At 34.8% G+C, this 72,089-nt stretch overlaps 2 long non-coding RNA genes across 3 annotated transcripts; both read left to right on the top strand.

Annotated features, from left to right (window-relative positions):
- Positions 1 to 9,031: 9,031 nt before the first annotated feature.
- LOC141570519 (uncharacterized) lies at positions 9,032 to 16,979 on the top strand. Its single transcript, XR_012494574.1, has 4 exons — positions 9,032 to 9,262; positions 9,845 to 9,926; positions 10,847 to 11,006; positions 16,387 to 16,979. It is a non-coding gene; the product is annotated as an uncharacterized LOC141570519 (long non-coding RNA).
- Positions 16,980 to 33,225: 16,246 nt separating this feature from the next.
- Positions 33,226 to 53,800, top strand: LOC141570814 (uncharacterized). 2 transcript variants are annotated; one of them, XR_012495268.1, is made up of 4 exons: positions 33,226 to 33,497; positions 45,741 to 45,876; positions 52,038 to 52,153; positions 52,644 to 53,800. It is a non-coding gene; the product is annotated as an uncharacterized LOC141570814 (long non-coding RNA). The 2 variants fall into 2 exon arrangements; XR_012495267.1 differs by lacking the exon at positions 33,226 to 33,497 and adding an exon at positions 39,557 to 39,626.
- The last annotated feature ends 18,289 nt before the right edge of the window (positions 53,801 to 72,089 follow it).

The following is a 72,089-nucleotide window of genomic DNA, read 5'->3' as shown; positions in this document are numbered from 1 at the left end:
TTTCAGGAATGGATGCTTTCAGGTATTTTGTTTATACAAATGGAAGCCTGCCACTCCCATACCTACTGGTTTAAATCTGGGTTTCCTGCCTAGACCAACAAATCTTACCAGGAGGCTGACCCAATGTATAGATGGCACATGGACTGTTATGTATAGATATATGGACAATACAAATATCTTCCTATCTATTAATTATTTTCCAAATAATCTATGTTTACATCTCATTGAAATCTTCGAACAAGAATGACACATTATGTGTGTGTTAATAGAAGGGCAAATAACGATAGCACACTTTTTGAGCATGCCCTATATGTCACGTCCTGGATGATGGGTCTGAGTACGCCCCACCCATAGAGATGCTGTACAGTCGGATAAGAACATGAGCTTCTGTGTCAGACTCTGCTTTCCCATCTTGGCTCTACTACTTCCTAGCAGTGTCAGTATGTACAAAGGAGTTAACCTCTTTCTGTTTTCAGTTTCCACATTTGTAAAGTGGGGATGATAATTCAGTTACTCATGACTTTACTGGGACACTAAATGAGTTATGTATGCAAACTACTTTTTAAAAATGCATGGTACACAATAAGAATTCCATAAATGTTCGTGGATATTCCTAACTGACCTTCACAACTATCCCACTTTACAAATGAGCAATGTGAGAAGCAGAAAGTTTAGGTGATTTTTTCATGTTCTAACAGCAGGATAGGTCCAAATAGCTGAACCCTGAATGCTGGGCTCCTAACTCAGTCCAGCACATTTTTCCTCATGTTGCTTTACATGGTTTAGTCATTTAAAGTTGTGATTTAATAGCAACTGGAAGATAGAGCATGTTGCCCCAACCCTAGACTTAAGTTGTAATGTAATGTTATGAGATGGTGATTGCTGTGAAGAAATAAAGTATGAATCCTGTGTCATAAGGTCTATCCTACTGAGTAGAATAGAGAAGTAAGAATAACTGGCTATGTGACAATAAGTCTGTGATCTAATCTTGTGTTCCCTCAAATATAAACTCTAGCCAATAATGTGATTTTCTATTTTGATTGTTAGAAAGATTGAGATAATGCATATCATTAAATAAATATTGCACCAAACAAGTTAACTAGGAAGATTTTATTCATAACTATTGCAATAGGGGAGAGAGACTGAATTTAAAGTGGTTCAGGACATGCTACCCTCCACAATGGCATCTTGACATACTGAATATTTTAGGCTGAAAGACTTTGAGAAAATGGTAGAAGCAGGAAGGTCACTCTGCTCTCTTCCTGCTCTCACTCTTCTTCCCTGATAGGTGCCCTCACATTCTTCTCTCCAAAGACTAAGAGGCACCAAGAAGAATCTTAGCAAATAGACCTTGCTTAGTTACATCTGTTTACTGTATTTACTTCATACTCCGTAACCTGTCATATGTCTCTACAACTGTTTGCTCCTCATTAAACTTAGCATAAAAATGCACAGGTCTAACTCTTTCTTTGGGTCTTCACTTCCTTATGTCAGTAAAACTCATATTAAACAATTTATATCCTTTTCTCCTGTTAATCACTTTGTCAATTTAATTTTCAGACCCAGTCAGTGACCCTAAGAGGGTAAAGGAAAGTTTTCCTTCCCTACAAACTCAACAACACTGAAACAAATGGTGGGAGAGTTTCTAAGTACTGAGGTGAGTTGGTGGAAAAGAACTTGAGGGCATGATGTTTGTCAATGTGATTCGGCCTACTATGTTTGCTAAGTGGTGTTGATAGTTAGGTTAGGCTTCCACCCTCTTATAAAGACTAGAAGATAGAAGCACTGTATTTATTGATAATTACATTTCAAAGAAATGGCTTACAGGTCCTGGAGAAAGATATTTCTGAATTGCAAAACAGGCAAGAGGCTGGGAGAAGATTTACATCTCAAAGGGCAAGAGAAAAATTTTACTGTGGCAAGTTCTAAAGTAAATGTTCTACGAAAAGGAAGGTCAGAAGCCTGTAGTCAGGAAGAAGCCTATCTAAAGTTTAATAAAGCTGAGAGAAATGTTAAGGCCATCTCTGTCAATATAAAGTAATTTATTACAGGTTTACATTATGCCAAGATCTATACTTACCAATAAACATTATTATTATTGCTATGACTTTGAGGTGGCCTGCTTCCATTCTTGAGTTATTTCGTTTCAAATCATAGGTCAAATGTTGTTTGCAATACAAGGAAAAGACAGATAGAGGTGATCTAGTCCAGTTACCCCAATGTATACTTGAGGAAGTGAGTATCTATTTTGACAGTTACTGAATAAATACATCCTTGAATAGAAAATTTGACACAGACACATAATTTCTCATAACAACACCTCCAAGGAATATTAAAAAAAAAAAATGTATTGGCACAGGAAGAAGGCAAATGGAATAAGTGAACTGGGGGAGTTATTGGTGAAGTCATGTTTAAAAATTAGGCTAGCATAAGTTGCTTGGTTGCATTCCTATATCCAAATTGAGAGGCCTTTCAGATTAGTGGAAACTGATGTTTCAGAGGGAATAAATATTCTTGCACTCTGGTCTCTTATCAAAGCTACTGGTAACAATTGTCTAGAAAACGTGAGTAGTCAAAACTATAGCAATAAATGGCCAACTTCCTTCAGTCCATTTTACTTCTTTGCAGAATAGACAGTAAAATTTCACAAGGTCAGTTTTATTTTTCAATAATTACTAGGAAACAGAGTGAACTTCAATATTAAATAAATTGCAATAACTTCTGAGCCAAGAAAATGACAGTATCGTGAATATGCAAGGTCCTTTTACATTATTTGAAATATTAAGATTTGAATGATTTTACCAGGCAAAATTATTTCACCCTGAATATAGACCTCTTCATATCCATAGTCCATTAATTGTACTTATCTTTTATTCTCACCTGGAATACTACTACTACTACTACTAATAATAATAATAATTTCTTTTTTTTAATGCACCTTCTAGGAATGTGGGAATAGGAAAGACATCATTTAGAGTTTCACTAATAATTGTGCAAGTGGCTTTACATTTGTCAATTCAGTTTATCCTAAAAATATGTCAAAATAACCTCAGAGGATCATTACCACTATTACTTTCATTTTGTATTTGATGAGACTGAATATCAGCCATATAAATGTCTATCACCTCACACATTCTGTCTTATGAAGTTCCCTCCCTGGTCCCATTTTATCTTCTCACCTCCTTTTTTCATAGCTTCTAGAGTAGCAATGTCTAAGAATAGCTATAACTGATACATAGTTTACCTTCTGCAATGGCAGAGAGAAAACCCTATCTTCTAAGCAAGAAGATTGCTATAAAAAGATGAGTATTTTCTTAGATGTATGCTTTAATTAGCTACTTTGGATGAGAGGTAAGACCTCTAAGAAATTGCTTCAATAATACAAGATAGTCAATAAGCTAATCTGTGAATTAAAGTGTGGCTATTTTCTTAGCTTTTTCTTTTCTTTTCTTTTTTTTTTTTTTTTTACACCATGAGGTACACAAGAGACCAAGCTGAATTGTTCAGAACACTAGAGGAGATTCAAACTTGCGATGAGAAAGAGGGAGGACAGGTGAGATGTTTGACAACCAGAGGGGGCCCCTGGGAGAGTAGCACTGACGCCTAAATGGTGATTTGTTCTAAGTTTATTCTATGCAGTATGGTGTGACTTCTCCTATCTATGACATTCTCAACAAAATTTATTTTTTCTTGCTAACATATTAAAAATAAATGGACGTGTTATTTATTGGCATGGGATACAGTACTGAGTGTGGCCCCAAACCGGTGTCAGGGAAGTCCTTCAATATGTGTGTAAAACTCAGGAGGTATTCTTAGGACTCTATTGTGTGTTTTTTCATCTGCCTTTCTTCTCAGTAGATAGCGAACAAGAAAGGACAAATGTGTCCAAAGAGAAAATCTAGCCATGATTAGAGCCATAGGAGCAGCATCTTCATCTCTTGGTGAATTATGCTACCTGGCAATAGTGGGTGGATGCTCAGATCACTGTTCAAATATGTATGGATACAGCCTATCTTCAAGGAAGCCAGGCACGGAACTTCTAGAAAGTCATATGACTCTAAGCATCCAAAAGCTCTCTACTATGAGATGTCTCATATGAGTGTCTCATTTGAAATAAGACTGGGTCTCCTATAAGACCCAGTGGCTCCCATTCATTAAATTTCACAGATGCATCTGAAGTTAATAGCTTTGTCAAAATCATTCTTCTACTCTTCACAAATCCTAAGGAGAATCAGAATCTATATTTGATCCTTGACAGCTCAGTAATGATGACACTCGGGGACAGCAAGCTCTTCAGGCTTCAATTCGTCATCGTTTAATTCAAAACAACATGTATTTATCAAATACTTCTATGTGCCAGAAACACTGATTGAATCTATGAAATAAAAGGAATATAGGGATGATTTTCTTTTTCTTATTGTGATACAATTGTTCTCCGTATATCACTGTCTCAGCTCATGAGGCTTTTTCTAATTTGTTTATCTGTCTTTCTTTCTGAATCTTAGTTATCTGGAGTTTTAATTATTTGCATGCCCTGTAGTCAACCAGGTTTTTGTTGTTGGTTTTTGTTTTGTTTTGTTTTGTTTTTTGCCTGGTCCTGATCACTGGTATAGTGTTCTTTGATTCCCATTTGTTTACACAGATTCAAATCTAATGTGTATCTTCCATGTTATTGGTAGTAGCTCCTTACTTGGCCTTAACACGGTGCTGAATATACTAGGTCATCAGTCAATATTTGCCCTTTTTTTTTTTTTTTTTCCTGAGTTCTTGGATAAGAACACTTCCCTGTTAGAATTCCCTCTAGCTTTCTTTCCTGAGCAGAGTCCAGGAGACAGGTAAACAGAGCAGTGTGCATTCCCATCCTGAAGCACACAGCAAATCCGTTTGGCAAGTCTTGTTAATGGGCGACACAAGAAAACATTAGCTTGGAAAAGTCAATAACAGTATGTAAAATGACCCTCGGTTTTCCTTTCTTCTTTTAAGGCAACGAGGGCAAATTTAGCACAGATGTGTTCCTATTGTCTAGTTTATTTTAGGGCAATTTAAGAAATAATTCTCCACTGTAAGGCTCATGTTCAACTTTGAAATCATCAATTTAGCAAGGGTGAGCTGTTATCTACGAGTTAATTCAGATTCAATTTCAGTGGTTAAAGGTACAATGTAACTCAAATTGCCGTCCTCCTGGTTCAGTTAATTCTGGGAAAATTGGAGTCTAGATGATAGGAGATTTTCTCTATAGTTAATTTAAATGAACAGATTCAATTTCATACAGGTTATGAGCTACCTGGATTTCCAGATGGGGACTGTAATACTTAAATAGAAATCCCACCTAGAAGTTATTCCCTACAATCTTGGTAAAGATGATCTTGGTAAAATCATCTCTTTGAAACACGTCAACACAAGTGCAATGGAATATAATCAGAGTAATTTCCCATGATGGATGTGACTTTGCTAGGGATACTGAAAAAAAGAAAAGCATTGCTGAAGATTTCAAAGGTACCATAATTCAAGCGGACTTATTTTAGAGGAGAAAAATTTTTGCTAATGTTACTGTTGGACCAAATCAAATAATTGTACTACTTGACTAAAGCTAGACATCCAATGTGTAATAAAGAATATTGAAAATCACTGATTTATAAGTAGTACTTAAAATATAGCTTCTGAGGTGGTTCTCTTACCTCACTTTTACTACTACTTTATAGCTTAAACACAGTAATGCTTTTTTTAAGTATTAGAATTGGGGAATTCTAGATCTAAAGATAGTTGTTTGATTCCCTTGTAATAATTGAGATGAGATTTAGGTGATAGTAAAAGTAACTTTTACATAAAATATAAACTGTGAGGATTGTATGTGTGTTGAGATATGTATATCTACTCACAAATATAATTGTAGTTTCCTATATTTTAGATTGTAATATAAACTATGTTTCATCTTTAAGATAAAGTAGATTACACATTAATCTGATAAACAAGTTTAAGCTTTGGGAAAATTAAAAGTAAGACTGCCATTTGAATACCAATGATGTATTAATTTCACATACATTTTCAAATCTAAAGTAATATTTAGTCATTGACATTTTTGAAGCAACAAATCATAATATATATTGTCTGTGCTTAATCTTACCAATAATCTATAATTTATTTTCCAAAGCTATTTCCCTCAGTTTAAACATATTCTTTTTTTAAAAAATTCTGGCTCTTTCTTATCTTTACACATGTTATCCATCTTACTTTATAATAGTTCAAAAAAAAAATCAATAGAGCAAATGGGCTATATGCTGCTGAACTCTTTCTGATCTATACTCTATAACTCTTAATCTCCTTACCACCAGACACATATGTTATCATTTTAACCAGTGGCATGCTTTGTACTACCCTCAGACACTGGTATGGTGAACAAGCCAGCAGACCAACACTCTCTGCAGCTCTCACAAGTGGTTTATGTCTATGAATTCCCCCACATAATCATCTAACACCTTTAAGCATGGGTACCAGACAATGTATAGTGGCTGATTTCCAAAGATGGCCATCCAATGAATCATTCTTCCCTATTATGTGTTTTCTTATTGAATTTGGGTTGCTCCTTGAATTCGGAACTAAGAAAATGGATGGTTGTGATCTTAGGAGATTTCCAAGGCCAAACAGAACAACCCTTGAGGTTTCCAGCTAAATCCCTTTGAACTGTTCTTCTTGGGGTAATCTATCTTGGAAACCAGCTTCTCTGCTGTGAGCAGCTCAAGAGACATGGAGAAAGCAAGTGCTCGTGGGCTGATCAATGCTCCAGGCTGAACTCCCAGCTAACAGCTATTGTTCAGCTGTGCTTGGACATCAAGCTCAGCAGAGCATCTGACTATGTGACAGATCTCACATGAAAATTCCCCCAGCTAACCCTGGTCAAGCCACAGATCTGTGCGAGATTAAAAATAGTTATATTAAGACAGTGATGTATCAAGGTGGTTTGTTAACAAACAAACAGATAAAATGAATACTATGTAAGGAAAATAATATTTGTAATATTTATACTGTTCAAATTAGCCAAAAATCTAACAAAGTAATAAACACCTACACACACTTAGCTACTAGTAATGAAAGTCAGTCATTTTGCACAAAAGTTATTCAGCTAATTCAGAAAATTGTGTCAATTATTTTTGCCAGCTTCTTGCCGACAAGACAATGAAATCAACAGATCTCTAATAATGGCAAAGGAGGTACAAGGAAATAATTAAACAAATAATTACTGAAAGCAAGATACTCTATGATTTATTGAATACATTTAATACGTATGTACAGTCGTCCTCAGTATCTATCATGGGTTGGTTCCAGTACACGCTGTGGATACCAAAATTCACAGATGCTCAAGTCCCTCATATACAATGGCTTACCATGGTATTTGCATATAACCTACACACATCCGCCCACATACTTTCAATCTTCTCTAGATTAATTATAATAGCTTAAGGGCATTATAAAAAGAAAAAAGTGTCTACATGTTCAGTACAGAGGCAATTATTATATTCGTAGGCATAATTACATAGTACAGGTCAGCAAGAAAGCAACATATTTTTCAGAATATTTACAATCTGTGGTTGGTTGAATCTGTGTATAGGGCACCCTTAGATATCAAGGCTCAATTTTATGTAACAATGTCAAAATTGTGCAAAAATCAGTAAAAGTAATTTAAGTTGACCATTTATCATAATTTATATCAAATAACTTGTGGATTTGTTTGTTTTTAACCTTTTTGAGTTATTTCCCATTAAATTTATTTGAAGCAGTATACAGTTAAATGTTATTTAAATGACCTGGCAAAATATACATCCTTACTACAGTTCAAACATTATCTCCTCAAAGACCCTTTATGATGACCCTATTTAAAGTTCACACACACACACACAAACAAACACACACCATCTATATAGTTTCTATTGTTTTTTTTCTTTTTTTTTGCATCACTTAGTTTCAGAATTATTTAATTTATTTTCTTGTGTATTGTTGTTCCTCCATTTTGGAATATAAGCTCCATGAAAGGAAGGGTTTAGTCTCTTTATTATCCCTACAATGACTATCCCATTATATTCTCAAAGGCTTGAATGCTGCTTGGGACAGTTTAGGCCCTCAAAAATACTTGTTAATAATTTAATGAATGATTTAGAGTTTTTCAAATGCTTACATTTGGACCTTAAATTGAAAGCAGGAAAAGAAAACAAAACAAAACTTCTCTTACACTAAATAAATGATTTTTTCTACTTTGTTCTGTTAATTTATTAAATGTATACCTTCAAAATATTCTCCTGTTTAGCATCTCCCAACAAGTTTAATTATTTAATAGAAAAGAAGACTAAAGAATCATGAGGTCTGGGTCCTGTTTGGAGGTTTCTGACATAAGTTGGGTCTATGGTCAAACCAAGGGACAGAAGTTTGCTTTACTTAGTATTTTCATTACTAGAATATGTAAAGTTATATCTGTATTTTTTCCCCCTTTATTGTTTTGAATATCCAACAAAGAAGTTGGTACAAGGTACTTTGAAAAGTTAAAAATATAGAAAAGTCAGGTAAGGTTTTGCTAAGTTTCAACATTATCCTCAAATACATACTTACATATATTTTCATTACCACTCTTTTCAATGTTTGTGGTAATTTCAACTGGTTTATGTAGCTTAATCAATTTTTCACATATGGTGACAGCTATATGCTTTTCATAAAGAAATAACTCTATTTTCCAAGGCACTATCATCTTAAATTTATATACATACGAAAATCTGAAAATCAAGTTTGCGAACTTGTAATGATGTTGCTAACTTTTCTTTGATATCAGAGGGCTTATTCGTTATGAATTTGTACCAACTAGACAAACAGTTAACCAAGTTTACTATTTGGGAGGGCTGAAAAGGCTGTGTGAAAAAAGTTAAGACAACATGAACTTTATGCCAACAATTCATGGCTTTTGCGTCACCACAATAAACCAGCTCACATGGCACTGTCTGTGAGGGAGTTTTTAACCAGTAAACAAATAACTGTATTGGAACACCCTCCCTACTCACCTGATCTGGGCCCCAATGACTTCTTTCTTTACCTGAAGATAAAGGAACTATTGAAATGAAAACATTTTGATGACATTCAGGACATCAAGGATAATACACAACAGCTCTGATGGCCATTCCAGAAAAAGAGTTCCAAAATTGCTTTGCAGGGTGGACTAGGCGCTGGTGTCAGTGCATAACTTCCCAAGGAGAGTACTTCCATAATGACATTCAGCAATGAGGTATGCGGCACTTTTTCTAGGATGAGCTTGTGAACGTAATTGTCAGACCTTGCACACATGCACATACACATGCATTTATATACATGCATATGTGAATCATTATGTGTCCATAATAACATGTAAGAACATTTTAATTTAGGTAGGAACAATTAAAAGAAACTTTAATTTCGGTACATTTATTTACTTATTTATTCATTCATCTATTTATATTTTCAAGCCCTACTAGTTTTTATTTTTATCAACAAATGATTTAGATGCTGTTAAAAGAATCTGTTTCAAGATAAACCGTATTCATCCATCCATGCATGCATTTAACAGACTTTTATTATTGTGCTAGGCATTTGGGACTGGGACACTGTGACTAGGACACTGCCTAGAATCGTAGGTCTCCCACTCTACAGTGGGGTGGGTGGGTGGAACAGAGTTAAGACAACAGTGTAATAAATTGATATTTGTTCTCTTAGACTATTCTAAGTAGCATTGCAATAAACAAGTATATTAACCAACAGGAAAGATGGCCTGGTCCTGCTAACAGATTGCTAATATATGATTCATATTCCTATTATCACTGATATTTGGCAGGTAGAGACGTGACTGAATGGCATGACAAGGAAGCTAGTTTGTATCTTAGAGCCATCATATATGGTTTTCTTTGAAGTAGGAGGTAAGCCTTTTTTCTTCAATTTTTTTGTAATTCCAGATTTTAAAGACATAGTAGCCCTACAGAGCCAGGGTAAAATTATTATTTGGTTTAAAAGCCAATTGGAAAATGTCCTCCTAAGGGTCAGAGAGCCTGCAAAGGGCATCAGTGTCGAAGGACATGGTTTCATAACTTCTTCTTGAGGTTTAGACTTGAATTGTTATAAGTAGTTTAACTTAAAATGACAAGGGCTAAACATTTCTCAGAATTATAAGCCAAGAATCAATGATTTGTTGGACAGTAAGAAACATTGTTAGCTGCATGGATTTTTATAGATTACTCATTTTTACTTGACATTGCAAAATAGGAATAAAATCCTTGTGGTTGCATCTTTTTAATTCCCATGAGGCATTCTTCAAATGTCTATAAATAAGTTGGAAACCAGAAGCATTAAAACCCTACAGAGCATTTAATGAAATCAGTGTAGACATATGTTCTTTGTACACTTTTAAAGCTCATCAATCACATGGGTTGCCATGTGCAATCTGAACAGAATAACTCCTAAGGTCTAAGGAACTTTGGTACTGAGAAAAAGTTCACTCTTACTTTTCATAGTTAAGAAATGGGGTATGGTGGGGAATCCTGTCATGACCCACTGTTCTGACAACATATAATTCAGATGGATGTAGCCCTAACAAAAATGCCTCTCCAGCACAGCATAACCCTTCCATAAATTTTCTCTCAGTATATAGCCACTTTCCTTTTTAGAAAAGCTCCATGTAAAAATGTAAAGTGTTTGCTTTCATGATTGGCCTTCAAATCTTGTAGTCTGTTTGTCAGATTCACACAGTAAAATCAATCTATATATGACAATCCTTTGTAAATGTTTAGGCTCTATTTTTTTTTTAATTTTTATTAGTAGTCATTTTCCATTTCATCCTCAGAGAGAATGAAGTACGAAGAAATTTTGATGTGGTAGATAAAATGATGAGTCCATTAAAATGAGCTACTTCTGTGGATACTGAATGAATCACTAGCTGAAAACTTGGGTGGTGGAAGGATGTGAAGGACAAAGCTCTGAAAGGAAAGCTAGGAAAGGATGTGGTGAGTTACTAATAGGTGTTCTATACATGTCTGTTTCCCTTCGCCCTACTTTATAATTTTGATGGATGTCGGGATCGCACAAGAGCAACATCTTTTATACACTTGCACTAGGAAGCGTTCATAACAATGAGTGAAAAAAAAAAAAAAAACTCTGAAAAATGAACATTACTTAATAATACTTGTAATATGGTGTAACCCAGAAATACAATGTCCTTGGAGTCAATGTTACATACTCAGGTTCATCTTATCTTGTTGCGTTCTACATATTCATAGTCCTTTTGATACATACTCGCCACTGACAGCTCAACTCATTACAGCAATCCAAGGCAGACAGAAAACATAGTGCAAACATATATCTCAGCCCTGCTCTGTCAGTGAAGGACAAAGTAATAAGACAGGGAAATTTCTTCTTGCTTAAGTTGGGTAATATTCAGTCTTACGTGTCCAATTCTGTTTTAAGATACACATCAGCTTATAGTATTCTGAAATGTTGAATCCAAAAAAATAAAATAATACTTTATAACACACAAAGGTGAATAGAGAGAAAAGGTCAAATGGAAGGATGTAAAAGGCAAGAAAAATGATGGTGTGGCAAAATACAGAGAATAGAATTCTGTCAGAACAAAATGTGATTAACAATAATAGTTAATGAAATTCATAATAAATTCGGATGATATTTGCTTTATGTCTCACAATTAGCATAGTAAACACAGGTATTATGCAAGGGGCAATAAACTCACACCACCCCATTTTCACTCAAATAGAAAACAGTGTTTGTTGAGGGTAAAACCAACGAGCAGAGAAGTTGCAGAATGCACATGGAATCTCAGCTTTCCATACATCATGGAGAGATGCTGACGGGTTGAAAAGCCAGACTGCAATGCATGGCTACGATTCTAGTAGGAAGGGACCACATATTTTTTAGGGATGAAACCAAGAAACCTTGTTGTGTCTCTGAAACGGAGGACATTTCTTAATTAAGGATGTGGACTTGTTAGAAAGGGGGAGGTGTTTAAAGCTTAAGGGTTGGTTCTTTCACTGAGCTAAATCAGACCTGGTCATTTCTACTGAATAAAGTGGGGGAAGAGGTGTGCCTTCAGATTAGGATTGGCCTATACACAGTTGGTCTCACAAGCACTTTTATAGGTGGGAAAACAGACACTCATAGAGATTAAATAACTTATCCAAGATAATATAGGTATTTAATGACAGCATCGAAGTATTATAGAAGTACGAGGTCTGATCATTAAATTCGTGAACTTGTTGCAACAACGTTGCTAATGTTTTTTGATATCAGAGGGATTATTCATTATGAATTTGTACCAACTGGACAAACATTTAACCAAGTTTACTATTTGGAAGGGCTGACAACGTTGTGTGGAAAAAGTTAGACGACCTGAACTTTTCACCAATAATTCATGGCTCTTGCATCACAACGATGCACCAGCTCACACGGCACTGTCTTTGAGGGAGTTTTTAGCCAGTAAACAAATAACTGTATTGGAACTCCCTCCTTACTCACCTGATCTGACACCCAAGGATGTCTTTCTTTACCTGAAGATAAAACCAATATTTAAAGGAAGACATTTTGATGACATTCAGGACATGAAGGGTAATACGATGACAGCTCTGATGGCCATTCCAGAAAAAGAGTTCCAAAATTGCTTTGAAGGGTGGACTAGGCTCTGGCATTGGTGCATAGCTTCCCAAGGGGAGTACTTCGAAGGTGACCATAGTGATATTCAGCGATGAGGTATATAGTACCTTTTCTAGGATGAGTTCGTGAACTTGTCATACTTCATAAGACAGGACTAATATTTTATTTCTTTTGTTCATCATCTTCATTTAATGAATTGGAAAGCTTTCTTTGGTATATTCTGAAGTCATTTGAGTAATATGTCAGTTTTCTGTTTCTTGTAGGTTTTGTAAAATTTGTGTGAGAAAACAATTGGGAGGTTGCTGTTTTTCTTTTTAGTTTTTGTTTATTGTTTTTGTTAGGATATGGGGAAGGTAGTCAAGAATTATTGTTTAACAATTCAATTTCTTTAATTGCTTATTGACTTGTTTAGGTTTTCTATACTTCTTGAGTTAATTTTTGTAAAGCAATATTTTTCTAGAGAAATTTCCATTTTAATTATGTTGTCATCAGTATTATTATAAAATTATTCTTATAATTGAAAATCATCTCTATTCATTTGTATCTCTGATTTTCTTTTCTTAAGTTGTTTATTTTTATCTTCTTGCTTTTTGTTGATAAACCTTTCAAATCAAATTTGTGTCTATTTTATATATCTTGCAGTGTTGTCCTCATTATGATTTATTTAAATCCAAAACATATGTATAATTGTAGTTGATAGCTAAAGTTCTTTTTTGCTCAGTCCATCATTTTTGTTGTTTCTGGTTGTGTTTCTGTTGGCTGATTTTTCTACTGGGTTTGGGTCGCATTTGCAGCTGCCTCACATGTTTAGTAACTTCTCATGGGTTTCTGATATAATGAATGATGCATTGAGTGTAAGAGATTTTATTATATTCCTTTAAAAAGTGTTGAGGTTTGTTTTGGTAGGCTTGATCCTTTCTAGGCTTGGTTTTAAGCTTTATTAGGGCAAGACTAAAGTGTGAGGGCTAAGTCTAGTCTTACTCCTAAAGTGTGACTCTTATGTAGTCTCTACTGATTGCCTTGAATGTTTGAATGAGGTTTCTACAGTCTGGATGCTTGAAATTTATGTCTCTCAGCCCTTCGTAAGGTCTGAAAATCGCTCACTTAAAGCTATGTTATTAGCATGGTTTCACAGAGTTTCAACTTTACATGTACACATTAGTATAAAGTCAAAGATTCTTGGCTCTGTTTCTAGAGGATTGGTTTTAGTATGTCTGAGGGTGCCAAAAAATGTATACACATTTTAAGAAAGGAAAATTGTATTAAAATTGTAATACTCAATATATACCAATAACAAAAGGTGAATGCATGTCACATTTGACTTCTGCAATTACAAAAGATGCTCAAAGTGGTTACCATCAGCATCCAGACACTTCTGATTATAGCAAACTACTACTTGAGCAACGTTGATAAAAGTGTCCACTTGTATACATTTTTTTAGCACCCCCAGTGTGTGCATGTATATAACAACTAGGTCATTAGGTTACAAAAGAAAAGATGTAAAAGATGTCATATTAGTGGTGTTTTATTTTGCATACCCAACTGTAGAGGTTTCTACATCTGTGATGGACAAACTACTACTTATAGGACAACTGCCTCGTGTATAAATAAATATCTTTTGGAACACATCCATACTTGTCTACGTATTATCCACAGCTGCTTTCATGCTACAAGTGCAGATTTAAGTGATTAAGACAGAAACCATATGGCCCACAAGCCTAAAATATTTATGATATGGCCCTTTCAGAAAAGTTTGCTGACCTCTGCCACAGAAAATGGTTTCCATAAAAGAACTGGTACATTTACGTGGTAAAGAAAATGACTTGCTAGATTAGATTGAATGATTCAGAACTAGAGATAAGAATCTGAAGCTGAATAGTTGGGTTTACTACCTGATTTAAATTAATTAAATGCAATTGAATGACTATATATTGATCACCTCCTTTGAGCTTGTTCTCAGTTGGTATAATGTCTTGGGCAACATGGTTTCTATCAGGATCTTTGCACATGCACTATTGTTAGGTTGTGCACTGAACAAATCTGCGGTGCCATTTACATAGTAGATTATGACATAATTCATATTCCTTAGTTTGGTGTAATTTGGTGACTCTGATTGTCCTCTGTCCCCTAATGTTCCTCTGTTAATTCAATGTAGCAGTCTCAATATTTGAAATATAAGCTTGAGTTTCTTGATAATTTCTGACTGCAAACGTCTTTACTACTACTCAGAAACTTTAGCGACACACCATCCTCTGGTCTATGATTTGTGAGAAACTTCTATATTGGCCTTTTCCCAAGACTCTAGAATGAGCCTGCATTATAATGATTTCTATGACATAGAAAATTCCAGACTGTGATGTTTTGCTTGGTCTAGATCTACATAATGGCAAAATAAATATTTTGGTAGGCAACGGATCAGTGAATAGTTTGTTATTTCTCCTCAACATAATCTGACTACTTAAAAGTGGTTCACCAAAGCATTTTTGTCCTATAGAAGAAAAATTGCAAAACCAAGTCATAAAAGCTAATGAATAATCTGTGGCTCTCTCAAGATTATTTGTGTAATGTTTGTAAATAAGGAAAATCTTTTAAAACCAAACAATTCATCTTCTGTTGGCAGTCAGTCAATATCCATGCTAGCTGAGTAAAGGAAAGTGGGGGTAAAGAAGTAGAAAACATATAATTTGAGAGTGGGAGCTAGATCAAAGTCTGTTTTATCTTGTGAGCTATGTAAACAAACAATGTGTAAAGATCTAGAATCTTGCTCATTTTATGAAACCAGTAAATACAAGGGAAAACAATTCTTATTTTCTTTCTTTCTTTCTTTCTTTCTTTCTTTCTTTCTTTCTTTCTTTCTTTCTTTCTTTCTTTCTTTCTTTCTTTCTGTACAAACGCTTAGAAGTTTATTACTCTCTATTTGCTTAGGCATGCACACCTGAAATGCACAATATTAAGTACTCTGTTGTTTCACTAAATACATAAGAGTATTTCATAGAAAAAGGATGTAAAACAAACAAACAAACAATTACAAGCAAACAACTCATCTTGAAATGCTGATTACCTTCTAGTTACTCAACAACCCTAGACCCACAGCACACATATCAGTCAAGGTCCCCTCAGGAAATTGATTCAAATTGAGATGGTTCAAAAGTCTTTTTCTGAAGTCCCCAATAAGAAAAGTTGAGGCAAGTCTCTTGGAGACTAGCAATAGCAGAAAGCTATCACCACTCCTGGCCTGAAGGCCAAGAGGAAGGTCTGCCTTCACAAGCCATATGCTGGAGGAAACAGCCACTGCCATCAGCTTGACAGAATCAGGACTGGTCCAGGGGAAAGCATACCCAACCTCTCTCATTCTCCATCATTTGAAACTCCCCAGTGCCTCATATTTGACAAATCCAACTGGAAATCTGACAAGGGATTGGGTGGGAGAGGGCGGGGGGATCAACTCAAGGGCAGAAAGCAGGAAGGGGAAGGGTGGAGAGTGGACTAGGAGTGATGAGTATGTGAAGCAAATGGAGAATAAAAGCACATCCAAGGAAAAACAACAGGGTCAATACTTCCTGCTTCAGGTGAGTGGTTTTTTTCTGTGTAGATTTTTGTTGTGTTGTCTTTTTTCTTTTTTTTTTATTTATTACTTTTCTGTTCTAATATGTACATTTCAGATTTTTGAGGCAATGTTAATGAAATAATGAACACTAGAAATTCATTGACTTTCTTTCAAAGCATGTGCACTTAAAAAGAATCAACACGTATGGTATAACATTTACAACTCACTATACTCTCTCTGCAAAACATCAAGAAGACTGCAAAATGAAATATATCTGGTGAAAAGTGCCTTGAGAAGAGCCTAATAAATCTTAGACTAGCAGACAGTTGAAACAGGAAGACCTGCTGAGCTCTGATGTGGGAGAGTCTAATCCACTGAATAAATTGTTCCAAGAAGAACTCACCCTTGTGAAAATATATTATCCTTATGACAATACCAAGGTCATCGTCCAAGGCAGTTATTGGCTGTGCAAATGCCAGTAACAAAAGTGAAATATATCAGGAAACCGAAGGTGAAGAAAGAAACATATCATCAAATAAAACATACACAGAAATGGAAATGCCCGCGTCGGTTCTACCAGGATTATCTCTAAGACATGGTATTCCTGTGATCTGCCTGGCCGGCAACACCAAATACCATGTTCACGTCAATTTAAAAGATAACTTCAGATAATTTCCTTCATGTAAGTTAATAACTGTATCCTGAGATAAATCAACTCAGAGGCCAAAAGAAGTCTTAAAAGGAATGACAGTGACTAAACAAACAAACAAACAAACAAACAAACAAACAAATTCATTAAAGTTCAGAGAACAGGGTTTATCACATTTGTAGAGAGGAAATCTTCTTGCCCTTTGCTTCATTTGGTGAACAGTTTTTAAAAAATAATCTAATAGAACACTTTGTGAAATTGTGATTCACTTGAGTTACTCCCATATGTGTAAAATGAAATATAACCTAAATTAATTTTTGGGGTGGCTCAAACAAAAGAAACCTAAAGAAAACAATTTTGCTTTTGGCTGGAAAGGGCTGCTACTGACAAAATCAGCTGAGAGACCTATGACCATTGAGCTATCTAAAAAAATACACAATCTTTATTTTACCTACACAGATACAGTTTTAGGACTCATACTTTGCCAAAGCAAGGTGATGATTAGTCGCATATTAAATTGAAAATTGGGGTAAATCTCTGGATATCTTCAATGAAAATATTCACAAAATAAATAGTTGGGAATATGTGTTTAATGGGAAATTTTATATGTGTTCATATAAACTAGTAACCTAGGTCCCATTATCTGATAAACATGTTTCATCTGCAGACAGGAAAGGATTCAGATTTTTCCACCTTGAGAGACTGTGTCCAGAACCCCAGCGTGGAGGCACATGTTTAATGATGTAATTTGTCTAACTCCATAATTTCAATGTCGTACTCATTGGTCCCTTTCTACTGAATCCCCTCCTGCAAAGTCATCTTGCAAGACGTTTTTGTAAGGTGGGGGTAAAATGGTACTGTTCAACCCTGGTTCTGATGTCAGTTCTGGCACTCTATGGCCTCTATGTGTCACGTGTATGACAACTCATGTCACCAATTTATGTTTGTTTATTTACCTGGAGATAACTGATCTGTATTTCATTACTAATAAGCTTCTAGGGATATAGTGTAGTAAATATCAAAGGGTATTTTTATGAAGACCAGATAATTGGTATTCATGAGGAATAGTCAAAATCTCTAAAAGTCCCTGACTGTTTAGTTGTTTTTTAAGATAAGACTAACCTGTCTCCCTTGGTTCCTAAACAACACATCACATTTTTAAAATTTGAAGTAATACATGTTCATTAAAGATGATCTGTAAAGTATAACTATGTGAGGAAAAAGACAAAACTTTCTCAAACCTGTGAATAGATAATCTTTTTTCCTGGACACATACATTCTTTCTCACACATAAAAAGCCACATTTCAATAGAATAAAATGATGCTATTTTACATAACACTTTCACAACATTTTCCCACATTAAAACCATTTTAAAAGATTATTTTAAGTACTAACATAATGTGCCATTCTATTGGCATATCGCAATTTAGTAAATGTGCTTTTTAATGTTTTCTTCTCCTTGTTCTTAGAAGCAATACTGTAATAAATACCAGAGGGGTTGGAATCTGTGTGGAGACCTCTGATAATTTTAGGGCTAATTTTGTTAAATGGATGTATTGAGTAAATACTTTTGAACATTTTCAAGGTCTGATGCATTGCGCCAAATTCCTTTCCTAATAATTTTTACTAGTTTATGCTTCCACCTGCATCAGGTATTTGCCAGAATTTCAAACAATCATCCATGCTTTCCTTGTTTTGTGTTACTTTGCTAAATAATTTCACTAAAAATAGTTTAAGATGAATAAATAATATTACAAATATTTTATATCACATTGTTGACCTTAAACAATCAGATATTTCTCCAGCATGGGTTCATTCAGGAACAACAAAGAATTTCCCTTACGTGGATTTTCCCTGTTTCATTCTTCATATTTACCAGTTTCCTGCATTTCTCAGGAGAACAACTATTTTATTTTTCCACTTTACTAAGTTAATCCTTCCATCTTCTGCGTATTAATGTCTCCATCTGTCTATTCTTTAGTTTCCTTTCCCTGTGTTTAAATTGGCCATGTCCCAGACAGGAACCAAACAACAAAACCTCTTCTAACTCTGTTTTTTCCCTTAGAATAGTGTTATCTTTGCTTCTATTCACAACAACAACAACAACAAAACAATTTCTTAAGTGAAATATTTTCTGAAGCTATATTCATTTCCTCTTGTTTTCATCCATTCCTCCTCCCTTTGCAATCTGGATCACCCCTCCTCCTCTACTTTCTCAAAACTCTGCTCCTAAGAATTCCCAGTTACTTGCAGTCACCACATCCATTGGCTTCTTCTAAGAACTTATTCTGCTTATTAACCACTACTAAGTTCCTGCCCCACCTTTCTAAACCAACCCCTGAAACCCAAAGGCTGAACATCTGTGCACTATACCTCCAGACTTCCGGGGTTCTGGTTCAGTGCTGCCAAAAAGACAATGTGAGAGCTTTGGAGGACAAAGACAAAGAAAAGCCAAACTTTTCCGAGGCAGTGCGGAAGTTGAGACATGGAATTGCCTTATTTTGGGGAGAGTACCTTCTTGAGAACCACCCACATCCATAGCACGGGCAGCTGAGATGTTTATTGTTGCTTTTAGGAGTGCCAGACATCCATTTGAAAATCACCCAGCCTTCCAAAGATTCCCAAGGCCTCCAATGACCTGTTTTAAACTATTTACTGCATGAGACAACTCAGGCAGCTTCTTTTTTCCATGACTGATTTTTATGGATATGGTCACCATCTTAGAATTCGCTGAAATATTAGAAAGTGTATTTCTCTTCCTCTAAAAACTGTCTTCTCTTGATTTCTGAGCCTGCCCACTCTTTTTCTATTCCACTCCCTGACTTCATGTTATTCTTTCTCACTAACTCCTCCTCTTTCTCTGACGCCTGAAATGAGAGCACTTCCTATAGTAATATTTTCAATTCCTTTTTCTTCTTAACATATGGGCATTCCTCTGTTTATTTTATGCAATCCCATAGCATTACTTCTCAGAAATGTGTCAAAAATGTTTATGTCTAGGCCTACCTCCCTTCTGAATTGTGGACCATCACTGATACCTGCTATTAAGATGTCTTTATAAGTGTATCTCACGGGCCTTCCCATTTTAACCTATCCACCAAGCTTTCCTAACTCCTCCTGGGCTGGCTGTGTTGACAGGTGACACCAACATTCTCTCCGTTATTCAGGTTTTCTGTTATTTGTACCTCAACTTTACCTAATACTCTCGATTTCACCCTTTCTATGCATCCTACCTCTCTCTCTTTAATTTCTTCTATGAGTATGTTACTGTTGAGTTCATTTCCCTATTATCTTTGGTCCTAGTAACTAGTTTCCCTTCTTCAGATAATCCCTTCCTACACATTGCTCTAAGCCCTTCTCCCAAAGCTCACTTCTTATGGTGAACTACCAGGCTCAATGTTTTCCAAAGTTTTACATGAATGAAAACAAAGTCCTATATCCTCTGCTTGAAATTTAATTTCTTACACTGGGGACTCAATTTAACTTTCAGCCATACTTCTCTTCTATAAACTTCCTTGCCCCTAAATATTCCTCATTTGCATCTTATCCTTCAATAGCAACTGATTATTTACCAATGTCTGAATGTTTACCATTCTTGTCCTCATAAATTTGTGCAATCTAGTCTGAAATACACAGTTCCATCTTTTGGTCCCAGTGACAAACCCATATTTCATTTCTAAGTCAATTTAAACAGCCAGTTTCTACATTAAAATACTTTTTAGACCTCCTAGGAACAGTTAATCTCTCCTTTTGGCTAGAGCTCAAACTCAATGTATTTTTGTTCCTTTGGAGAATCCTTTTTTTCTTTTTTATTTTTTTTAAACCTATGCATTTTCTTGCCTATCTTTCTTACTAGATTTTGAGAGCCAAAAGCTTAAAGCCGATTCATCTTACCTTCTCCCTTCAGCACCTCAGAATTTCAGGCACACTGCAGGTCATACATGCATGTTGGATTTAACTGAATTCCACTAGAACTTTAATCAAGGAACACTCTAAGGGACAGTGACAAATACACAGGAGACGTCTTTCTACAGAACAACCTGTCAGCAGCCAGGCCTTGAAGCATATTTTCTGAATCACACCTGGACAACAGCAGCCCAAAGGTAAGTAAATGAAAGAAATCAAAGGGCTTTTTAAAATGATGGGAGCAGCAGGCATAGGACAAACATGTGTCTTCTGGGTGTACTCGCTGCCCTAGAGACTATTCTCCAGCACCTGAGAGGGAATGACAGGTGTGGAATTACCAGCACTCATGTATACTAGTGCCCTTTAAATCTTGGAGGATACATTCCAAGACCCCCGGTGGATGCCTGCAACCGTGGATAGTACAGAACCCTACATTTACTATGATTTTTCCTACACATACACACTTATGATAAAATTTAACCTATAAATTGGGCACAGTCAGAGATTTGAAATTATAACTACCTATAAAATAGAACAATTTTTAGAATATGCTGTAATAAAAATTATGTGAATGTGGGCTCTCTCTCTCTCAGAAAACTAGCACAAATTTCTTCTTCTTTCACAATTTTATGAATAGAAGATTTGTTCTTAGCATAGATTTTAACAACCTCAGCATATGATTATTTTTCTTCCTTTATTAAGTTGAGAATATGCACTTTTTCATTTAAAAGAAGCACTTTATGGCTTCTCTTGGCCTATCCTAATTGTCAGCATTGCTACTCTTGCAGTTTGGGGCACATATTAAGTAAACTAAGGGTCACTTGAACGCAATCCCTGTTATATGGTCAGTCAAACTGATAACCTGAGTTGGCTACGAAGTGACTGATGGGTAAGGAGAGTATACAGCATGGAGACACTGGACAAAGGGACGGTTGACCTCCCAGGCTGGATAGTAGAAGATTTCATCACGCTACTCAGAATGGCTCAAGTTAATACTTAGGAGTTGTTTATTCATGGAATTTTCCATTTAAAATTTTCGGACCATGATTGACCACAGGTAACTGAAACCGAGGACAGCAAAACCATCGATAAAGGGACTATTGTATGTCAGCATGCTGGGCTGCAACCTGCTTTAAGACCTGGCTGCTCTGTTGCTTTTCTCCATTCACTTTAGATTCATTGAAAGAGATACAGAAGGTAAGTGCAATCAGCAACATCCAAAACGATGACTGTCCCAACCCTTGGAAACTGCCCTGCATCAGCTTGATTTTCAGATTTTAAAATTTAAGTTAGGTAGCCAACAAGTGATGAAAAAAATAATAAACAGCACATATAACGAAACTTGTAGTTAGCAAACCGATTTCATGGACCTGACTTGATTTAATTTTCACAACTCCCTTGGGAGGTTCGGAAAGCATAACATTTTATATTTTTATAGTGTGCTGCTTAGTTGTGAAGGTTGTGGAATTTTAGAGTCAAATAATCATAGATTCAAAGTTCATCTTTGCCGGTTACTAGCATACACCTTTGGACATATTACTACACATCTGTGACAGCTGGTTAAACATTATTTCTGTGTGTCTGTGAAGATGTTTTCAGATGAGATGAGCATTTGAATCAGGGGACAAAATAAAGTAGCTGGCGCTCCTGTCTGGATGGGTATGATCACATCTCAACAAGGGCCTGTATAGAACAAAAAGTGGGAGGAAGGGGAATCCTTCCCTTTTGCTGCCTCACTGCGGAGCTGGGACATCACATCTCGTCTTTTCTTGCCCTCAGCCTGGGATTTACATCATTGTCTCCTCTGGTTCTCAGGCCTTTAGACTCAAACTGAATTACCCACTGTCTTTCCTGAGTCTCCAACTTGAAGACAAGAGATGCCGGGAGTTCTCAGCCTCCACAATCATGTGAGCCAGTTGCTCATAATAAATCTCCTTTTATATCCTATTGATTCTGTTCCTTTGAAGAACCTTGACTGATACAACATCCTCGGTCTCTTTCTGTCTCATTTCTAGAAAATGGATGTTAACAACATTAATTGTCCATCGAGATGTTGTGAGGATTAACTGACTAAGATATTTCACAAGGTTAACTGGGATACTTCCAGATAATAGAGGAAGCTAGGGATTATGAAAGAAAAAGAGCTCTGAGGTGAGGGAGATGTGAAATCATGATCTAATTGTGGAAGCTTGGATACATCACAGACCATTCTGAGCTACATTTTTCATGATTTGCAAAATGTGGGCTGGTCCTTACTGTCATGGTTTGCAGGACTGTTAAACAATGTTAACACATTTGAAAGTCTGCTATCTGGTAAGTAGCTATGCTTGTGGTATTCATTCAACAAATAATAATTCATCTTTCCATAAGCCTTGTTTTACTTTTCATCTGGAAAATGGAGGTAAATACCTTTTTTGTCAGTCTCATCGATTTATTTTTGAGGTAAAATCAGATAGTGAATGTGCTATAATAAAATTATAAAGTGCTTAGTTTATATCAAGTTTTGATACTATTTGATTAGGTTTTCTACTTAATTATCAATATTCCATTAGGAAATCTTGTTGGCTCTTTACAAAATTTTCTAAGGGCTTGACCGCTTATTATTTGCGCTGCTGCTCCCACACTATTCAAATGCTTACCATCTTTCACCTGGGTGACTGTTTCTACCAGTGCCTCCCACAGACTCTTCTTATCTCTGCACTGGGGGTGAGCCATATACATTATTGCACATGTCGTGTCATTCCTCTGTTCAAACCCTTAAACAATTTTGCATTTCACCCAGAGAAAGCGACATACAATGCAATGGCTTGAGTCATCTGTTCCCCCACAATCAGTTAATTCATCATCTTTCTGGTCTCATTAACTACAGTTTTCCCTTTGTTCATTTCATTTCATTTATATCTGTGTCATTGCCATCCTTTCAACGTGTCTGTTAGACTCCTGCTTTGGTCCCTCCATAAAGTCTGCTGCCACTGTCTGGACCAATCTTCCCTCAGATATCAGCACAGTTAATGCCCTCACATCCTTCACATTTTTACTCAAATGTTACGACCTCAATGAAGACTGTCTTGATCACACTGTTTAAAATTACATTGCTCTTCACTCCCGATCCCTTTAAGTGTGTTCTGCATTTTTGTCCGTCGTACTTATCAACTTACAATATATTATGTATTTATTTAAAATGCTTGTTGTATTTTATGTCTCATCCCACTGGAATGTAAGTTCCATTAGAGATCTCAACTTTGTTTATTGATGAATTCCAAGCTTGCATCAATAAATATTTGTTGAATTGAAATGCATTGATAGACCGAGGTACCTTTTTTTTTTAAATTTGATTCACAGATTATTGTTAAAGGGCTCAGGGCTTAGCACAGAATCGTGCACACATGAAACCATGATCAGAGCATTATCACTTATATTTGCTACATTAATTTTTGGTCTTTGCAGAAGCAGCCTGTCCCTTCTGTAATTGGGACTGCTGTCCACACTTGCATTGCCATCTCTTGAGAGAAACAGAAACATGGAGCTGACTTTCCAGAGCATTTTCTGATAAAAAATGCATTGCTCTACGGCTGAGTGCACTTAATTTTCTTATACATTATAAGCTAATGCCTGCATCCCACATGAAGGTAAAAATGATATGCCAAGTAGTTATATCCCTGGAGAATGGTCCCCAAAATTGCAAGCTAGTTTGCATTAAGGATGCTATTATCAAATTCTACTGATAGAAACATATTATACTGAATCCTCAATATGAAAGTAGTCTGATATATTACAGTTTTTAATGACTAAAAAATCAAGCATCTCTTCAGTTATACTTTATCATTTGTATTAATGTCGATTGTTCTTGAAGCACTTCTTATGTGAAATACATGTGGTTTTGCCATGTTGGGACATAGAGTACACCCTGAGGTGCTCAGAGTGAAAACTAATATAAAATAAATGGCTGTGACAGAGAAAATTAAGAGATTCCCTTTTAGTCATTGAAGCTCGTTCGTATGGAGTACAGGTTGAAAATGTTGGAGGGCAGATGGTGAAGCACTAAATTACCCAGGGTGGAAAGAACAAGGCAGAGGCTGAGGATACTGACATTGGAAAGCAGTAAGTACAGGGGTCAGAGATGGGATATGGAGCCAGCAGAAGGTATTCTGACAGCTTTTTCTTTTTTTCTTTTTCTTATTCACATCTCACCGTGATACTTTCATTTATAATCTCCTCTTCCCTGTTTGTCCTCTTCTCTCCTCTTTGTTCTAGTTCTATTCAGTGTGTCTGCATAGTATGTAGTGGTGGAAACGGTGATAATGATCAAGGTTGAAAGCAGGTAAGAATAGGAAGTATTGACAGTGATTTATGGAGTTGTGACAAGATTTTTAATTAATAGACCTGGAGTCCTTCCTCTACTTCGCCTCTTTTCTTTTTTCTATTTTCTCAGGACCAATCTGATTTTCCTTCATAATAATAGATAAAGGTGAACACCATTGACATGACAGCATGTCATTTCTTCTTCCCCCAAAAAGCAATAATTCCAGGGAATAACTTTCAGGTATCTTTGGGAAAACAACTTGTTCAATTTCTTATATCATCTTGGGCCAGAGTTGCTTCCGAGGAAAGATCTAGTCGGACATGATAGGAATAATGAACTACCCTATCTGTTGTTGATTGTTTGTATCAAGTAAAATAGACCCATCAGCCATTTTTTAGAAGTAACCACAGGGATCAGGGAAAATGTTTTCCTCAGAGCTGCCACAAGTTGTTTAGTTGATTTGTTAAAACAATAAGAGTGCAAGGGGGTGGGGTATACATTTTCCCTGGGCAGATGGGTGTCACTGTTGACATTCTTTTGGGGACAGAAGCTCAGAGAGCTCTGCAGTTGCCTCACTGAAGCCAGCATTACTGCCAATATGACATACATAGACTTATACATAACGATGAGCAGAGGACAAAAGTCAGCTTTCCCGTGGACTTGTCTTACCATAGGGAAGAGACCTCTGATAATATCCGTAGATATATTGTCTTAATGATCTGAAGTGAGACTTTGTTTTATTTTATTCATTTTTCTGCAAGTGTTTAGAGAGAAGGAGGAAAAAATGGTAACAGACAAGACAGGGACAGAGAACAAATACAAACATGCCCTTAGTCAAAAAACGTTCTGAGTAGACATTTTGATTAAAGATGTAATAAACAGATGGTGGAATCCATATATCGGAGAACTCTCAACAGTTCAAGTGACTGTAGGGCATATATTTATGAAGTAATATAGCAAAGCATTGCTAAATGTCATTTTTTCCTAAATAGAAAGAGCAACATTCTCATAGCCGTGGCAATTTCAAGAGGGTGAACGTAGAGAAAAGAAAACTAGATGGTGTATTAGATGTCTTCATTGTCAAGATGAGAAAGTTGAGATGAGTTATCCAAATCTCCATGAGAAAAGACAACTTCTAAGAATGAGATTTGAGGGATTGTGGAAAGGCACGCTGTATATACATCAACCACAGCTAGATATTTCCTAATTCTTCTCAAAAAGATAATCAAACCATGTGGATTTGAAAATTAGGTGATGGCTCAAATGAAATGCAGTCTTGACATAGCCACATTTCAAAACATAATGAAAGGACTGTCAGTATGTGATGCAGAATGCAAAGCACAATACATTACTCTGAACGTTTCACTTGAAGATTTGCAAAATCTTGACAGAACTGAAGGCGACATTTCAAAATGAGATGGAACTTTGCTTAAATAGATACACAGTAAAATATCTATAAAAACCTAATGGGGAACTATTCCCTCTGAATGTCCTATATATCACTACAAATTCTTGCCTCACCCAGAGGATCTAGATCTATATTTTAACGAGGAGGAGGAATTCGGTTCTGAAGTTTATTTACAAATTCTGATAAGAAAGCCATTAATAATTTTTAAAAAAGACTTTAGTATTTTATTGTAGCTTTTTTTCTGTACATGTGAAATAACACTACCACCAGTTCTTTAAGTCAACCAATGCCTTGCAAAATAACGATCTAACTTCAAGAACATCTTGGACGATTTAACTATTCGATGTTAAAACTCAATTATGCAACCTGTCATCTCCTTCAGGTTATATATTACATATAAACATATATACCAGGGGTGTCAAAAAATGTATACAAGTGGACACTTTGGTCAACATTGCTCAGGCAGTAGTTCGCTGTAACCAGAAGAATCTGGACACTGATGGTAACCACTTTGAGTGCCTCTTGTAACTGAAGAAGTCAAACCTGACTTGTATTCATCTTTTGCTATCGGCATTTATTATTACAATTTTAATAGATTTTTCCTTTCTTAAAATGTGTAAACATTTTTTGGCACTATATATATATATATATATATATATATATATATATATATATATATATAAAATATATGTGTGTGTATATATATATATCACACATATATATGTATATAGATAAAATATATAATATACTATTTATATACCCATATATATATATATGTTTGTGCATATATGTATATGTATATGCATATATACACAATAATTTTCTTCACATTGTCCCAGTACATTTATAAAAGAATCTAAATATTAGCTCTGTTATAAACAAATTTTACTAAAAATAGAAATACATATTAGCTCATAGACACCTGACAATGAGGTCAACATTTAGACAATGGTTTTGACTGTAGTTTGGATCAGTAAAATTCATTCTCATCCCCACTCAAGCAGCCACTTCTCACAACATCCTTGTCTATTTGTACTTACTCTAGTTATTGAGCCAGTGCTATATCCTAGGTACTTAGAAAGATTTCCATGCATTATCATTCAACTTTACCATATTATCTTCATTGAGTGTAATTTATCTAAGTAATCACATAAGCTAATTGTATCTCTGAGAGTAAATACTCAGTCTCCTTTACACAATAGGTGGCAGACCAGGAAATCTAACACAAAGCCTATGGGCCTCACACTGGCTAAACTGTCTCTTTTGTGGACATCCAGAAATGAATATAATGGAAGGTCTTTTGCTGAGTGGATTGATGGGTGTACAAAGCATCAAGTGTATTTAGTATATTTACCATGTCATTCCTGCTTTTACCATCTGTTAGTGTTATTTTAGGTTTTATGTGTCCTTTGGTATGATTTGGTAGGGTATTTAGGGGTCTGGGAATGCTCAAAACTGTTGCCATTTGAGTTGCTGGTAATTTCGTCTTTGCTTTATGCCATTTCAGCTCCCAAAGGTTTCATAGGAACGCTCTGCTTTCAGATAGCTGGGAAGCCTAGAAGTGAAAGTCTGTATGGGGAACATATAGAGCAACCCACTCCATCTTCATCATCTCATGCACATTTTGCTGAGGGACCATCAGTCAGTTTACTATTACAAGGCAAAACCAAAGGTTTCCTCTTTTAAGGAATTGGTCAAACTTTTTGAAGAGTTTTAGGAGAATGGGATTTGGTATTCCACAGTAAAGTGCTGAGGTGTCTAGTCTAAACAGATTTTTTTAAAAAATAATAATATAGGGAGGTTAAAGAAAATGAGAGCAAATTTAAGACATAGATGATTGATGACGGATGTTTAAGTATAGGAGTTTTAAAAGAAAGTTTGTGTGTTTGTGTGCGAGAGTGTGTGTGTGTGTGTGTGTGTGTGTGTGTGTGTGTCTTATCAGCAAGCAACAGTGGACAAGTGGAAGATGCTGGGGAAAAAACAAAACAAACAACAACAAAAAAACAACAAGGAAATGCCCTGAAAGTTCTGAGGACATATAATTTTGAATCTAGATTCTATACTAAGTTAAAAATGCAATAAAGGGTGATGACAAAGCAAAAGTTTTCAGACATGAAAAGACATAGTTTTAGATTTAATAAATACGTTTTGAGTAACTAATATGTGTCAAGAATTCTGTAGGGACTGAAGCTAGAGTAGTGAACAAGGCAGGTGAGGTCCCACCTTAATGAATCCTGCATTATAGACAGAGAGGAGACAGGAAAAGACAAAAACGAAAACAGGAAATAGAAACGGATAAAAGAGAAACCTCATGTCTCTATTGATGAAAAAATCAATCCCACAGGCCTTGCCTCAAATCATGTCTGCTCTTAACATACTGATTCCATTTATCTAATACCAGATAAGTCAAAATGTCTCTGACAGGTTTACAATATGCATAGTAATGCTCTCTCTCTCTTTCTCCCTCCCTCCCTTCTTTGTTTCTTTTTCATGTTCAATTTCTCTGAATCTGTGATACTTAAAGCACTATGAAGTCTCTCTTACATTAGTCTCTCATTTTGTATCCCATTAAACAGCTGCTTTAGACTCTTTGCTATGTTCTCTTCTGAATGTGTCCTGGGGTAACAACTGACTTTGTAACTAAACCATTTTATGTTATCATTTCTTCCCCTAAATCTAACTTTGTTGCTGTAACTATATTTTCTTTAATTCATTGTTTCATCTTTAACATAATTTGTGGTCTATTATTATGGGGTTTTTTTTGTTTTGTTTTTTTTGGTAAAAGTTAATTTCGTTTTCTAACTCCTCATAGTAATTGTCTCTTGTCTTGGGGTCTATTTGCTATTTTGAACAATGCCTGCCTTTCTGCTTGCTCCCTGCTGGGATTCATAATTGTTACACGGCAGATGAATCCTGGCATGCCTAAGCAATGCTTTGAACTTTCCACAAGCCCAATTAGCAAACAACAGTAGTGCAGGGGATGCTTCTCAAGCAAACCTCAGAGCCACCCTCCATGAGTTTACAAATTTGCAGCGACTCACTCTAACGATGGTTTTTCATAACTATGAATCATTTGTGTCTGTGGAAAGTTTAATCATGATATATTACCCTTAAACCTCTGAACACAGATGAGGCCAGTGCTTATTAAGGAGCATTTACCTAACTTGGTAAATATTTGCCAAAGATTAGTTGATGGAATTCTTAATATTCCAAACAAAGACATGTTTGATTCAAGGAAGATGGAAATAGCAGAAGGCTGAAAGTTACCAAAAGATTTTGCAATGAGTATCCTAATATAAAGAAACTTACTAAATGAATACAACTATGAAAAGTGATCAGATCTATTTTTCTCTTTCTGTATCACATTGCTATCAATGTGTAAAAAGTTCTACTTCAAAAACAACAATCCTGCACAACGTATCCTTCTCAGATTGTCCTTAGGATTTTACAGTATGACTGAGTTTATGGGGGTATTTTATTTCTCTATGACAAGGTGTACTCGTCTCTCTTTTTATGCTTTATCTGGCAGTTATACATTGTAGCATAGTGTAAAATCATAGGCAGGGAAATAAAGAAACCCAAATGGGCATCCTGAGAGTGCCATTGACAGTTGGACATTTAACCATTAGTCAAATTACTGGAATACATCAGCTGCAGGTCCCCAATATAGGAGTAATAGTTTTTGCCTTGCAGAGCCTTTATGGGGATTGAAGAAAATGTGGGTAAAGCTCAATGACACAGTCAATAATTGGCAGTTTATTATTGGAGACTTGTTATTAGAAAACAGAGGTTCAAAGAAAAGGAGGGAGGAAATTTATTAAGATTGTGGATCATTGCTCTTTTATTTGACAATATTAGGACCCTCAAAGAGTTAAGGACTTTAAGAACTGTGTATTACTATAACTCGGACAGAAATACAGTGTTTCACTGTGTCCTACAAAACTTGCTGTTCTTAACTTGGGACTAACTGTTTAAACTTTCAAAAGATGAACAACACTAATAGTAATTATTGATATTTGGCAATTCTCTATTAAAAAGATATTGACATAGATTCAATGCAATTCCAATCAAATAACTTTGTGGATATTAGTGAACTGATTCTAAAGTTTATATAAAAAGGAAAAACACCAAGAATAGACAATACAACATTAAATGAGAAGAATAAAGATGAAAGACCAGCACTGTCCTACTTCAAAACTTACTATAGGGCTACAATAATCAAGCCACTGTGACTATGGCAAAAAAGAAAAAAATAACTAGCTCAATGAAAAAGAATAGAGAGCCAAGACATAGACCAATCCAAATGTAGTCAAGTGATCATTGAGAAAAGACCAAAGGCAATGCAATGGAGCAAAGATTGTATTTTCAACAAATGGTGCTGGAACAACTGGATACCATGTGCAAAAAGCTGAATCTAGATACAGAAAGTTACACCCTTTACAAAAGTTAATTCAAAGTGGATCATAGACCTAAATGTAAAACACAAAGCTATAAAACTTCTAGAAGATAACATAGGAGAAGACCTAGATGGCCTTGAGTATGGTCATGACCTTTAGATACAATCCCAAAGGCATGATCCAAGAAAAGAATAATTGATAAGCTGGACTTCATTCAAATTAAAAACTTCTGTTCAGTGGAAGTCAATGTCAAAGGCATGAGAAGATAAACCAGATTGGGAGAAAACATTTGCAAAAGACATACCTGATAAAGGACTGTTATCCAAAGTACACAAGAGCTCTTATAACTCAACAATAAGGAAACAATCCAATTAAAAAAAATGGACCAAAGACTTTAACAGACACCTCACCAAAGAAAGTGTGGAAAAAAGCATATGAAAAGATTCCCCACATCACACGCCATCAGCAAAATGCAAATTAAAACAATAATGAGATATCACTACAGACTTATTTGAATGGCCAAAAGCTAGATCACTGACAATAACAAATGCTGACAAGGGTGTGGAGCAACAGGAATGCTTATTCATTATTGGTGGGAATGCAAAATGGTACAGCCACTGTGGAGGAACATTTGGCAGTTACTTACAAAACTCAACATTATCTTATCATGCAATCCAACAATTGTGCTCCCTGGCATTTACTCAAAGGAATAGAAAACTTAATATCTACACAAAAACCTGCACACAGAGGTTTATAGTAGCTTTATTCATAACTACAAAATTTGGAAGCAACCAAGATGCCTTTCAATAACTGAACAGATAAAATCACCTGTGGTACATCTCAACAATGGAGAATTATTCAGAGCTAAAAATAAGTGAGCTATCAGACCATGAAAAGACATAGCAGAACCTTAAATGTATATTACTAAGTGAAAGAAACTGAGTTTCTGACTCAGCCTGGTGCTGAGAGCTTATTTGATCTTGGAAAGGGTATACATTTCCTTATTTATAAATAGGGAAAGGCTTTCCTTGGCTATCTCAGACTTTGTTATTAGTATAGAAAGAAATGTCGGATCTTTTAATTTTTTTATAAAGTATTAAGCATTATCCAAAGATAAGACATTTATTTTTTATTAGCTGTCCCTGAGTGCAACAAATAGGCCTAAGTATGTAACAAATATGGACAATTAAAAGGAAAGAGAGAATGGGGGAAGGGCGGGGAGTGGGGTGTTGAGTGGTTGGGTGGGTGAGTGGGGCTGTGGATAAGGGAGGAGAAAGGCGAATAGAAATACATCAATACCACATCAGAAACTTTGATTTCCTTTCTCTAAATATTTATAACTTTATATTAACACTTTAGTGAGAATAGGGCCAGTATGTAGAAATCAAAGCCCTGGGGATGTACCTTTGACATAGTGTCCTATTATCTTTGATTAGCACTTCTTAATTGTTCACCACAGCCACACTTTAAGTGCTCACTGTGTCCCTTTCATTATAATTAACCCCAAACTTTTAAAAAGGCAAAGTGTTGGGAGGAAAGTTAAATACTAGAAAACTGTCTAAGGTTAACTGACAATTACAGAGGATAGTCTTAGAAAAAAAATATTTTGTAAAAAGCAGTCCATTTCTCATTTATGGAGCTCTCTGAACATAGATCAGGCAGGTCAAGATCTATTGACCTAAATTCAGGATGTTCTCTGAAGATAGAAACAACGGCAGCTACCCTGCAGAGAAGAAATCAAGAGAAATGTCAATTTCAAAAGAGAGACTGAGTTGTGTTTTTCCACTCAGTTGATTGCTAGAACTTTGGCTGTGGCTATTTGGGAGGGAGAAACTTGCTACTGAATATATATTGAGTATGGTTTGCTAATGATCCACATTCAGAATGCCTTAAATGACCAGTCACTATTTTCAGAATTTTCATGTTTTTAAATAACTTGCATCAATCACTGTTAACTTGTTGTTATGTTTCTTTCTGGAAATGGTCTCTGAATATATAGACACTCTTACGTGGGAACAAGTAGTCCACACTCATTGTGACTTTTCTTTTTCCACTACTGAAAATACAGTCACTGTGAATATTATTCTACAAACTCAGATTTTTATGAAATGTTGCTTTATTTGTTAACCTTTCCACCTATGTCTTATTTAGAACATCCATTCTGCCTTGTTGCAGAAACAAAATCTCTGTAAACTTAGGGACTGTGCACTATTTCTCCTGAAATGGCATCTCAGGAATGCAGGAAGTGTTCATCCTGAGATATGGGGAGGGAGTAGGTGTTGGCTATTCTTCGTTCTGTGCGCTCTATGATGTTACATACCACGTGAGACTTATCATCTCCACAGGTCACTGCTCAGCTGTCTTCATTGCTGTTTACAAGGCCTTTCTGACTCTGGCTCTATATATCTCCCAAGGGCACAGAAAGCCTTTTTCTGACTCGCCATTATACTTGGGTGTAGCCCGTGATCACTAATGCTGCTGCCTAAGGCACTTTTTCTCTTCTGTGCTACACTTGAACTCATCAGAAGTTTTTCTGCTGATACTTGGACCCTGCTGGTGCTTGCAGAGGTTTGCCCAGATGCATCACTCAACCATTCTTCCTCCTTCTCCTTAGTTACTCCAGGTGAGCATATGTGGTGATAGAGAGGCCGCAACTTCAATGTTTTTTTGTTTGTTTTTGCTTCACCTGGGAACTGAGATTAAGATCTTGTCTCTTCTTGGTTAACCTGTTTTTTTTGGGGGGGTTTGTTGATCCATAACTGATGGGTAGTGGATTAGAGGAATGAGAGTCTTGCTAACTCAACACAATTTGTATCTCTTGTTAGTGTCATTGCTCTTGGGAAGGAGACCATGGGTCTTGCCATTTTAATTGACTTCTTAGTTTCTCGTGTTCTCCTGTCCCTGGAACCATAAAGGCAGAATGTCTTACAACTTAAAACTTGGGAAAGCAAGGGAACTATGAAATTAGGGGCACAGAGAGGGGTGCTGCATGTGTAAAATAACAAAAGGATATGTGGCCACGACTGTATGTTGGAGAGCTTTTCATAGATACACTATTTTAAAGTAGCTGATAATATCGTATTATATGTGTATCATATTATATACCATATTTCATGTATTTAATAGTTTTTCTATTGAAAGACAGTTAGATATTTTCATTTATTTTTACTGTTATCAATGACGTTATAAGGAAAGCTTTATATAATCATCTTTTCCACATATGTAAATATATCATTCTAGTTAAATCCCTAGAAATGGAATTCCTTACATTTTAAAAGTCATTGAATAAATGCCCTCCAAAAAGTTTCCATTAATTTAAAATCCCATTAACAAAGTGTTACCTAATGTTATTTTTCAAAGCATATTTCATAGTACTGAAACTGTTAACGTCTTCTGAAGTTTACATCACAATTCTGATTTTATAAAATGCATCAAATTTAATTTATAGGATAATTTGGTTATATATCTTCAATTACTTCGAATATAAATGACGGTAAAAGTAATCATCATATTGTGCTTGCATTTCGCAATGAATCTCCTTACACAGTTTCTTTTTTAGTGTTACACAAACTAAAAGCACAGATGATTTACTTCTCTTTATAGCTATCCATGTAGACACGATTGCTTGAACAATGAGCTTCTTAGAGTTCTCTTTGTGACAATCTTTACTAATTCAAATGAAGTTGAAAGCTTGAGGACACATCTTAGCAGGAAACATGAGGAGGTATGGAGAGTGACATAGCACAGAATTTAAAGTCATCCACTAAGTTCACCTCCCATTCCTGACCATAGTGTATTGATAACTGTCAGTCACAGAAAAGTAGCTGCTGGAGTATTCCATTTTATTTTAGAAGAGTAAGGACTGTTAGAAAACTTTTATGTTTGTTAAGGATTTGTGTTTAATACCTGTACAGAGAGACTAAGAGAGATCCCAACACCTAATTAAGTTGGAGTAGACTGTTAAAATGGATCATGTATCAAGCGAGGACAGTCCAAATGCCTTCCAGTACTGAATGATTATCTTATTCAGGCTCGGGCCTGGGTAGAAAATGAAACCCTCCTAAGAATTTATAATTATATTAGGTTGGTGCAAAAGTAATTGCAGTTTTTGCAATTATTTTTAACCTTTAAAGAGAATTACTTTTGCACCAACCTAATACTTCTCTTGGGGTTGAAATATGAACTTAAACTGCCAGGTGGTCTGGGAACCCCCAAGCAGAAACCTTAAATGTAAAAATAAATATGAATGGTCCCTGATCAAGGACAAACCTAGAGTGCTCATTAGAAACAGAAATAGAATCAGTATAAAGGTTTATATCCTCAGTTATTGACACACAGATAAAGCCCTGCTTGAAGATGAGCTGAGTCTGAATTCACCTGACAAGTGATGTAGTGATGCAACATGAGTGGGGGTCAGAAGCTATAATAAACAGTGGGAAGAACCTCAAATAATAGAAGTATACTAGGGAGACTACAAAATAAGCAGATTTCAGTGACTGGAGTTATGGAAGGAACACTTTAAACTGTTAGCAAAGAACAAAACATTGTCAAAATTAAACCAGTGGAATTTTTAGACTCAGATAAAATTTCTATCAACAAAATACTAATATTTTCTAATGTTAAAAATAATTACATAATTTGAAATGTTTTTAAAAAACTTAAACTGAAGAAGAGCTTAGTGTCCTGGAAGAGCATGCTGAGAAAATTCTACAGAATGCAGCCTAGGAGATAAAGAGTTGAAAAGTGTTTAAAAAACATTAAGATACCTGAATGATTAGGTCTCCTGTTGATTCAGAGTTCCTTTATTATGAGTTACAAAAGCAAAGTTCAGAAAGCATGCAGGAGAGGTATAATTGAAATGATAACTCATGAGAAATTTCTAGACTTGATAAAGATTATCCTTAGGCCCCAAGACTATAATTAATTTCCAGCAAGATAAATACATGCCTAATGCATATTTAGTGTGTTAGTTATTTATTGCTATGTAATAAATTATCCCATATTATCCCAAAACTTAGTGGCTTAATATAACAACACTTATTTTCACACACGTTCTGTGAGTCTGGAATTGCAGGCTGGTCCTGATTAAGGTCTTTCAAAAGCTTGCAGCCAGAATGTCAATCAAAGTCAAAGACAACTAAAGGCTTATTGGGGCTGGATCCACTTCCAGTATGGCTGGTTTACATGACCTCTCCCAGGAATGCTTGTGAATCCTCATGAAATGAGGACTGACTTACCCCAGAACAAGTGATCTAGTAGATAGAATTCAGGCAGAAAGTCTGTTCCACATTCAAGAGTGTCAAAAAATTGGCAGACGTGTTTTAAAAGCACCACATTTAGGTGTGTGTTGAAATAACACTGCAAATCACCAAAGTAAACCAAAGAACCAAATACCAAGATAAGTTCATAAAGTATTCACAAATATATATATATAATAGTTACTACACTTAAAATAAATAATAACATTTGGAAGACAATTATCTTCAAAGGGTTAAGAAAACATAATTGCCAATATAAAATTCTAAAACCATATAAACTATGATTCAAAGAGAGAGTAAATAATACAAAAGTTTCAAACAGAAAATGAGCTGAAATAGCTTACCATCAAGAGGCCGTTCTTGAAAGCAATAAAGAAGTATCTTGGGAAGAAGGAAATTGAAGTTAGGAAAGATTGCAAATAAAAAAGAAAAAAGTAAATATATGGTTATACCTGAATACTTACAGTGTTCAAAACTAATCATGGTTACTAATTTGCTATAGGTCAAACTAGAGGAAAATTAAATACAAAAATGAGACAGAAGAAAGGAGGGAATGTTCAAAGTTAAGGCATTCTGAGATCCTGGCATTGTTGGGGATGACTAATAATTTTTATTTTTGGTATGAACTCAATGAAATAGTTCAAAAAGAATATAGACATGGAAAGTGGTGAAGAAAGAAAAAGGGAATAACATACATAATAGTTGCAAGAGAGGGAAGTGTAAACAAAAGCATGTCTAAATACTGTAAACAGCAAACACAAAATAAATGGAAGAAACAAATATTAACATATAATTCTCACAATTAATACAAGTTAAGTAAACCTGCAAATTAAAAAAAAAAATCAGAGACAATGTATATTTATAATTGTCACAACTAAAATAAAGGAACAGAAAGATAGGCAACAAAATGAATCAAGACATGGACTAAGTATATATTAAACAATGGAAAGCTGGACAAGTGATCATAATAGCAGAAAGAAATAAACTTTAACACAAAATTGTTATTTGCCAATGATGATTGCTATGTGATGGTGAGAGTTTCAATCCATCAAGCAGCTATCAGTTCCTAAACTTGCATTACCTAGTTAAATAATCTCCAATAAAAAGCTAAAATATTTTTCAAAATTACCAAAAAAATTGACAAATTGTCAAACATAGTAAAGGATTTTATCACCTCTCATTAATCAATAGATACAAATTAGTAAAGCTAGAAAAATATTTGAATAAGATAGTTAAGAAGCTCAACTTTAAACATGTGTAGACTCAAGCACTGAACAATTACAGAACATTTTATTGAACTATACATTGGAAACTTTGTAAATATTGACCAAGTATCATATCATATAGGAATTCTCCCAAAATATCAAAGAAATTATATTCTATATCTTCTGCACCTGACTCAACTCCGTATGAAATCAATAATAAAGGTAATATAATAATTAACAAGAAAAAAACTTTCAAAATTATCTTGTTTTACAGAAATTGGGACATATTTTAAAGTTCGGTTATGTAATGCATTGTTTTAAAATAAAGTTAGAAAACTGAAAGATGAAACACAATAGAAACAGACCATGCGTATATAAAAACTGGAAATATGACAAACAAGACATTTTAAAATCACTAGGAAAGAAAGACTATTCAACATGGTGATGAGACAACTGTTTATCCATATGACAAATAAACAAAGAAACAGCCAAAAAAGATTCTTTTGTTATAATAAATGAAAATAATTTCCAGATGAATTAATGGCATAAATCTCAAATGGAAATTTTATGCTTTTAATGGAAAACAAGAAATTATCTTCATGGTCTTATGATAGGCGTGGAATTCTTACACAAAAAGAACAAAGAAAAAAATGAATGCAAGTTAATAAATATTACTATATCAGCATTAAAAACATCAGTATGAAAAATGTTAATATAAGCAAAGGGAAAAAAGATGTAGACAGGGAAAAGAAATTGTCAACTTGTATAAACAAAAATGCATTATTTTTACAACGTATTAATGACTCCTACAAATCAGTAAGAAAAGGGAAACAAAAATACAGAATAACAAAAAAGACATTATACATGAAAGGAAATTCAAATGGTAACAAACACACATATGCACATTTTAATATCATTAATACTCAGAACAGTGCATATTAAAACAGAAAAATAATATTAGTTTTACCCCATAGGACTATCAAAAATCCAACACACATATATGAGAAACCACATACAAAAACATTCTTTTTAATATTGTTTATGACAAAAAGATTGAAAAGAAATAATGGTAGAGTGGACAAGGAAACTGATTTCTAATGTATGATGACTGACATTGAAGACTGGATTGATCAATTTGGAGCAGTAATGCACAAAATATAGAGATGTAAAGTTCTAAATGCCACTAGACAGTAAAATGTGTTAAGTTGTGAGATGTACACATGTTTCATTTAATTTTTATAGAATATTAAGATTTATACAAGGTCACTTGACAAATCTGTATTTATGTGTTGATATATGCCCACTACTTATGTAGGCTACTTAATATGAAATATTACAATTTGATACCTTCTCTGGAGTCATTTAGCTTTTTATTAGAATTGTACCTTTTTAAATTCTGTACTATTCATCCTTTTATGTGTTGAATTATAATTGTTTCCACTGGTGCTGTATTTCTGACAGTTGTGTCCTCCAACTCAATAAAGGGTTAAACTCAGATTTTGCCTTATTCTCCAAAGCACCTTGGACACAGGAAATACTTTAAAAAATGTTCCTTGAATAAAATACTTATGATGTCCTTGGATTGTTTACAAGTGAAAGCCTGTTTGCAGTGGTATGAGGAATGCTTTATTCTAATGTAGATTGAGAAAACCCAATCAAATACCCCATCAATATTCCAAGTACTATGGAGATAATATGAATGGTAGTGGCCCGATTTCCATTTGTAGCAGAGCCGTAAATGGCTATTTTGCTTTTCTACTATTCATCTTACTTATCAGACAGAATTACTGTAGAATTTGGAACACTCTCTGCACTTTTCTATTATTAAAAACATTTCATAGGATTCCCCCTGAAACGTAGCCTTTAGGAATCATCATTAGGATGATTGTCATAATCATCTTTGCCTTCCTAATATGCCCTAACCTTTTTCTCAACCAACTGCACATTTTATTTATGGCTCACAAAATTTTCACTGGAGAAAATTTTGATCATTTAAAATAGCTTTATGTAATGGAGTTCCAAGGGAGTGTTAAAATATTGAAGTATTCTGAAGATTCTGAAGTAGTGGAAGGTAGTTTGGTAAATCTATCTAATGTATTATCAACTATTCTTATTCTCCTTCCAATAACACAAAGACAGTTGAATTATTTTTATACCTTTTGTCTTAAGTAGTTTTAATTAACTAATTATAAAATCATTATATTTACTAGACAATGAAGTCAGAAGACCTCAGGAAAAGAGACATAATTTATGGTATACCCAATTATCCTTTGCCCAAACTGCCAAAATGTGAGTTATAGTCCTCGCCACATAACATCCATGTGCTCTTCATTTAGCATAGATAATCTCTTGTCTTTCCTCACATGGCCTATGATGCGATGGTCCAATCATGAAGAATTCCCTTCATTTTTTTTTTTTTTTAATGTTTCTTTTCTTTCATTTTTTAAAACACAAATTTTGGTTGTGACATTCGTCAAACAAAAAATGCACTTTTGTGTTGAGAAAAAAAAAAAGTCTAAGTATTGAGTTACTGTATCCATGTCTTCTACATTGTTTTTAATACATTTTGAAAAATAATTGAATGAAACACCATAATCACTGGTTTTTAAGATGAAACTTAATACTCAAAAATATCCAAAGATTTAGTCTAGATGTTACATTATCCTTGTGCCAAAACCTTTGCTGGTAAACAGTTTTGCTGTTTCACAGAAATTTAAACTCAATATCTCACCAAACAATTTTGAGAAGCTTAACACCAACATCATTTTGCATTCACTAGTAAGAAAAACAGTACTTTTCTTGTCATTTTTAAGTCTCCTGTGTCATTTATCCAATGTCATGTCACTGTACTACATGTCAAAATCATCATGGACTTCATCATTCTATTTCAAAATCATCTGTTCATAAAATTCTCTTTAGTTTTGAATTTCATTCCTCAGATTAAGCTCTTTGACAGCAAGATCCATGTTATATTTTTATTTGTGTCCTCAGCAGCTAGAACATTAAAGATGTATGTATAAAGTCCTGAGAAAATATGTTACTTCTCTATAAAATTTATCTTGTAATTCTCCAGTAATGAAACTCTTTTTTTTTTTAACGTAGTGAGATTTGTCTCTGTAAAATGAACATACCTTTAATATTTCCCAGTCCTGTCATTCTCTTCTTTATAATATTGGAAAACATTTAATTAAAAATTTTCCAAGAGAACTTAATTACAAGTGGGAGATCACAAACAGGGCCTGAACTTTCAGAAAATCATGTGTCAATGATACCAGGAAAGGGAAACTTTTTCTCTGTTTCAGTTCATGTATAGAGGTAGAGTGTCCTGTTCTCTCCTTCAATAAAAGAAAATAAAATAAAAACGATAAACCCCAGGCACTCCGATTTCTAACTGCATATAACAGAACCACTAATATTATAAAATATTTCTTAAACACCTGGTGTGGGAAGTTTCAATTGTATGTATGTGAGTCAGAGAAAAATTTTCTGTTAACATGGGAATAGACACTTCAAAAGAAGTGAAAAAAAAAAATCTCACTCATGTATTTTTCTACCTGTACTAATAGGAGGCATTTTGACTGCAAGAATATTGAATAATGGATTTGTATAAAAACATATACACACACATTAGCACTGATACAATTGGTCTTTGAATATTAAGAATTTCACTCTATTCCCCATTAGAATGGAAACCTGCATGCAATAATAATGCAGGTCATGAAACTGAATTATAGAATAGGGACACAGATAGTAAACCTTTCTTTCTATATTTATTTTAGATAAAATTAAGCTTTGTCACTCAGAGTGAGATGGAGTACAGTTGTGTGTTGGCCCTTCATTGATCTATTCCCCTGTAGAAAACCTTTGAAAATACAACTGACGTATGAGATATTTGGAACATTGGATTTCATCACTTAGACATTTATTTTATTTCATGCAAAAGATACTGACTGCAACATTAAATTAAATTCCTTTTATAAGATATTTAGGTATAACATCTAGAATAATTTCAAGATATTTGTTCTAGATTGTACTTTTTGGTATGTAATCCTTTTCACCCCAGCTTCACCTACACTTCTCTCTCGTGCAGTAATTCCTTTTTTTTTTTTTTTTTTTCAACATTGTGTCCACTATAGTCCTAAGATATAATTACATTTTTTACTCCCACATATTTTTATCATCACTTGCTCATTTAAGGCAGATAGATCAATAATGCATTAGCCGAGAGGGAACAGAAGTGGTCAATATCCAGTTGACAACAACAACAAAAAATCTAAAGCAAAAGATCCTTCCCAGAATATGCTTAGCTGTTGTATGCTACTCTATACTCTTATTATAACATTATTATTATGAGCAGAAACTCTACAGTCAGACCATTTCGGATTGAATCCAAAGATGCCAGTTAATGTGTTCATGGCATTGGGTAATTTACTTATCTATACCTCAGTTTTCTCATCTCAAAAATGAAGAGAATAATAACAACTATGTAATTATGTTGTTTGAGTATTAAATCAGTTAATATGTGTTAACCATTTAGAATAGTGGCTGTTGCATTGTAAACTCCCAGTAATTCTTTTTTTTTTTTAATTCGAGTTTATTGGGGTAATAATGGTTAGTAACGTTACATAAGCTTGAGGTGTATAATTCTGTAATACGTCATCTATATGTCACATGGAAGGAGAACGGACCCAGTCATTCTTAGTGGTTACCAGCCTGCCTTTGCTTTCAGTGGGCCCTGACTCATACACATTCTGTTCTACCACGCACATTGTCAGTATTTTAACAGCTTGAGATCTGGGATCATTTTTTTTTTTTTTAATGTTTATATTTTCAACACCCAGTATTAGTCCTGTAACAGCCACTTAGGAAATAACGTGTTTCTGATGCAACCAAATGTCATGTACCAACCTACAGTCACCTATTCACTCATCCTGCTGAGAAGATTGTACAGCTTCTTCCTTGGTGCCCACCCTCTTTGTCACCAGCATCTCTTATAGTACTTTTAGTACTTTATCATTGATATGTCTGGCTGTGTAGCCACTAGCTATTGCTATGTAGCAAATTTCATAAAATTAGGAGCTTACACCAACACAAACTGATTAGTTTTCAGGTTTCCGTTTCTGCAGGTCAGGAGTCCAGGTACGATTAGCCAAGTCCTTTGTTCAAGGTCTCACCACATTGAAATCAAGGCATTAACTGTGCCTCCATTCTGGCCTTCTTAAACTTTGCCCAGTGAGAATAATTAGTATTTCCACTGAAGAGTGTGTATTATGAGCTCATTCATACGAATCTGCATCTAGAAGAAGCCACTTGAGTAAAAATCAATTTACTAGAAGGTTATAGGCTGTACCATGATTTCTGCTTTTGCCTCTTTATCAGAAAAAAATTAAGGAGGGGCAAGTATCAGGCTGCCTGCCATATATATATACATATATGTGAATTATGAATATTTAGAGAGAGCTACACTCCTCATCTTCTTATCCACCTTTACTTATTTGAAAATTTTGCTTCCAGTAAACTCAACGCTACATGACACATAAGTACATCAAAGTTTCTTGAAAGCCCTGTTAAATTACCTTATTTCTTAGGCCTTCCCATGGAACCTTAGAAAATGTGGTTTAGAATAGATTTTTAAGTAAGATTCAAAGCTTAAAGCAGTCATCTTTAGTTTTCTCAATAATGCATATATGGGGTTAATCCCATTTTCAAGTGATTCCTGAAAATGATTACTTAATTAATATTTTTGAACTGCTTTGGTAAACAGAAAAATACAAGTTGAGGCATATGGTAACTCAGACACTTCTGAGTAGTAATATAGCTTGTCGTGTTAGGACTTTTTTTTTCCTTCCTAGAATTTCTCATGACTAAAGCAGTTATTCTAAATACTAGCTGCATATCCAATCACTTTATTATTATTTTTTAAGCAATGCCTATGCCCAGTCTTCATATTATGCCAATTACATAAGAAATTCTAGAGATAGGGCCAACTATTACCACTCTTTCTAAAGTTTCCCAGAGGCTTCTCATTTGAAGACAGGGTTTATAATCATTGGATGAAAAAGCATGGTTCTGACATGAGCACACACAAAATAAAAAAAAATCACATAATAATCAATATGTCAATGTTCAGGTAAGACTTTCATCAATGCTGTCTGTAACATTTAATAAAACATATTAGCTCAGTAAATCCAGGAAGACATTGGGAGAAAAAGACAAATTGTGTTTTTCATTTTGTTTTGTTTTTGTTTTTTACCATAAGAATGAGACAAATTAAGAAGAGAGTTGGGGCTCAGATGCCTGAATAACGAGAACCCTTTCTCAATTTTGTCCAAAGACAGTGACTCACTGTAAATGAAACTCAATGTAAAACTATAAGAATCCACAAAAACTACATGCAGATCAATCAATATATCTAGTTCAGTGATCTTCACACCAGGGCACACACACTTTTAAAAGTACACAGAGACTTTCCACGCAGACAGTTTTTAGAAAATAATTTCCCAGATCTTCAGCTTTCACTAAAGTATGTCTTTCAGAAAATGACATTGGGCCTCTGCTGCTTCTCCTTCCTTACCTCCTCTCTCATTTTAGAAGAGGCAGTCAACCTCTCACACATCCTGAATCATGCTTTCAGTGTGTTATCCTGATGGGTAAAATAGGGTGTCAAAAGAGAGAGAGAGAGAGAGAGAGAGAGAGAGAGAGAGAGAGAGAGAGAATCACTATTCAGGAATGTAGTGCTTCCTGAGAGTCCCTGAAAGTAAAGCAAGGAGAGATTCTGTAAGAAATGGTAACTGGTATCTATCTATCTCTTAGATTTATATTTTTGAAATGAGATAGTGTCATATAATTTGTATTAACTCATTTATTTGAATTGGAAGAAAAACCTCATCGGTCATATTTCTTACAAAGTCTGAGCTGACATGGCTTGACAATGAGGTCTGACTTACTGTTGGAATTATATGACAGCAGACATTCTCCATAAACTGAATTAGCTAAATCAGCCCCTTCAAATTTTGATGAAGATATATTTAAATTATATACACATATGTAATTCATGAGAAATTATATACATTGACAGTAACATTATAAAAAATATTCAAATACCATCCAAAATATGTATTAAGGAACACATAGTGTCACACAAAACAATGTTTGAAGACCACTGGTCTAGTTCATGCTCCTTTGGGGGACTGAATGAGATGAAATTTGGGTCTATTGATAAAATGTATAAATAAAACCGAATGAGATGCATTTTTGTTCAAAATGAAAGAGATTTGTTGAGCTTTGAGCTGGCTGGAGAATGTCTGTGTTGCTCACCTACCTGGGCAGGGCAGGAAAAAATTAACAAAATGCTTACAAATCAACATAGCCTACCTGCTCTACTTAGTTTCTTCTTCAAGGAAAGAAACAGCAAAGCTCATTTTCCTTAGCAACTGCCTTTAAGAACAGGTTTGTGTGACAGCAAGCAAGGCAGCCTATGTCCTGAGTGCTTCCTTGGTCTTTTGTGCCTCTGTGGATAGCAAGCCAACCTAAGGGGGCTATGATCACCTGGAGAAGCTGTCCAAGTCCATCCATCAGGGTGAGCAACTTTTACCACCCGTGGTATCATCTCAGAAATCAGCGTTCGACACTGAATGTCTCTATGTATCTTGGGGTCTACCAGAGGAATGTGCCCGTGTGTTAGACCCAAGGGCAGCTTCTTCCGTTCCAACTTCATCCATGCTATTTAACTGATGGAACGATTACTAGTACAGGTTTCTCGAAGTGTCGCTCACCTGGCCTGTGATCTCCCTCCCATATGTGAGCTCATTAACCTACTCAGATTAGTGGATGCCGTGTTCGATAGGCTTAAACAGGTTAATAGGACCTATGTCTCTTCTGTTTTTGTCCCCTGCCCCCCTTCTAATGCAGAACCCCAACCTCTCGCTACATCTTATCTTTATTATTTTCCAAAAATTCCTGTCACTCTTCAGGTTGTCTCTAGATTGTGGTTAAAACATCTGGCTGCTAACCCACTGTGTCAGTGGAATCAGGGGCACTTCTGCTAGATATCTCTTGTACCCACTGGACACCACCCATTTGCTGGGCATGGTTGTTCTTTCTGCTCTGGAAATGGCAGCCATGCCTGGCAAAGGTTGGGCAGCAGTGCTGCCCTGCTCAAGCGGCAATCCTTGGGCTCCCACTGGATACTCTGATCCGCTGAGGTCGGCTGGCCACTTCTGAGGTCGTCTGGCCACTTATGAACCGAACACCTCAAGCGCCAGTGCTGGGAGTTTGCTTAGAAGCTGGGGCAACTTTCTTTTTTCCTGCTTATGTTAACATTATTAGAACTATTCCTAGCTATGCACACAATTTTAGAGAAATAATACTTTGCTTTTGTTTACTCTCTTCCACTTTTAATAGGCTGTGCGGCTGGGCCAGGATATACATTGGAACAATAAATATGAAGCTTTATTCAGAGTCATCCCTGCTCTGCAGTAGTCCGTAAGAATGAGTTATCCTGCTGTAGCTGGCTCAATCCTTGCAAGTTGGCTAACAGGTAAGACTTGGCTGCTGGAAGACTGATAGGCACTTACTCCTATATCTCAGTGACAGACGCAAATTGAGTATGACATTCATAAAGGATCTAGAATAGCTGATGGCATATAGTACAGGCTCAACAAAATTTGATTTCCTTCCTTCATCACTTCGCTTTGGTACTACAGATTCAAAAACATTTTAGGAAAAAACTTTAGAAAGGAAGTGCACACACAACCACATTATTTCTAACAGCAGACATCAAATACAAAGTAAATACACAACCTCAGCTGAATGGTTAATTTTGACAAGCCATCACATAATTTTATCTTTTAAAATGATGTATACTCACTTTTTAATGATTGAAAAATACATAGGCTATATCTGTAAGTAATAAAGCAGGACACTGAATTATAAATATGTGATGATGTCAAAGGCATGTATAAAAAAAGCCTGAGTGGGAATATGTTTCAATTATTAACATGGCTTTTTTCACTGGGTAACGAGACCTTGCATGGCTGCTGTTACCTCCTTTGCACTTGAGAATATCTTCCAAACATTTCAGAAAGAAAGGTGCATTATTTTTACATTGGAGAGTGAATAATTTGATTAAACAGGCATCCTTTTTAAAAGCAACCCATTTTCTGGTGCTCTCCAGAGGAGGGTTTTCCTGATGATAAGTTCTTATGAAGTCTTTCTCTGATATATTCAACTTTCTGCCAGCTCTTTCCTGCTGCCTGCCCCTCAGCTGTCTTTAGGACAAGTGCAGTGGATTTATCATTTGAAAAGTTCTCATTCCCGTAGCCCATGCTTAATTTGGGAGAGGGCCATGCTTCTTTTCAGGCTCCTTGAAACTCTTTCTTTAGTTAGCTAATAAGCTATTTTTCGAAAGCACTTGTTATTTTTTTTTTCATGATTAGAGGTTTTCTTGATTCCTATATATCTCATTATTATTTCTAAACAAATTGCCATAACTGAGGTAAAATATTTTCAATCAGAGCTTGTTTGATTTAACCTTTTCTTTTTTTACAATAATTCTAATTCAAGGGCATTTAAACTATCCACTGATTATACCCACTTGTGGAAGGGGGCTTCTTCTTATTTTGAAAGAGAGCTCTTGAATCTAAAAGATTCTGTCTTTTCCTCAATAAATAATTGATAACTATAGTTGGAGCAATACCTGTTTCACTGATCTTGGTCAAATAGCACAATTAAACTCGGCTGCCAAATATGATCAATGAAAGCCTGCCTGCCAAGGCATAATCACAGACTCATTGACAGTTTACATGGTTCTCTAATTCCATCCTCACCTCCCAAGTACGTACACAAGTCTCTTTCTCATTCTCTTTTATCCTTCCTTTTAAAATCCATCCATTTATAATAAGTCTTGAATCCTTATAAGTTTATCTCTGAAGCTCTCAGTGTCTGAGACTTAGAAACAAACTCATTTCTTGCTAAGAAAACCATACTGTATAACAATGGCTTTAGGTTAATAACACAGGTTTTGTAGCTGAAGTTCAAAAATGTTTAAACAAATGCACTAACTAAAATTACAAATGGAATCAATTTATAAATAATGTTCTATCACCAAGAGTAATTTTCTTATCAGAGGGATAAAAATTATGCCAGATCAGCTGTATCCAAATAATACAATGTTTCAATCAAATGATAGCATGTATTTGTGTTCTGTTTTAGAGCTTTTCAGTAGTAGCAGGAATGCAGAAATAGCCTAAGTGAACTTTTTGGGGTGTTTGAAAGTCAAGATACTTGTCTACATGGTGGATTTGCCTGTGGTCTATAAGGTGGAAGTTTTATGTGGCTGTCTGGGGAGAAAGGGCAGGAATGGAGGACAGTATGGATGTTGTTCTTTATCCTAAGTATAAGAAATAGATCTGATTCCTCACAGGAAGGGAAAAAAAAAAAGCTTCTGGAATAAATGTAAGGTGTCTGTTCTCTAGAATCCACTTAAGACTCAGAGAATAAGCAGTATTGCTTTGAGATAGAGGTGAATGATACAACACATCGCTTGCTGGAGAAGGTGACTGTGCATTTATACATGAGATGCAGCATCACAGTGAAAATGGAAAACCGCCCTGTGGCATCATAGCAGCTTTGGCAGTACTGGAAATTGACCCTCTACAGAAGACAGTGTTGCTGTGAAGAGCAGGGGCAGCGTACTGTACCAGCCGGAGAGATGACATGAGCCAATGTCATGGGCCAAAACATGTGTAAGATAAACCCAGGCTTCTCAGAAATGCCTGATGAGGCTTCATCTATATGAATATTTGAAAGCCTGTGGTATTCGACATAAAGACCTCATTCTTATCACAGATTCCTGAGGCTGATGGACATTGATTTTGCACAAATATCTAGTAAAATCTTGATTTGTTCAGTCTTCATAGTCTTATAATGAATGCAGTGTCATTCTCATGTTAACACAAATGAATTACATCTCAGAGAGATCAATAAATTGCCTATTCTCACCCAGCCAGCAGAGGGTCGGTAGGGATGAGTGTGAAAGCCAGTCCTTTAATTGTAGATCCCAAATATTTTCACTGCACATATTGGATCCTGACTTAAATGCTTTATCTGACTGAAAGACAATTCAAATTCTGGGATTATCTCTAGGATTAATTCAGGTCTATTCCCTTTTTTTGCATGAATAAGCTCTTCATTTTCTGTGAAAGGAATAGCAATCGTGGTTATCATGCGTTCTCAAGGTCAAACAAAGCAACCCATTTAATGCAGGGAGGGGAGGGATTGCACGTGCTGTTTAGCTCAGACATAAGACACTGGACATCGCTCCTGTTTTTCCCTGTGCTTCACGAGCCAGATGGCGGGACAACTCTGGTATGTCATGGGACCTCCGATTTTCAGGACCTGGTTCACTGCCAAATCCTGTGATACAGAATCTCTAGGGAAGCACTGAAGCCAAATCTGTCACTTATAGGAATTTATTCCACAAATATAGGAATTCCACATATTTAAAAAAAAAAAATATATATAATTATATGAAGCTGAGACAGGGCCAGAAATCACTTCGCATTCTGAGGTAATCTAAATTTTGTCTTTCCATTTCAAATTGACTGGTTGGGAATAGACAAATTATAATTCTTTTTAAAGATTTTATTTCTCAGTTTCATTGACACCTGACCAATTTATTAAAGATAGCAATCACCATTAATTTCCAGAACATTTGAGGAAATAGTTAAGTGTTTTCGTTAAAAATTCTATATCTAGGAAGTAACAGTACCTTACATTTACCAAATGTTTATTGAGGAATTCTCATGGGAAAACATTTCTCCTTATTCAGAGAAAAACAATAATAGGTATACAATTTTAGAATGTGCTAAGCTAGATATGTAATAGATGTTGTTTATATTTAGAAATCCATGAACTATAGTTGGCTGAAGAGACTATGTATAGGTTCCTAGTGGAACATCACTACCAGAATTTGGAGAATTCTACGTGAATATAAAGAACCACACAGGGATTTGGTGTCATTCAGATTATTTTCTGTATAGGACAATTGTGAAATCTGTATCTAACTGGAAAGGGATTGACTATTATAGTCATTGACAGATTTAATCTCAGTAACCACAATGGAAGTACAGCTCAAGAACATTCACAAAAGGTGGCATTAAAATAAATTTCCTAGTTTCTCCTATGTTTGATATTGGAGTATGATGGGATTCTAAAGGAAAAACAAGTACTGTATAACACAAACACTTCAAATGGAAGGCATCCACGGATAATCGGCATAGATCAAAAACTAAGAGGACTTTTAAGGTAATTCTCCTAAAAAGAAAAGAAAAATCTCCACTTGCTCCTTGGAAAACTCTAGCAGTTGGACAACTTGGCATTGCCTCAGGGCTGCCACCTATTGGTAGGGTTTCTTCTTTAACTATTTTCCCTTTTCTGTGACTCAGGGAAGATATTTGATGCTTCAGCAGTTTCACTAATTCCCAAAACTCTCCTTAGTACAAAGTCAAAGAAACCACAGGGCAGGTAACGCATTACATACTTCTTTAGGATGAAACACTAAAGTGTCCTTTTCCACCTGAGGTGTTGCGGTTCTGTCACCATGTTGCTGGTGTGACATAAATTTTCTGAATTTGGAGGAGTGTAGAAAAACCCTTTAAAAACCTTCAACTATTATTACTAAAGTGCTCACAGATCCAAGATAAATTAATGTCCCTGGAAATGAGAACAATACTGATGACTTGAAATATATTTTTGCTATTACTATAAAAATGTGAGGTTTTCTTATATGCACTTTCCTAGTTTCTAAAATAATGAGTGATGACTGAAACCACTAAAAAACCCTAAATGAAAAATAAAAGTCTGTAATCTCATCATCTAGAGGAAAATAGTTATAACATTTTCTAGTTTGTTCTCGGTTCATTTCCTGGTGTACTTCCATGTAGATGTGCCTCAATGTGTTATGGCTTGTGCATACACACACACACACACACACATACACACACACACACAGGGTGTCAAAAAATTTATACACATTTAAGAAAAGAAAAAAACTGTATGAAAATTGCAATACTCAATATTTACCAATAACAAAAGATGAATATAAGTCATGTGTATTATATATATAAATTAATCTGAAAAATACTGTGCATATATATCTATTTTTCTTATTTACATAAGAAAGACCACATTAATGAATACCAGTTGATCACATGATTTTTAATGGATGCTTAGTACACACACACACACATTCAAACAATCCTATATTATTGTACCTTAGAAATTTCCAAAGATCTCCCAAATATGGTAAGTCATATTAAACATCTTTCCTTTTGTGATACTGAAATTCTTTGTATAAATCTATATTTGAATCTGACAGCAGATCAAGCAGAGATCAGTGATGTTGAATTATAGTAGGAATGCCCCAAGAATAGTTTCATTATTGATTTGCTTCTTCTATAGTATACAGTATGGGTTGATTACTTACTGATCTCCTTTACTACACTATAAGTTCTTAGAGAATAAGGACTATGTTTTCCAACTCACCATCATATCAGAAGCATCCCTCACCATATATGGCACATTACAAGGATTCAAAACTTATTATTGATTAAGTAAGAATATAGACTAAATTTTCTGAGACAGTAAGAAATAAGGCAAGACAATCTTTCAATGGTAAAATCACATGTATTAAGATCTTCTATTTTTCAGACATTATACTGTTTAAAACACATTATTGTATTTAACCCAACTCATTGACATACTACAGTTCATTTTATAGATGAAGAAACATAATCGAGCAAGTTAAATAACTTGCCCAAATTTACAGAGACACTAAGTGGCAGATGCATGATGTAGCATGTAGTTATCTATTTCAAAGCCCACATTCTAAATGACCATGCTGTACCAGTAGTTTGCAAATGCATTTGTGTACCTATTCCAAATTGATTCAAAGTACCTCAAAAGATCAAAATTGATACTGCTCACAAAATGTTTCTGTATGTAAATAATTTTCATAAACAACTAATTAAATAAAGCTAGACACAATTTTCTCTTGGGGAATCTGAGGGCATTTTCCGTACTACTGTGCAGAGTAAAACATCCTCTCTCCTCTTTCGGAACCTACCCTCCAGGTTCCCTAGCTTCCTCCTTTTCAAGATGTATTCTAATGGCCTCATTACATATCTTACTGACTTTACATCCTTTAGGAGGTATGTTCATGCTTCTGCAAGGCTGAGGATTGAAAAGAAACGGAATGCTATCTTTCTTTGTCATCGCTGCAATTTTTTTTCTCTCTCTCCCTACATAATCTTAAAACTTCTTTCACCAGAGCATAAGGGTATATGATTTAAGACTCTAACTCCAGTTCTGACCATACATGAGGTCTGCCTACAATTCCACTGAGGGTCTCTACAGTTTTCCTTTAGCATTAACATATTAAGTTGGTCAAATTTACATACTATAAAGCCTACAGCCAAATGGGTGGAATTAGCAGAACAAGAAAGTGCACTGATCATATCTTAAATCAACATATTTTGGGGTTGTTTATTTGCATATAGGTTAGAGAGTGAACATCAACACCTCTAGAGAAACTAGTCTGCATGGAAATTTCCCACCACGCAGTGTAAGAACCATAAGTTTTCAGGATGTGGTAACTTGCCCCCATAGAAGGTTGCTCCTGTACCCTCTGACTGTTTTAAGGTTCACCCTCATGGGTCCTCTGGAGTTTTCTCTGACAAGAGCCTTTGTCGACAAGATTCAATCAGCAGTACTGTCTTTGGAGCCTTTGTGGTGAAGAAGACTTTCATATTCACAAGGTGAGCAGTGGACCTAGACAAGGCAATTCCTAGATAATTGCGGGCACATACTTTGAGATTAAAATTCTGTGGCTTTTTATCCTTACCCTTATTCCCCACAAATGTGTGTGTGTCAAGTTTGGTCAAGATATATTAGATCATTTCATACTGAATAAAATGTATGTTGAATAATCCTATAGAATATGCTATTTTAACAAGTTGCCTGTGATTGATTTCTACATATTACAGCAAAGCCAGGACTGAATGCAACACAGTCCATTGTTGGTTCCTAGATGTCTATAATTTGACCTTCAGATGTCTACTAGCTCCTTCCGGGACTGAAGTAACCCCTTTGTGGAGGGCTCTTGTATTGTAAATGGGCTGGGTATTGGGGGGAGATGATCTCCACCTCCCCTCAAGGGAAGGCTTCAGGTTGGTGACTCATACCAGCCCCTGTAGACAACTAGGTAAAACTTCTGTGGCTGGGACTTGAGTTTGTGTCTTTCCACAGACTAGCAAGATGGAGACCTCTTCTAAGATGAGTTTGAAGCCCTGCCCTTATACTTCCAAAGCCTCAAGGTGAAGTGTTATTACATGTGTTTTCTATGTCTCCTGCACTAGTCTATGGTGTCTTTGCCACTTCCTTTTCTAGCACCTAATACAATGCCTGAGCTGAAGTATGCATTATTTTGAGACAGACTGTGAGGGTCCCATTTGCCTCTCTTCATATCTTCCCTGGAGATACTGTGAATGCTATAGATGATGCTTCAGTATTGGAGAGCTCTAAATCTCTAAAAATATGATTTATCAGAATACTCTCTGCTAAACTTTCTGAATATAAGTTATTATTAAAATAATGTCATGCTTCTCTTTTGTTTTATTGTCAACTATATCATTGAACTCTTAATCATAAATCATTGTTTACTTGGTGTACCTTGTCCTTTGAAATACATTGTAAGCTTTTTATGGGCAGGGTTAGCAATTTATACTCTGTTTTCTTCTGTTACTTGTCTAGTACCATGTTAAATCCATATCAGGATTTTATTTGGTAATTGACTGTTTGACTAGGTATAATGGAATATCTTTCATTTTTTCATAAACATAAATATCATCACAATTATCCGTGTGTTTTTTTTAATAACGAAGATTGTTTTAGATTTGTTGTTAACAAAGGAAGTGTGCTTTGGTATGGATATCTGTCTTAAGTTTCCAAAATATCAGTCTATTTCACTGAGGCAAAATAGCCATAGACAAAAGGTGATTTTTTTTTTAACTAAAATTTGCCGAATTATTTATTGCAGGAAAAATATTGCTGTCTTCATTTTTATGGAAAAAAAAGTCTCATTAGTGACAATGTTATTTTGTAGTTACCTAGAAATCTATCTATGAATACTGAAATGTGAAGGCTTTAATATTCTTCTAATTTGCTTCCCTAATTATGGTAAATATCATTAGCTGTGATTTCACATACTCAGACCTTTAAGATAATTATATGTGAGCTAGTCTCATCATTATTTTCGCATTACTTATTAGGGATAAATGTAGTGAGCAAACATAAACAGAGGTAGATGTAATTTTATAGACTATTTATTTATATTATGAAAGAACAAGTGTTTTAAGGGTCTTATAGTTTTCAGTTACACTTTACTTATACAGAGGACAAGTACTACCCACAAAAGAACCAGGAATCTGGATTAAAGCAAAAATGGACTCTGAGCAGCCAAAATAGAAGTCACATAATTTCACTCACGATTCACCCTTTAAGACAATCATAGTCAATCTATTCAGACAATTTAAAAAGTATTGTTGCTTAAAGTCTCAGTCACACTAAACAAAGGATATCACAGCACAATGGGTGGGAATGCCAGTAGAAGCAGATGAATCAATAGGATTGAAAATCCCAACTGGCAGGCAGACGCCAGGTTGGGGCATCATAATAGAAGAAAATGTTAGGCACACAAGCCCAAGAGTCATATTGTACTATTAATGTAGAGAAAAACAAATCTGGATATAATAACTGGTCCTTTATGTGATAAAAGACCACGTGTTTGCCTAATGGTAACAATTACTAAGAACAGATAAAAAGTGATTTTAATATATGCTCAGGTCCAATGATCAATATCTGTTCTGAATGGATATTGCCATTTCCCTACCAGTTTTTGAAAAGTTGTTAGTATTTTCACTGCATGTGTTAACTTTTTTAACCTTTAAGTAAAATCTCTACTGCAGTTGTAACAGGTTGCTTTCTTTAGCAAATAGAAATATATATTAAGCAGATTATCTTGGTTCTCATGCATTATTCCAAATACCACATAGGATGACAAGATAAGTTCTAACCCAAGAGGAGGGAGTCTGTCTCACATATGTGTTGTGTCAGAGATAGATGCTCTCCAAAGACGTGTGTTAACAGGATGTTGGTAGGATATTTGCTAAAAGAATGGCTGCTCAACCAGACTATTCTCCTGTCTCTTCTTGTACTACTTTCCCTCTTGCCTCCCTGACGCCTCCATTGAGTGCCCTCATTTGTATTACTTCCAGGCTGAAGTGTGAGCAAATGTGCCTGCTCCATATCACTATATTTCCGTTCCCTCTTCACGTGCCCAAATACATAGTCTACAGCAGAAACACTAGTGAATACTTGAAACACAGATAGAAAAAGCTGGGATCCCTGAATCTCCATGTGGAAAACCAACTGCCATCCAGAAATAGAAGGTCTGTACTACAACAAGTGAGTGAGCAATATATTCTATCATGTCGACACAGTAAGTTTGGAATTTATCCCGTGACATTTGGGATTTATTGCATAAAGTAACTGGTATATAACTAACACACACTGTATTTAATTAGATAGCATACCTATTTTAGAAGCTACCAGTGGACTTCTCGTAAACAATCTGAAAGGACAGGAGTTCATGCCCAAGTGCATGGGAACGTAAACAGGATTTAAAACTTGTTTATTTAACACCAGGAAATAGACTAGAGATAACTCAGTTCTAATAATCAGTATAGCTTCTAAACCCTCCAATATTAAGTTTGGTGTAACCTTGCTTATGTGGATAGAATAACCACCCCAGTAAGAGACCAAGCCCCATGTTAGAGCTTCTTCTAGATTTTAATTATCCTGTACAGCATCTCCCCAGTTGCAATCACTGGAGAGGGTTGGGGTGGAGTGGAATGAGACTAAGCTATAGAACATCCTCTTTATATTAACCTTTATTTTCCTACAGACCTGAGAAGATCAATCCTGGGTTTTCTAACTTTCACAATTTCTAAGGCACTCCCCATTAAAAAATATGTCAGATATTGTTCCAACTGCTGTTTTTAGCTGTGACTTTATTGACAAATTCCTAAAGAACTGAGGCTTTTGTCCTCATCTATAAAATGAGAGAATTTGGTCAAATTATCTCTAAATTGTCTGCCAGCTACAAGCAATAGAGAATATTTTTATGTGTACATGTGTGTATGTACATAGAAAATATATACAATATCACCCCCGCTTTCCATTCATGTCATATTGATAAATGTCATCTAGTTATTTAGTAGGGATACTTTGTGTGCTAAGTATTCTTGGGTAATTGTGTAGTTGGTTTTTATTTCTTGTTTCTTTTCACTTCACTCCAACTTAATTGAAGGCAAATGTTAAACTCTCATTGTGTTCACATATGCATTTCCAACAACGTGAAGTGTTGACAAAGGTTAAGAACAATATTGTAAGCCTATACACATATTTCTATGCCACCAGCCTACACACACACGCATTTGTTGGGAATACATGCTCTTTCTCTTCTGCCTTAGAGTAGAACATTTTAAGAAGTATTGAATAAAGTTATTAAACTTTCTCTGTCATAAAAAAGATTACATTATGTTAAACCTCAACCAGAAAATTAAATTAACCAGAGCACCTTGTTCTCCAAGCAACAAAATACTTTTTGTAAATTTATAATTGGTTTTCAGTTTGTAATACTTGGACCTATTGACATAGGATTCTCCAGATACATTTTGTCCTGTTTCAATGGCTCAATCCAATAAAGTTCCATTGTGAGTTCTTGAGGAAATAAAATGCCTAGTACTTACAGCATAGAAGTGAGTGTACGATTGTTTCCAAAGAATAAACACCTTTGAGCAACTGAGACAAGCACAATTAAGTATTGTATTTAATGGATAACTAAGCTGAGCCTGAAGTAGCCACCCAAGGTAAACCATTGTTGCAACGTCAGGATAGCACAGATCATTTCAGTCTGTAAACTCTCAATGAAAACTCAGGGTAAGGAAAGAAAGAAATGGGAGTAAATAAAAAGAGATAAGCATGAAAAAGTATGAAATGGTTGAATATTTTCTTCTGAGTATCAAAAATGCTGTATTCATTGTAACTTCCCTTAAGCAACCATATTGAAATGATATAACATTCTATCAGTAGTCATGCCTCCAATGGTTTGCAGAGATTAGCTTCGGGAGGAGTGAAAAAGGCCATCTATTGGAGAAAATTTTGTGCAAATTGCTCCCATTTTATAAATGGAGTGGGGCTTCGTTGAATGGAATACTGTATATTAATTATAGGAAAAGGCACATAATGTGCTAGCAGTTTAAGAAAGTTAAGCTGCTACTCCTTAATGATTTTTAAATCCCTATCATCTCCAGCAGATCGTAACAATGTTATTAGCAAGCTAAGCCACCAAGAATAAACTTTATACAATTAAAAATAGAAAAACATAGCATGTTATGACTTATCATCTAAAAATTTCAATGTTTAAGCATGTACCAGTTGATCAGTTTTCATATATATATATATATTTCCTGTAAACTCAAGCTCTTTAACTTTGATTAGCAATTTTAACACTTGGAGAGGGCAGGGAGAAGTGAGAGCTGCCCTGGAATCTCATCTCTACCATTACCCCGTTCTGGGATCTTTGTCATGATAACTAAGCCAATTTTTATGTTAAATATTCACCATGTCCCAGCTATTAACCTAATGACTGTAATTATATTACCTTATTTAATACTTACTACAGTTTTACACAGTGTTTACTACTACTAGACCCATTTTAAAGATTAGAAATGACACTTGAAGTTGTCTTTAGTTTCTGTGGGATATCAATCAACACAAAGAAAAAAAAATGGGAAGGCAGTTGAGGAGTGGATATCAATGAACTTCATGTCAGTATTTTGTGTCACTCTGTCAAAAGGGCCTCCACATGTATAACAGGTAAATAAGCCTAACCCCTTCGAATATTTCTTTACACTGCTTTACTTTCCTTCATTGCACTTTGCATCATCTCATGTTCAATGCTTGGCTCTTCTCACTATAAAAATACAAACCAAATGAGGCCAGTTGTCTTATTTGTTTTTCTGCCTGTTGTGTTTCCTGAGCCTGGAATTATGGCTTCATAGTAAGATCTAAATATACATTTAATAAGCAAAGCAGTATATTTTCTGGTTTGCCAAGTAACAAAAGTCTTTATCATAATCTGCCACTATGAAATTGTTAATCATAACAATTAGTGATGAAAGATTTTCGAACACAAGAGGAAAATTGGGGAGTTATGGAAATGTTAACTATCTTGCTTTTGGTGATGATGACCATGAGTATAGATATGCCATAACGTATTAAATTGTACACTTAAAATATGTGTCATTTATTGTATGTCAATTATACCTTAACAGAGCTGTTAAAAATGAGGTTAGAAAATACTGTAGAACAAAAGGTGGAATGAATTAATTAAATTTACTTTGAGAAATTATCGTCAAATGTTTCTTATTTTATGTTTCCCTCATTTAGCAATCGATCAAACACCTCCTACAGACTGGCATTTAGGATCCAGTGGATCAAATAACGGAGTCCCTATAGTAATGATTCCAACCCAGGGAAAATTGTTCCAATGTCAGTGAGCTTAACTATTAAATGGCCAAATACCTCACCTTACATGTCTCAATTTCATTTTTTATAAAACAGGTTATTCTAAAGAATATGAAGTACCTTGACATTGCTCTAGGTGCTAGCTCCTGCTCATGCTCTGAATTGTTAGGAATCCATACATATTTAACACTAATGCTTTAACACTTGTGTCTTAGAACAAGGAACTGTGCTTTCTGATAAAAGTGTAAATAAGATCTTATATGTGAATTCGCACTTGCTTTTCCCTGCTGTGTTTGAACATCAAGTTTACAACTCATCGTTGTCATTATTATAATTATAGTAGTTCATGGGATAGGTAATCCCTAACAGAATAATGTAAAAACCACTCAGGTTTGATTTAAACCACTGTGGAAGCAAGGGAAATAAATTTAGTCTAAAAGTGGAAATCCACAAGTGGACAATCAAAATTCGCTGTGTGTCTAATACAGAGTCCCTAAGCTCATGTTGGGCTTATTAAGTTAACTAATGAAGCTGCAACAAGGGAGTCTGAGGCTGCTATCAATAGCATCTATAAGACTCTATGGAATAGACCCCGAAACAAACAAAAAAATCATAACTTTTTATATTTCTAGATTCTCTAGGTACAACTTTGATATGCCTCATGAAAACCACTTCCACAAGTCAAATTATTCAGTGAGCTGTAAATAAAAAGAAATGATAATTTTATTTTATTTTAAATGTTTAATACTTTTATGCACAATTCTAGACCCTGAGAATACAAAAAATGAGTAATATGTCCTTCCTGCCATGATCTCCTGTTGAGCATTGGTGATGCTAATATTTAGGAGAGGATAATAATTGAGTAAAATTTAAGTGATCTTTGTATAATGCAAAGTACATTTTGATATAAGTAAGAATTATTTTTTGCCTTTATTATGAAGGACATTTAACACGGCAACATCACTTGAATTACCAAGTTCTTTAGGGTAAAATGCATGATCCTTAGCCTTTACTTACAATTGGTAGTGCAGCAAACTTTAATGTTACAAGACACTGATCAACAATAAAACCCATATTTAATTTCATTGGCACAGTAGAGTAGGACAGTGATGAAAATATAATTTTGGATATGCTAATAGATTTTCCTACCCTTTAAAGTCATTACTTAGGTAATACTTGGTTCAAAAGTAGAAATATGAGAAAAAGGCATAGAATTGGATAGTCTTGCTCCTGATCCTGCAACTATCCTCCATATCGTTATTTCCAACCCAATTCCCCTAAACCCCCTCACACACACACACACACACACACACACACACACACACACTCCTCATGTAACCATTCATTAGTTTTTGTGTACTGATTCAAAGATCGTTTATGACAATATAGGCAAAGAGTGCAATGTACTTATTTTATACAAAAGAAGTACACTGAACTTTGTGGTCTAGTTTTCTTTTTTCTTTTTTAACCTGATAATACGCCTTTAAGATTTTTTATATGGGTGCACATAGGGATTACCTCTTTCATCTTCTATTCTGAGTGTTATTTAATTTATAATTATATATATATATATATATATATATATATATATATATATATATATATGGTATATATATATAGCATAAAGCATTCAAGATAACTCCTATTGGGGACATCTTGGCTATTTTCAAAATTTTCTATTACAAATGAATATTTATTTGGTACATATAAAATAATATCTGGTTTTGTACATGGGTAACAACTTGAATGTGGAGAACTATTTGTAGAGTAAATATTCAGAAGTGACTGATACCTTGCCAAATTGTCCTTCATACATGTTACATGGATTTAAACTACCATGTGAAATATGCAGAATTCTGGTTCTTCCTAACATATATGGGTGAACAGAGAACATTTTCAAACTTGCATCTTTGCCAGTCTCCTATGATAAAGTAATATCTTACTATAGGTTTAATTTGCATTTTCCTCATAGTAAGAGAGGTTGAGCATTGTTTCATGAAGAGCCATTTGTATTTTCCTTTCTGTAAATTATCTGTTCAACAGGTTGTCATTATTTTTCTTTTTGTTTGTCTTTTATTTATATTTTTAGGATACCGTTGTATCAGTGATAGTCTCCTGTGAAATGTGTTCCAAATAGTTTTCAAAATTTAACTTTTCCTTTTGATTTTGCTAATGGTATTTTTATTACGCTATGTGGACTTTTCATGTTATTATTTATATAATTACATGCATTGGCGTTTTCTTTAGTTTTCGCAATATAGAAGTGTAATAACAAAGGTCTTCCCATATAGAACATATAAAGAGATATTATTATGGTGTTTTATTATTGTTTAACATGCACCATATGTCACAAAGTAGATTTCCATGTGTTTGTATCCATTTGGACATTTGTATACTTTTTAATTTTTATGAAGCGTTTGTTTCTCTCATGGGCCATTATTGCATTTTCTATTTATTGAGGTTTATGGTATATTTAAATATCTGATAGTGCTCTTACTCATGCACTTTTTTCTTTTATGTCATTTTAGTTTTCATGCTATTTTGGTTACTAATTTACATCTAAACAAATTTATTTAATTTGCTATTGATTTTTACACTATTGTCTTTATTTAGTGTGTCTACATATGTGTAATGATATATACATGTACAGAACTCACAAATGTAAACAGGCTTTCTTTATAAACTCCTACCAAACCACAACGTGGCCTAAATTTTGTGGGCATTAATAACACCTCTTAATAAACACACAGGTGTCCTCTTTGTGTGGTAGGTATTTTATTGGTCTTACAGATTGGAAGTCGGATATTTAGTTTCCAGCATTTAGAATCACAGGATCACAGGATCAGGAATCAGGTTATATGAGCTCAATTCCAGGGCTGTAGTTTGCTACCTTTGTGACTGGGAAGAAGTAACTTAATCTTCCTGAGTTTCTGTTTCTCCTTAAGTAGAGTAATTTTCCTCCTCACACAGTTGTTGGAAATAAAAGTAAATGAGAACAATAAGAGTAAAACCCTCACCAGAGTGGCTGAAATAAATATTAGCTCTTCTAATGAACACTAAATATTGGAGGGCTTAGGGGTCAGCAGAGGTGGCACCCACACCTTTTCCCTTTTTTTTTTTTAGTATTATCTAGTTTGCTTTTGGGGAATCCTTTTGGAAGTAGCCAAAAATCCAATGGGTCTCTGGTGGCCCTTGTCAGCAGATTTTATTCTGACTGGAACTCCAAGGAGGAAACATGCCCCATATGAACAGGCTTTCACTATAAACTCCCACCAAACCACAACATGCCCTAAGTTTTGTAGGCATTGATGCATGGTAGGTATTTTATTGGTCTAAGCAGTTCAAACATATTTTCCAGCTTGCCAAAAAATGCCAAAACCAGAAGCAAGAAGAGTGTGCCAGAGGGATAGGATGGTTGGAATTATCATTTCTAGGGTTGGTCCCTTGATAGGACTTGTGGCTCTATTTTAGTACTGAGAACATATATAACTTCCTTTTCCCTACCTCTTCTAAACCATTTTGTCTTCCTTTTTATCCTGTGGATTTCCTGCATCATTCAAATAAAATCCCTTTTAGATTAATTTAGCCAGAATCTGTTCCTTTACAACGCAAAGATTAAATATGTACTATTTCCCAGTTCACATGGCTAAGGTATTCCATGCTCCATCATTAAACAAAAGTTAAGTTTAAACTGATGAACCCTTAGCTTGATATTTATAAGAGATGAGTTGTAAGAAAATCATATCTGATTTAGACATCTCCTCTGTAGGAAATTGGTCTGAATCAAGGTCACTAATTCTGTTAAATGATTTGCTTCAATTCCACTTCATTGAATAATCTTGAAAAATAGCACCATGGTTATTTTTCTTAAGAAATATATCTGCATTTCTTGTCAAGACAACTAATTGCTCAGAAACAATGTACTGAAAACCTTCCAAGCAAATTCCACTTACTTCCATTGCTGTTGTTGGATCCTAGAAATAAACTTATTAAACGTTTGTCTGGATGTTTGGTTTTAATTTTTTAAATTTATTTTTATTAAATTTATTGGGGTGACATTGGTTAGTAAAGTTAGGTTTTTATTTTATTTTATTTATTTATTTATTTTTTGCCATGTGTTCATCTGCCATTTCCACCATGACCATTCAGTGGGCCCAACTGCAGGAATTCTGTTTACAGTGAAATTTACTATAAATATTTCAGACATATTAAAATAGGTTCTCTTGACAATATTCCTAAAATTTCAAATCTTTAATTGAGGATGGTCTTTCCAAATTCAAATAAAAAAACAAACAAACAACAAAAGAAACGCACAATCTCAACCAGATACTGATATTGACATTCTTTTTCTGCAAGCTGGCCATGCTTCGGAAGTCATTGTCATGTCATTTTCAAAATGAGCTCCCATGAATTTTCTCTGTTGCAGAAATTGAAAAACAAAAATCTAATTGGTTTAATAATACCTTTTTTTTTGTTGTTGTTTGTTTGTAGTTTTTCTTATTGTGGAATATTGGGGAACAGTGTGTTTCTCCAGGGCCCATCAGCTCCAAGTCATTGTACTTCAATCTAGTTGTGAATGGTGCAATTCAGCTCCAAGTCCAGTCACCATTTTCAATCTTTAGTTGCAGGGGCACAGCCCACCATCCCATGTGGGAATTGAACTGGCAACCCTGCCATTCAGAGCTTGCGCTCTAACCAACTGAGCCACCCGGCCACCCCAACACCTGGATTTATATTACTAGTCTGGCTTGAGACTAAGTGTTCCTGATCCTCCAGAAACCTACTGGATGCTTCTTTCCAGATAAGCCCCTCCCTGATGAAGGTGAATAAGAAACCTATAGGGAGATAGGCATTTCTGTCCTTAGGAAGCAATTACCACTCTGAGTTGTTTCCTAGCACTGCTTCAGGTCATTGGGTTTTGTTTCTATAGTACGATTCAACTGTGTAAATATTTTGGAAAGCTTAGTGAATAAAAGTGTGAGGAAATAGCTGGGCAATGTTTTCTTTCCCCAGAAATGTTGGCTGATTTCTCATGTGGGTATTCAGACAAATTATGTAGATAATTATGGTCCTGTTGATGTCTCCTAAAGGTGCCTTTTTCTCAGCCTCCTAATATTTAGTTGTCGTCATGTGTGAGGAAAAAAAAAAAAAGAAACTATTTATGTTTGACATTGGGCCTTAAAATCAGCCTCATCCAATTCTGAAAGCTTTCTAGGTGAATTTTCTGACTCTCTCTGCATAACTGAAGAAAAACCTGTTAATAAAGAAGCCATTTTAATACTCCCTGTGATGATAACTAGAAGGGAGGTAAAATAAAACTGGGCATAAAGCCCCAGAGAAGCTAAGTCAGATCACAATTCTACATGGTAATAAGTATTACTTAATTCCCCTGAACCTCCATTTTCTCATCTGTAAAATGGAGAATAAAGTCTACTCTGGAGGACATTTTTGAAAAGTAAGGGACACAATTGTAAAGCACCTCAAATATCTGGCTCATAGATGTGCTTACAGATATTTTCTCCACACAGTCCTATAATTAAAGAAAAAAGTAATAGAAAATTTACTATGAATATTTCAGACATATTACAATAGGTTCTCTTGACAATATTCCTAAAAATTTAAATCTTTAATTGAGGATGGTCTTTCCAAGTTCAAATTTAAAAAACAAAACAAAAAAACACACAAAACAAACAAACAAACAAAAAACAACAAAAAAAACACACACAATCCCCACCAGATACTGAATTAAAATGCAATCTGGTCACCTGAAGACACATAGATGGATGAAAGTCAAGGATCGGACAATGTTAATAGAACCTGAGAAGTAAATTATTACCTTGTTAGTTTTCTTTAAAAAAAATGTTTGCATATTTTGTTGACCAGTCAGATACAACTTTTTCTGTGTGAATAATTCATAATTTGATTATAAACTAGGCATGAGTCCGCACACTCCTGTTTTGCTTTTGTACTAAAGTTGGATTTAGAAAATATAATGATTTGAATTATTCAACACCACAGATGTCCTCAGATCTTCACAATTGTTATAAACCAAAGACCTCAACAGGGTGAAAAATAAGACTGCAGCTCGCAAAGAAATTACAAAAATAAGTCACAAATATGTAATGGACAGATAACAAGAAAATAGTAGGATGAACATGTGACAGCTGGTACAGGCCAAGACAGAATCTGAGAAAGAATCCCATCAAAATGAAAGATGAAAAATGCAATACATTTTATAGTTACCTATTTTTGCTTTGAAGATTGAATGGGGAAAGCTACCTTCTTCTTGGTCATATTAGAAAGCAGTAAGTAGATATTCATTTATAAATTGATTTTACCATTCCTTTAGTGAGCATAATAAAATGTACTGTTGGCTAGTAGCTAAGAATGCTAGCTCTTGAATGAGGAAAAAAAGCTGTATCTAAAATCATTTCTTCCCTTTGTGGCTGTTTGACATTAAGTAAGCATAACTATTCCTTTATTTGTTTCAGCTTTATTATTGGTACATTGAGGATGCCTGCCTTATAACTAATCATCTTCCTCTGATTAAAAGAAAAGAATAAATAAAACATTTAAAGTGTTTGTAGTCCAGTGCCTGGTATACAGCTTGAACTCAATAAGTAATTGAGTAATCGTTACAGAATTTCTACTATGCACTGAGTCCCATATCTAACATCTTATCTGATTATGTCACTTAAATTTCACATCTTTGACTTGGTAGAAAATAATTAGTCCTCTTTTAAAAATGAGAAACCTGAGACCCAGAGGACTTATATAATTTGCCCAAGTTTATCCAGAAGTCGTAGATCCTTACACCACTATCCTTGAAAATTATTGAACCCATAGCTTTCTGGCCTTCAAGTCTTAGCACTACCATTTCTTTTTAATTCCCTATGACCTTGCTACAATTCTATCATGCAGGTCTCATTTTAGAGACTTATTTGCTTTTTCTGCAGCCATTATTAGAAATTATTTAAAACTACTTTATAATATTATTCTGCAGAGTTTTCTACAGGTTTGTCTTCTCCTCCAGACACTTCACTGATTTCCCTAAAGGAAGAAAATGGGTCATAAAATATTTACATTGCCATTTCACCTAGGACAAAACCAATACACAGGTGCATTATTACAGGTGCTAAATAAATAGCAAAGTAATACACCACAAGCTGCATTTCGCTACACTGTATTTCAGATTAGGATTTACACTCAGTGCAACTTTCAATCTTCACTACCTAGACTATCTAAATAAATGAGGAAATAACTCCAATTAATTATAAGAATATGACTTTATTCAACATTTTCTAATGAAAGACTTGTTTGTAAAATGTCTTCCCCCCTTAAGAATTTTTTCATTTTTCCAAAAGCTGACATATATAGTTTCAGTTATATAAAGAGATACCTAGATCATCTACACTAGCAAAGAACCACAGTAGAAATACATGCATTCATACTGTGTGTGTGTGTTGTGTAAAGTTCTCTTTAACTAGCTACTTTCCAATCAACTAATCAATAAGCATTTAGTATATACTCTATGTGAAACTCTGCTAAATGCTATTGGAGATACAAATTTCTAACATAGTTTTTGCAATATAAACTTAACTAAAGATTTTAAAACTTGAATACAAATACATAAAGACTTAAAAAGTATTACAATTTTTAAATTAAGGCCGTAGCATTTATCATGATTAATTTCCTAATAAACCATGCCAATAAACTTTAATAGATGTTCAGAAAAGGGGAGACCATTTTTGGCAATGTGTTTTATGGGGAAGACCTGAGATTTTTTGCTCCTATCTTTGGCCATTTCCACTGCTTTCTAGTGGTTGCTGGTAATTTTTTCAGAGGTTTTCATAGCAAACCTGCTTTATGAACTCCTCTAATCTCCTACTGTCTCCTTGTTTTTTGTTTTTGTTTTTGTTTTTGGTCCCGCCATTCTTTTTTGCCTGCTTCCATGAATTTGACACTTTGGACCTTTCTAGCTATCCAGCATTGGGGCCACCCCTGATTGTTAGGTTGGGTGGGCTTTGAACAATGCCCATTCTATGTGGCCATTATGGATTTATCCCAGGTGGGTACTTTCTCTGCCTCTTTTCCTAAATTACCTGTTTCCCTTTGATAAGGAAATAATTCACTACCCTTGGATTAAATGTTCTGGGGTCAGGCATACTTACCTGGTCATGTCTTAAATCATACTAAGACCAAGCAAAACTTACTTAGCTGTTTGATCCAGGGACTACCTGCTTTTGGAAGATTAGATTCAATCCTGTAACCAGCTTATTATTCAAGACTAATGACTAACAGTTTTTTTTTTTTTTTTTTTACCAAATATTGCTTTTTGAGATTCTTATCCTATTTTGCCCAACAATAAATCTTACTCTATTCCAATCATATCTCCACTTTCCAACACACACGTTAAAATCATTGAGCTCAAGTTAGAAAATCCTGTATTTTTCACTTTTGAGATGCTAGTAAGACTCTGTCAAGTTGGTGTTCTCCATTATGATAGTTGACTTAATAAACTTAACTTGTTTGGAGAGTCAGTGGTCAATACCTTCTAAATGGGATTTCTTTTCTAATTCTCTACCCTCTTCAGCCTACTTTGATCTCAGATGGCATTGTAACCAAACAATGAAGGCAGCAGAAATTTTAATGATTATAAAATGATCACATCCTCAAAGATAACATGGAGGAAGAAGAAAGAACAATGGTAAGAAAATTCTAAAACCCATAATTAACTATAGATTCTGGTTTTAAAAAGGGATTTTTTAGTTCTGAGCCTAAACTTAAAAGATTCCATAGGTATGTGAGCACTCTTTAATTTAATATTTAACTTCAGTGATGTGCCAGGTATGAATCTAAGAGTCTTACACATATCATTTTATTTTATCTTTACAACAAACATTTAGGGTTTTCATTTTTTCCCCCAGGTTAAGACTAAAAAACTAAATCACAGAGATATTAAGTAACTTGCATTTAGGCACAAAAATAGTAACTGTAATAGCCAGGAATGAAATCCAGATGTTGTCACACCAGAACTGAGACTTTAAGCCTCTATGGTGTACTACCTTCCTGAAATATATGAAGTTCAGGTTTATCTTAAATATGAACACATTGAGTGTAACCACATTTGCAACATTCGCCAGATGTGTGATGAATGATCTCCTCTTCTTACATTATGAATTTAAACCTGATTTAATAGCTCTCACTGTTATCAATTGTGTATGCTAATTTTTTGTATAATAATTTTATGTAAAATTCATGAGCATCCTTTGTTTGAAAATCCTGAATATCTCCATATATTAACACCATTTAACATTTTGTTTTTATATTTCCATGTCAAATTTGAGTGGTTTAAGATGAAAACTATATATAATAAATTTTTAAAAACCTTAATTATAGTGTTAACTATAAAACAGCTATTTTTTAAAAGATAAGGCTAGGTTGTTGAATAAAAATGATTAGAATGGATATAGCAACATGATTTTTGTCACCCTGTCCTCATTTCCAACATCACCTTCCCAGATGTTATTATGATTTTAATTATCTTTATGTTTATATTACTAGACATCATGGATTTAAAAAGTAAACCACAGTTATGATTAATATTTGACAGAGTGACTTATATTTAGTACTAATAAAGTATGAAATTATATATATATATATAAAATTATATATGAAATTATATATATATATATACATTTATATATATTTATATATATATATATATAAAGTGTGAAATTATATATATATATATACACACACACACACACAAACACACACAGAGCATGGTCATTATTTAATATATAGAATTACATTTGTGAACTATGAATATTCTATGGTATTTTAAAAATGTTTGCCTTATAATTTGTGTTTCAATTTACATTAAATATTGGTAAGAGCAACATAACCCATTTTCGAAGCAATCATGTAACCTGTGCTCGTGAGACAATGCTCAAATCCTCTTCTCTGTGTTATTGTAATACTTCCTAACTAATTTCAATGTCTCTAGTCTTTCTGAATTTCTCTCTACACTGATGACAAACTGATTTTCTGAAAATATAAGAATAATCTTAAACCTCTTATTAAAATCATCCACAGACAAAAAAGTAATATATAAATTTCCTTTCATGACCTCTGATATCTGCCACAACATGTGATATTAAAACCATTCAAGGTTTGTTTTCTTTGTCTAAATTAATATATTTCTTTGGTGTCCTTGTGCTTTGCTCTAGTTATTACTTTAACCTGTCATTTACTTTACTCTCTGGTCTGCTAATTCCTGCAAGGTCTACTCCCATTGAAAGCTACCCATTGATATCAACCTAGTCAAAGTTAAGTGTTTGGGATTCCTCACACCTTTTAATATCACTTCATTGAAATTTTTTTTTTTTGTCTTATTGACCTATGATATTATTCACATGACTGTTCTTTACTCTTGAAGCTAGAGAACGATTTTATTCCAAGACAGGTAATCACAGTGCCTTCAAAACTTAGATAAGTTTTATAACAGTTAAATTGCACTGAATGATGGATGTTCACTTATTAATTATTTTTTAGGATTTTATGTAAATTGTATGGCATGCACTATTTTCTAAAGAGTGTTTAACTCCAAAGAGTTTTTAAATTTTGTGCTATTAAAAAAAGTATGTAAACTAAACTTTATTATTTAACTTCACTTAAATAGAAACAAGAGAAATTATAACTTCCCATTTTCTAAAGGTAAGGGGAAAACATGAAACATTTAAAAATAAAAGTATTAATATGATAAATAGAATGTGAAAAGTTCCAGCATGTACTATATATAATTCTAGTAAAGAAGGCCAAATCAAAGTTAGAATATTTACTTTTAGGAGAAATAAAAACTTACATTATGATAAATAAGCATATAACATAAGAGATAGCAGCTAAAATATGTGTAAGTCTTAGTAAGATTTAGACAAATGTTATGGATCATGAATTCATGACTAGTTATCAGAAATTTAGAAATCTAATAAAAATGTATTTAAAATAATTTTGATAATATTAAGAATAGATACAAAAGTAATGTAACACTGAAGGAAGCTGTAGTAATAGTAATAACATTAATAGTTAGAAATTAAACCCAAAGTTCTAGTAATAAATATAAATGGGGTAACTGCTAAGAAGCCAAAAACAATGGCAGCAGCCTAAATCCATGGACCCCAACATCCTTCAAAAACAAAGCAGAACATAAAGAACAATACTTAAAACTACCAAAATCCAATATTTTGTCATCTAAATGCTCATTCTCCAATAAAATAAATCAGGGCTTCTAGAGAAATATCTGACTCTCTGAGGGAGAAAGGCAAGTACAAAATGAGCCTGACTGATCCTGTGGTCTCAAAAAACAAGGAAGTGCTCAAAAAATAATGGCAAAGTACCAACACGACATAGGAAATGCTTTTACTTCTTGCCAAACTGAAGTAGCAAGCCACTGGATTTGACTTCCTACCCGGAACAATAATAACAACAACAAAACAGACAGAATATATGAAATAATGGTTTCAAGAAAACGGATATGAGGAAATGAATGACAGTGACCCCTGAGAGATGGGAAACTAATGAGCTGAGTACTACTATAATTGCCCCAGTTTACTACTTTGAAATAGTTTCCAGGTCATAGCCAAGGAAAAGGGGTCATAGAGGGAACTCACAGACTCCCCGAATTGAGGATATGCAACTAAGAGTCTAGGACAATTAAGATGGCTAGAGCTGACAGGGCAGAGTACTGCTGATGGATCTGTTTGAGGGGTGGGGAATGCATCCAATATTTTGGCAGTATATAAGTGGTCCCCAGCTTCATTTTTCTGTTGATTTCTCTCTTGTCTTCTCTACTCTTGCACATGGTCTCACAATCAGCTGGAGATGTGTGTAGATACCCGTCTCTCGGCTCTCACGAGTGTGTGCATCCTTATTCATGCACACAGCCTTCCAGACCACAGGTATGGGTGAGCAGGTGTGTGTGTGTGTGTGTGTATGTGTGTGTGTGTGTGTATGTGTGCAGTTATATGTGAGCTCATCAGAGCACACTGTGCCTGTCTCATACTTCAGACTGCTTTTATGAATTTTTGGATGAGTCTGCCAGTTTCTTGCTTTTCCTAGCTGGGATTGCAATCTGAGGATAGCAGCAGCATCGGCCATTCCATTCATTTTCCATCGGTATTACTACAGTTTCCAGTACTAGGGACATGGAGTTTTACTGCTCCATTCCAATTTCAACCAGCCCCTTCCTTCAGCAAATTTGTTGGTTTTCACAGCATTACTTTGTCCATGTGGAGGTTGGTGGGGAGGGCAGAGGGAGAGTTTGGAGCAGCCCATGGGCTAAATCTGTACAACTTTCACCATTCTTAACTGCATTTCCGTGATTTGTCTTGAACAAGTGCCTCTTTCTTTGTTGTTTGCCTCAATTCTTAGACTTGTTTTCGATAATTTGGTCCAGTTTTATCATAGATTTGTGAAAAGAGATTGTGTGTGTGTGTGTGTGTGTGTGTGTGTGTGTGTGTATTTCTCTGCCATTCTATAATTTTTTTTGTCCCGCTGTTCTTTAGTCCCAGACTGTTTGGCTGAGATGGTCACACAGATCTTCCTGGCTGCCATTTTTAGTCAGTATTGATAATAAAATCATGATGGGAAAATCTGAAAAGTCCTTAATTAGAGGAAATCCAACCATCAAATTTTTATAATAAAGACTTTATAGCTATAGCTTGAGAGGCAACATATTAATCTGTAGATGGTGGTTTTTTTAGTCTCAACTCAGCTCCAAATAATGTGTGTGGGTACAGTCCATTCACTATTTATCTCCAAGTCACAATTTCCTTTTATAAAATAAATGTAAGATTTTTCTTTCATAAAATAGAAGCATTTGCCTATATTTTTAAAAAGCTTCTTTCATCTCAGAAATTCTATGATCCCATGAGAAAATAGCTAGGATGTAAGTCTTCACAAAATACCTGGGGAGACTAAAATAAATGTGGTTGATGTGTGAACTGTCCATAACATAGGGAGGCAGGAAATGGGAGTGAATTCCTATCGCTATATGTAAATATTAATATTGAAATCGATGTTTGAGACATATATTGTTATACATAACTAGCCTTAGACTTAATTTTGAATAAAGTTTTTACTTACCAGGAATCTTTTTATTCAGGACATTATGAAAGGAGTGGGAGAGTATGTGAAAAGTACTGGGATTATATGTTAGAAGTAATGATATTGAACTGACAGGAGATAGGCTAATATATCTTTTGGATGCTGAAACTCAGTGCTCCCCAGGCTGGATATGGTGAGGTGCGAGCATCATTAAGTTGAACAATTTCCTTCAAAATTTTCCTTAAATGATTTAAATTTCCTCAATTAAAATGACTAAATGTAAAATCATATGATGGCTAAAAGGTCAAATGCTTGTCTTATTTTAAGAAGTGTAAAATTATTAAAATTGAATGATTTACTATAAAAAATTAAATTTAATTATTCATTTGAGGAAACTGTAAAACATTATCCTTGGTATTAAAATCACTCATAAATATTGGCACTTGATACAGAATTTGTCAGTGCTGTTTAATGGAGAGTGACACAGTGTTAATACATAAACATAATTTTTCTCATAGACACCCAAGATTGGAAAGAGGTCAAGGTTTCCTAATCAGACTCCAAAAAGATCACAGTGAGAAATAAATAACATTTACATATGTTTATAGTCTCCATTAATTCTCTAAGCACTGCTTTCCACAATAAAGAGAAACCATGTCACTGTGTAAAAATGTAAGGTGAGCATACAATTCACATGGGATCAATATAAGTTAATGGATTAAATGAACAGATCATCCTAACAAGATATTTCAGTAAAGAGTCAACAATTATTCACTGGGTTCCTAACACACGTTTATTATTGAGCAAATTGCTATATACCATTGATAAGTAAACAACACAAGAGTTAATCTATTTGTAGTTTAGTTAAAATCAAGTTAAATTGTTTAGTTTGTGTTTTCTAGCCATTGATTTTAGTGTACATATTAATTACCTGTGGATCTGTTAAAATGAAGTTCTAATTTAGTATATCTGGGGTAGGATCTGAGATTCAGCATT

The sequence above is a fragment of the Rhinolophus sinicus genome, linkage group LG03, assembly GCF_036562045.2.
Source record: "Rhinolophus sinicus isolate RSC01 linkage group LG03, ASM3656204v1, whole genome shotgun sequence".
In the NCBI taxonomy this organism is placed as follows: Eukaryota; Metazoa; Chordata; class Mammalia; order Chiroptera; family Rhinolophidae; genus Rhinolophus; species Rhinolophus sinicus.
This window is presented reverse-complemented; position numbering and strand designations above follow the sequence as displayed.